This window comes from Lathyrus oleraceus, chromosome 2 (assembly GCF_024323335.1).
Source record: "Lathyrus oleraceus cultivar Zhongwan6 chromosome 2, CAAS_Psat_ZW6_1.0, whole genome shotgun sequence".
NCBI classification, from domain to species: Eukaryota; Viridiplantae; Streptophyta; class Magnoliopsida; order Fabales; family Fabaceae; genus Lathyrus; species Lathyrus oleraceus.
In genome coordinates this window covers 477,271,390-477,343,478 of record NC_066580.1, presented here as the reverse complement: position 1 = coordinate 477,343,478, position 72,089 = coordinate 477,271,390, and the positions used below count along the sequence as shown (strand labels likewise).

General features: G+C 36.6%; 3 protein-coding genes and 1 long non-coding RNA gene across 4 annotated transcripts; 3 read left to right on the top strand and 1 right to left on the bottom strand.

The window, feature by feature from the left end:
* Window positions 1–15,260: 15,260 nt before the first annotated feature.
* Window positions 15,261–16,214, top strand: LOC127121558 (uncharacterized). Its single transcript, XR_007803487.1, has 2 exons — window positions 15,261–15,806; window positions 16,045–16,214. It is a non-coding gene; the product is annotated as an uncharacterized LOC127121558 (long non-coding RNA).
* A 20,773-nt stretch (window positions 16,215–36,987) lies between these two features.
* Window positions 36,988–41,581, top strand: LOC127120574 (GATA transcription factor 26). Its single transcript, XM_051051044.1, has 8 exons — window positions 36,988–37,407; window positions 38,497–38,868; window positions 38,958–39,387; window positions 39,589–39,661; window positions 39,801–39,904; window positions 40,060–40,246; window positions 40,344–40,455; window positions 40,905–41,581. Exons 1-8 carry the CDS (start codon window positions 37,368–37,370, stop codon window positions 41,204–41,206), a joined length of 1,620 nt encoding a protein of 539 aa, XP_050907001.1. The 5' UTR covers window positions 36,988–37,367; the 3' UTR covers window positions 41,207–41,581.
* Window positions 41,582–56,162: 14,581 nt separating this feature from the next.
* Window positions 56,163–60,738, top strand: LOC127120572 (histone-lysine N-methyltransferase, H3 lysine-9 specific SUVH6). The gene is made up of 3 exons (XM_051051042.1): window positions 56,163–56,402; window positions 56,781–60,214; window positions 60,496–60,738. Exons 2-3 carry the CDS (start codon window positions 56,827–56,829, stop codon window positions 60,513–60,515), a joined length of 3,408 nt encoding a protein of 1,135 aa, XP_050906999.1. The 5' UTR covers window positions 56,163–56,402; window positions 56,781–56,826; the 3' UTR covers window positions 60,516–60,738.
* Window positions 60,739–60,838: 100 nt separating this feature from the next.
* LOC127120573 (expansin-like B1) lies at window positions 60,839–62,566 on the bottom strand. Its single transcript, XM_051051043.1, has 4 exons — window positions 62,377–62,566; window positions 62,151–62,257; window positions 61,745–62,059; window positions 60,839–61,213 (listed from the first exon to the last, which is right to left on the bottom strand). Exons 1-4 carry the CDS (start codon window positions 62,516–62,518, stop codon window positions 61,016–61,018), a joined length of 762 nt encoding a protein of 253 aa, XP_050907000.1. The 5' UTR covers window positions 62,519–62,566; the 3' UTR covers window positions 60,839–61,015.
* Window positions 62,567–72,089: the final 9,523 nt, after the last annotated feature.

The window sequence follows — 72,089 nt, the reverse complement described above, 5'->3', positions numbered from 1 at the left end:
GTTCCTAATTAAAGATAAACTGGTAATTATATGTGGTGAAGAGGATATATTGGTTAGCGAACTCTCGTCTTTCAGATATGTTGAGACAAATGAAGGGATTGTTGAGATTCCACTCCATTATTTAGAATTTGAAGAGGTCAGTTCCATTACCGCCAATCATGACCAATCAACTGCCACCGTTCTATCTTTAGAAAGAAGCGCCAAACATGCATTGGAGAAAGGCCCGCTTCCTGGTTTGGGTAGAGTTATTGACGTGGCAGAGAAGCGCGACAGATTTCGTATCTGTTACCACCCAGCAGCATGCAAGGCAAGCGATAAGAAGAAGCAGTTCAGCCCGGTCAAATTCAGCAGCGCCGACTTTCAAAATGATCATATTGTCGCAGTCATTGGAGAATATAGTGACAGCAAACCAGAGATGCCTAGCCTCATACTCAGATGTCCTCTAGGGTTCAAGCTCCCCAACTGGACGGCTACCCTGATTCCCATAGTATACTCGGAAAAAACATAATGCATTTTGTTTTCTCAATCCATCATCCCCGTCCGAGAGGAGAGGATAGCTTGTAACGGCCTCCATGTTTAAAAGTATTGTGTGAATAAATGAAAAGTACTTTTTGCATGCAAAACTTGTGTTTCCTTTTCTTTCAGTTATTTTTACTTTTTCACTAAAACAACGAAATGACAAAAGTTTTTCTTTTTATTTTTTCCACTTTCTAAAAAAGCATACTAAAATAAGCTCATCATATGTAGAGCAAACAAAACTGTTGATTGCAATATGGAAAAAATCAACTATAAATCTGGATTTCCAATCAACCAAGCTGAAGACGACAGTGAGGAAGATTGCGAATTACCAACTGAACTAGCACGGCTCCTTGAGCACGAAGAAAAAGAGATTCAACCATACAAAGAACCAGTGGATGTCATTAATTTGGGTTCCGAAATTGACAGAAAAGAAGTAAAAGTTAGGGCATCTCTCGCCAAGCATGTACACTCCGAGTTGGAAGAGTTATTGCACGAGTATGTGGACGTCTTCGCTTGGTCATATCAAGATATGCCAGGGTTAGACAATAACATCATCGAACATCACTTGCCACTCAAGCCTGAATGTCCTCCCGTCAAGCAAAAGCTCAGAAGGACTAGACTCGACGTGGCACTCAAGATCAAGGAAGAGGTTAAAAAGCAGTTTGACGTTGGCTTTTTGGCCATTTCCGAGTATCCACAGTGGGTTGCTAACATTGTCCCGGTTCTGAAGAAAGATGGTAAAGTTAGAATGTGTGTAGATTACCGAGACCTCAATAGAGCAAGTCCGAAGGATGACTTCCCTTTGCCTCATATTGACATTTTGGTTGATAATACAACTTCGTTTTCTGTCTTTTCTTTCATGGATGGGTTCTTCGGGTACAATCAGATAAAGATGTCGCCAGAAGATATGGAGAAGACAACATTCATCACACCTTGGGGAACTTACTTCTAAAAAGTAATATCGTTCATCCTGAAGAATGAAGGGGCAACATATCAGCGTGCCATGGTAACCCTCTTTCACGATATGATTCATGAAGAGATTGAGGTTTACGTGGACAACATGATTTCCAAATCCAAAACTGAGGAAGATCACTTGGTGAACCTGAGGAAATTGTTTGTTAGACTCTGAAAGTTTAAATTGCGCCTGAATCCAGCTAAGTGCACTTTTGGGATCCGATTCGGTAAACTCTTGGGTTTCATAGTCAGTCAGGAGGGTATTGAGGTTGATCCCGACAAAGTTCGAGCCATCCAAGAAATTCCATCTCCCCGAACAGAAAAAGAGGTATGAGGTTTCCTTGGCCGACTCAATTACATCTCCAGATTCATATCACACTTAACGACTACCTACAAACCGATATTCAAACTATTGAGAAAGAATTAATCGATTGTATGGAACGACGATTGTCAAGCGGCATTCGACAAAATAAAAAATTACTTGCAAGAGCCACCAATCCTGATACCACTGGTTCCTGGTAGACCTCTCATTATGTACCTCACAGTACTCAATGAATCTATGTGCTGCGTTTTAGGTTAACATGATGGCACAAGCAAGAAGGAACATGCTATTTACTATCTCAGCAAGAAATTCACTGAATGCGAGACCAGATACTCACTTTTGGAGAAGACTTGTTGTGCTTTGACTTGGGTTTCTCGACGCCTGAGACAATATATGGTCATACCATTTTATTGATATCCAAAATGGATCTGATAAAGTATATCTTCAAAAAGCCTGTTGTTACTGGTAGAATTGCCCGATGGCAAATGTTGTTGACCGAGTATGATATTCAGTATGTGACCTAGAAAGCAATAAAGGGGAGTGTTTTGTCTGACTACCTTGCTCACCTACCTATCGAAGGTTACCAACCGTTGAGGTTTAACTTTCCAGACGAAGACATTATGTTTATCAGAGACTTCACTATGCCAGGCTTCGAGATAAGCCCCGAGGAAGGCCCCAAACTAGGATCGTGATGAACGCTCGTATTCGATGGTGCTTCCAATGCTCAAGGCCATGGCATAGGTGATGTTATCACTTCTCCGACCGGTTTCCACCTTCCATTTACCGCTAGATAATGTTTTGACTGCACCAACAACATGGCAGAATATGAAGCATGTATCTACGGTTTAGAGGCGGTCGTCGACTTAAGGATCAAGATTCTTGAAGTATACTATGATTCATCTCTGGTAATAAGTCAGGTAAAAGGTGATTGGGAGACTCGGGATAGCAAGTTGATACCTTACAAGGAGCATATCAGAAAGTCGGTACCCTACTTTGATAAAATCTCTTTTCACCATATTCCTATGGAAGAAAATTAGTTAGCAGATGCTCTAGCTACGTTGGCATCTATGTTCAAAGTAAAATGGAAGAATGAAACACCAACTATCCATATTGACCGCTTAGATGAACCAGTGCATTGTCTAGCAATCGAGGCAGATCCTGATGATAAGCCCTGGTTCTATGACATAAAGATATTCCTGGAGAAACAGCAATATCCCGAGGGTATATCCATTACTGATAAGAAGGCTCTGAGAAGACTCTCTTCCAAGTTCTTCCTAAACGGCGATGTGTTATACAAGTGAAATTATGATTATGTACTGCTCAGATGCATGGATAGACACGAAGCTAGTACAATCATAAAATCCATACATGAAGGTTGCGATGGTGTACATGCAAAAGGTCATGCTATGGCTAAGAAGATCCTTCGGGCTGGGTACTACTGGACGACAATGGAGGTTGACTGTTACAACTTTGTTAGAAGATGTCACAAATGTCAGATATATGGTGACAAGATCTTTGTACCACCGACTTCGTTGAATGTTTTAACTTCTCCATGGCCTTTTTCTATGCGGGGGTATTGATATTATTGGGATGATAGAGCCTAAAGCTTCAAATGGTCATCTATTCATCATGGCCGCCATTGATTACTTCACAAAATGGGTCGAAGTTGCTTCGTATGCCAACATCACTCGACAAGTGGTTACCCGATTTATCAAGAAAGAGATAATCTTCCGTTATGGGATACCTAGCAAGATCATCATTGACAATGCCGGTAATCTCAACAACAATATGATGAAGGAGTTGTGCGAAGAATTTCATATCGAGCACCATGACTTTTCACCATACCAGTCCAAGATGAACGGCGCAGTAGAAGCAGCTAACAAGAACATCAAAAGAATCATCCAGAAAATGGTCAAGACATATAAGGACTGGCATGAGATGTTGCCATTTGCTTTGCACGGCTACAGAACCTCAGTCCTCACATCCATTGGGGCAAATCCATACTCGTTGGTATATGGGATGGACGTTGTCCTACCGATTGAAGTTGAGATCCCTTCACTCAGAGTCATCATGGAGGCTGACCTCGATGAAGCTGGGTGGGTTCAATCACGGTATGACCAGCTGAATCTGATAGAAGAAGAGCGTTTGACGACTGTTTGTCATGGTCAGTTGTACCAGAGACGTCTCAAACGAGCTTTTGATAAGAAAGTTCTTCCTCGTGAGTACCCCACAGGGGAACTCGTGCTCAAAAGGTATTCTGCTATTCACTCAGACCCGCGAGGCAAATGGACTCCCAACTATGAGGGACCTTTAGTCATCAAGAAGGCCTTCTAAAATGGGTCTCTAATCCTCACGACAATGGATGGGGAAGACTTGTCATCGCCAATGAATGCAGACATAGTCAAAAAATATTATGCCTAAAAAGAAATGACGAAAGCCCGCTAGGTTAATCTTCACAAGATTGATTTAGGCAAAAATGACTATCCCAATGGACCAAAAAGTGAATTGTCCATGCAAAAGTTAGGGAACAATTATAAATCTTGCTAAGTTGAAAACCCAAAGGGGCGACTTAGGAAGAAAGGAGCATCCCGGTAGACGAAAAGAATGAAAAATGTCCAGGAAAAAGTTAGGGATAAAGGCATTGACTATGATCCTTGAGCCCATTACGCTACAAGCTAGATATCAGGCGGTCAACCATCAATACAATCATCGTCAGTCGAAGCGAGGTCTCGGGATTCAGATTCTACAGTAGACTAAGGCCAATGTTATAATCAATGGAAAAAATATATACAAAGATTATTTCCCATTGCCATTTCATTTATTTTTTCAATTTTGGCAACACCTTCATCAAGGGTGTTTGCATCTTTGTACACACCATATGTACAGTTTCACATCAATAAAATTCAGTTCATTTCATCAAGTATTTTCGTTCTTCCGTATTTTGTATGTAAAATAACTGATTCACATAATGCCTTAAAATTTTGGAGAATAATAAAAGCTACACTAAAGAAAAACATCATGCATTACTGTAAAGTCCCGACGAACTTTAAAAAAGATGACGGGTGGCTCGAAAGTGTTTTTCTTGAACACCTGTGACATCCAATTGACTGCCATGTTGGTTTCTGTATCCCGGAATTCTCCAACAGGTAGATGATTCTGTGATAGCAATGTTGACACCTGGATCTCTCATAATATCAACCTTCTGATCTTCGATGACGAGTCGGAATTCCCATCATAATAAATAACCATATCCCCCATAAATGACATACGTCCAACCAAAAACATGCACGCATCATGAAAATAAAACATATCTCATGCACCACACATATTATACTCTCCACCATGATACTCTACACACATCAAATACCTGTCCGACGACAGTGTGATCACCCGTTCAAGCAAATTTTGGATACGTCAGTATTTAATCCTCTTCCACCTCAAATACCTAAAAGTTGTCGCAATTCCTGTATTCAGGTTCAAGAAGATTAAATAGGGGCAGCTGTTGTACCCCAAAATTTGCCTCCCCGCCTTTTTTATATTTCCATCTAACCATTTGACTAGGATTCAATTGCATACATTAATAACTCACGCATAAGCACCATTCATTACCATCGATTCCAAGTGCTTGACATATGGGGCTAGGGTTTGTTTGTGCAATAACTGGAAATGCTTGGTTTGGACTTGAAGCAAGGCTCAGAGGCCTCCAAGGGAATAGCAGAACCCATAACAGAGTTTGGCTCCCAGAAGATTCAACATGTTATAATATCACCCTTGAACTGCCATTGACCTACAGTTGCAAGTCATGATTAAATCTAATGGTTATACCTTGCACTTGGACCAACTAAATAAGAGGTCGTCACTCAGTTATAACCTGCAATGGCCAGTCACAAGCATTCACTTGAACATATTCCACTAAATTAACCAACTGTCACAACACCTTTCAAGGTCATAACAAACTAACTTAGTGAGTAACTCACTGAGCTCAAACCAACTAACTCTAGACCTCACCTAACTAACTCCAAACCTAAGTTCAAAGCCTCAAAGCCCTTCTTTGATGCTTCCCCATTGTCGCATTACGCGAAAAAACCGGCGGGAAAACGAAACAACAGAGCCGCCACCGTGCGTTATTTATCCCAAAAGAGGGAAAGGAAACGCTCGAAGTAAACCTGGAAAGAACATGGTCTCGCGACCAGAGAGAGATGGGATCGGGAGTCGGTTATGCGAAGGGAAGGTATTAGCACCCCTACGCATCCGTCGTACTCGACGGGATCCACGCACAAAAGGAAGGAATAAGGTTGCTAAACGTTGCTCAAACATCAAACACAGGCTGAAAGAGACACGGGAAAACAAGAGAAACTAACTCGGCAGGATATCGCATCCTGGGCCTACGTAGTCTGTCAAGCACAGACATCAGAGTCGACGTAGTTCGGGATAGGGGAAATGTGCTCGCTAGGATGTCGCATCCTATGCATACGTATCTTCTCGGACTAAAGAAGAATCAGAGCACTCGTAGCTCGGCTAACGCACGCCAAACAAAACCACACAGGAAACCGACTGCCAATCGCTGGACTTACGTCAGACTCCACACAAACAGGCAAACAGGGAGGTCGAATGCCAATCGCTGGACTTACATCATACTCCGAACCAACAAACACACATTGGAAACCAACTGCCAATCGCTGGACTTATGTCAGACTCCAAACAAAACAAACCAGACACAGGAAACCGACTGCCAATCGCTGGACTTAAATCAGTCTCCAAACACACACGAAGGGGTTACAAAAGGAAAAGGGCGCCCGGAGAGATCAGCTCATCTCCTGCCTACGTACCTCATCTGGTATGAGGATCAGGGCGACGTAGTTCCCCTACGCAGGGAAGGAACTTCTAACCTAACCAGAGACTGGAAAATGACAAACTAGAAGGGAGACTAACTCGAGCCTAATAGTTATCATGCAAATTCACCATGGTCCTAGGTTGAAGTTTCTAGCTAACTTGCACAGGGAGCAAGCTAAACCTAAACAGCACAAGCAAAACAATCATTCACAAATAGCACACACTATATACAAACAAAGTGGGCTCACACAGGGTTAGGCTTTAGTCAAGGGGTCAGGTCAACCTCGACAAACAAGCCACTGTATCAGGGTGATGTTAGCTCTTAACCCTAACATTGAGAGTTAGGGTGAAGCAGATGAAATAGGAAGTGAGGGGTGTGCCTCACAGCTCTTATCCCTGGCCAGGGAGATCTTTGAATGATAGAAGGTGTGGGAGTTCAGAAAGTAGGAACTCTTCTCCACAAAGATTAGACTCTATAGATCTTGGGTTAAGATCCACAAGGCATCAACATGTAATGTGAGCCAGGGGATGACACACTGAATAGCAGGAGATGGACTACACATCTCTTGTGTCTGCCAATTGCCTTATCAAAGGACTTTCCCTGCTTAGCACAAAAATAAGCACACAAAGACATTGCCTCTTAAGGAGGGCTTCAGACAGGTGCCTGGCCACATAACAGGCCAGGTCTTCCAGACTACATGAAGAAGAGAGATTATACCTCAATGCTCAAGCAATAAAGCAAAGCAAAATCAAGTTCACAATGAACTTAAGCAACTAATGTACCTGAAAACAATCTAGCTCAATCAGTATACAACTCAAAAAGTCAAACAGACAAATCCAAAAGTCAACAGACATAGTCAAACAGACAACAAGTGCAAGCTACAATGTGCAAGGCACAAGCTCAACTCAAAGGAGCTAATCCACCTACAAGACAACTCAATGTTAATCAACATCAATCAAATAGGTATCTCAAGCCAATGAACCAATTCCTCAAGGCCATGTGCTTCTTGTCCTGAAAACACAACTCAACCATAAGCACAAACCACTAGGACAAGGCCTAGGGTCAAAGTGGGAGAAATAATTCAAAACAGAACATGAAAATTGACAAGAATCAAGCTCAAGCAATTAAGAACAATATCCAAGTAGTCCCATGTCAATATCATCAACCAAGTTCATTTCACAAAGAACATAAGGCAAAGCATGCAAGTTGAAAGCTCAATGAAGCAACAGAATGAACAAATCCACCTTAATTCAAAAATGGCTCAATAAATCTCAAGAAAAGTCATGGCTAAACAGCACACATCACATGATCATTCCACCAAAATTCAAGGCATTTGGATAAGTAGAAGCATGGTAATCAAATTCATCAAGTCAAGGTAAGCACAAACAAGCTCAAATAGGGCACAATTAGATGCATCAAGTTCACACAAGCCTAAAACAGAATCGACAAATGATAAATGTCCCACACCAAAGCCACAATAAATTTCAAAGTGTCTAGAATCCATGTACCAAATTTCAAGTTCATATGATAAACATCAAGCATTTCACAAATCATCTAAGTTCATGACTATCCAAAAGTCAACAAATGGTAATCCAGAAAGAAAAATCCTAAACAAATCATAAATGATTCCAAAAAATCCACAAAAATTCATGAGCAATCCTAACATCCAAAAGAAGCATCATGCAAAAAATCACATCAATTGGCATTTATTTGGCATGGCAAAGAAAATCAACAAGTTGAGCAAGAAATGGTGTGACACACATTGTCACACCTACCTTAAACAGATCATATCTCAACAACCAGAAATGAGAAAAATACAAACTCTACACCAAAATGTCAATTAAGATGTCTAGTTTAAGCATACAAAGTTTCACAATCATTGGATTAAAATTCATCATTTCATGAAGCATATGGCAAGCAAGGTCAAGAAAAGCACACATGTGAACAATCTCTAAGCAAAATTAAATTCCAACCGTGCACAATTTCTGGAAAAATAGTCATAAAATAGTAGACATCATGAGGAACAGCATGCAAAAATTCCCAGATCAATTGGATGATTATTCATGGAGATATGACTTTTGAAAGTGATTGGAAAAATAAAAAAACATGTGAAGAACTAGCATGAACATGGATGAAATAAATGTGAAAATAATGCAAAGGCCAAATTTGGAAATGCTTCAGCAGAGAATCGAACTGCGCACGAATTCAAACTAGGCGCCCTTAAGTGAAACTCTGCGTTTCACTTAAGTCTACATGGCAACGCTAATCATTTTGAACCAATCATAGTGCCACGCCCGTGCCAAGTGTACCAATGCATGGAGATAAACATGAAATCTCATGCAACAAGCGCTAAAACAGATCAAATTGCAATCTGGAAAAGAAACCCTAGGCCTTCATACGTGTTCATCCAGTTCATACACTCAAGAACAAAAGTCCACCAAAATTCACAAAACGCATACCAATGGATTCATCCTTCAACATACAACACGGATCGATGATTATTTTAACCTAATTCTACATGTATCAAGCAAATCGAGCAAGAAAAGTTTCACATGCCAAACTTATAATCATCATAACTGACTCATTATTGCATGAAATTAAAAGATCTAAAGCTCAGCATAACCACCAATGAGAGATCTACAAGATGCATACATCAATTTTATGAATCATGAGCATCGAATTCTAACCTTGTTGGAACAATAGAAGTGGAATCGTGCAATTCAAGTCCTGGAAAGCTGAAACAGATGTTCTTCCAAGCTTAGATGAATGAATGGATCAGGAAGAATAGCTCAATTGTGCTTGATGTAGCTCAAATCCTCAACTGCCATGAATGGATGAATGTTGCCACAGTTCCAAAACCAACACGAAAATGATGGATTCTTGCTTCAATCTTGTTCAAAAATGCTTGTGGATCAAGGATGGATCACGAACAATGCAATGTTTATGAAGAAACTTGATGAAAAAGTGAGAGAAAAAGTTTGAAGAGATTTTTCAAAATGGATCTAGATCTGAGATTTTGATGTGTTAATCAAGTTTCTGTTATGATTAGGCTATATATATGTTCTGTTAATGATGCATGCTAATCATGATTAAGCAAATGCCAAGGATTAGTGAGATCAAAGGTGTAAGTGCAAATTGGAAATTCACCCTCATGTGCATGAAAAGGATGCTACATTGCACGAATTATGCTTCAATTCACTTGCAAAACCTGTTTTGAGCCAAATGCACATGATTGGAAGTGAAAACAATGCATATTTTTTGAATTTGGAATTTCCCTCCAAAATTCAAATGAAAAATGCCAAAATTTTGTGATCAAAATGCATGATATGTGATGCATGAATTGGATAACACATGTCAAAACAAGAATGTTGCAAAAAGAACCATCTCAATTGGCCTTATGGTTAAAAAGTTATACATGCTTAAAGTTCAAATTGACTTGACAGTGATTGATCCATATCTTTTCAACCACACCTGAGAAATGGATGTTCTTGGACTTTTTGGAAAGGTGAGAGCAAGATCTTCAACTTTCATGTTGGACAAAATTTTCATTTGAAGCTTGCTTGATGAGGTAAACTTGAGGAGAAGACCTTTCCATTTTTGGCAATTCCAAATTACAGGTCACTTACTATTTTTGGAAACTTTTCATCTGACCTCAAATTCTTCATTATTGATGTTTGCAATGTCAAATGAGACTTGTATGGACATGAATGAGGCATCTCTAACCATCTCCCACCTCCAAATCCATGATTGAATGCACAGTTGACCTTGGTTGACTTTCTAGGGTTTCAGATGAATTGCATCTTGACTGTTGAGCTTTGAGCATCCAACCTTTGGCCAAACCACTTCAAAATGATCCCTAGGTCACATGAACTCATTGAACCAACCCTAGGGCTTTGCTTCCATAGGAAATGCACTTGCTTGCTTGCACAACTGAATCTCCTGACCAGTTGACTGATGACTGTGATGGACTATGCAAATGAAATGCAATGTTAATGACCTAAAATGAAAATGCATATACAAAAGGGAGGTGAAAATTTGAGGTGCTACACCCATAAGGACACTTATACTTTATATGTCCAATATCTAACACCTATTTCATTATTTTTCTTCACATACGATCTTCCTCTAGCAACCAACAACGAGTTTGATGAAGTATTCTCCTCACCCTTCAATCTTCTTTCTTCAGAAAAAATCTTACTAGCAACTTCTTCAAAGCTCAAAGTTTCCTTCCCATATATTAAAACAAGTTTAATATGCTCATAGGAAGATGTAAAAGACCATATGAGTCTCAAAGCTTTATCTTCATTATAAATCTTGACTCCAATAGTTTCTAATTCAGAAATAATACCATTTAGAACACTTATATGATCAAATACTTTCGTATGTTCATCCACACGCAAGCTATGAAACTTCTCCTTCAACAATAAACGATTTGATATACCCTTTCCTTGATATAGCCCTTCAAGTTTCTCCCAAAGCTCTTTGGATGACGACCTACTAAGAACATTCACAAGAATATTCTTAGCCAAAGACATCTGGATTATACTTGAAGCTCTCAAATCTAGTTCCTCCCACTTCTCGTTTTCTATGTTGGAAATATTTTCTTTCAACGCCTTATGTAATCCTAATTGTATCAAAACACCTTTGACTTGAATTTTTCACAAGCCAAAATTAATTCTTCCATAAAATTTCTCTAAGTCAATCTTCATTGCACTTTAAAAACTTGACATTTCAACCAAAACCTTTCCTGAAGTAAAACAAAATTTTCCCAACCAACAAAGAGCATAAAATATATTTTTTGATGTGGAAGATCGGCCAAAACTACAACCATAAAGCATGCTACAAAATTTATACCCCGCCAAACCAAGGCTCTTGATACCAGTTATTAGAAAAAATCAAAGCATATAGAAAAAGAGAAACACAATAACAACACAAGAGATTAATGTGGAAACTCCAAAACCGGAGAAAAAACCACGACCATTATCAAATGACAACCAAAGAATAACACTATATGAAAATTGTTATAACACATAGACTGCCCTCAGCCACAATACACCTACACTCTCCAAAGCAAATATTTAACTACCCCTTACAACACTCTAAACCAAGAGTATAAGAGAAAAATATAAAAAATCAAATATAAGTTTAAAGTGATTTTGACTGGTACATCTTGGAATGAAGAACTTGAATTCTATATATAGCCTTGGAATCTCTCTTCCTTCACAAACTAAGCAATGTAGGAATTGAAAGAACTTGTATCTTATATATAGTCTTGGACTCTCTCTTCATTCACAAAACTAAGCGATGTGGGACTTCTTCAACATGTATATTTCCAACCAACCCCAACAATATAGTGCACCCATATTTATTTATTGATGTTGACCCGCTTAACTATGCAGACACAACTACATACTTTGCGTGGATTACTACTATGGAGAAAAAAATTAAGGCAACATAGAATAATAAAACATGGAACCTAGTTTTCTTACCAGCATAAGAGATACATATTACAATTAAATGGGTGTACAAAGTGAAATGCCTCACAAATGGTTCTATTGAAAACATAAGGTAAGACTTGTAGTTAAGTGATTCTAACAAAATCTTGGTCTTAGATTCACAAAATGTCTTATGCCAGTTGTAAGAATTTATATCGTTATATTAATAATAGTTGTAGCAAACTTTTTACTGTAATTTTTTTCTTCCAATTAGATGTCAAGTATGCATTCTAAGAGAATGAATTGAGGAGAAAGTTTATGTTGAACAACTTCAAGAATTCATTGTAAAAAGTGAATAAGGTAAGGTCTTAAAGCTTATTAAGACCCTCTATAACCTTAAACAAGCTCCAATAGCATGTAAGAAAAAAGATTGATGAGTTCTTAAAAAAAACTATTTATTTCAAGTGTACAATATAACATGAAATCTATGTGAAAAAATTGAATCAACATAATCTTAAAATAATGTATCTATGTATGGATGATCCACTCATCCACAAAAATCAATCATAATGAGATTGAAAATCTCAGATTTATCATGAGCATTAAATATTATATGACAAACTTAGGAGGCCTAAGTTATTTCCTTGGCCTTTAATTTGCTGCAACCATGAAACGCTTTGTAATTCACCAAAGTAAGTACATAAGTGATATCACGAAGATATTTAAGATGCCGACTTGTAACTCAAAAAGTACTCTTATGGAAGGAAACTTAAAATTAAGCAAAAAAGAAGATGACGATATTGTTGATAGGACTCCATACAAGCAACTTGCGGGGGTGCCTGTGGTACATTTATAATTTAAAAAAATTTCAAACAATTTATTGTTGAAATAAACGAACACTTATATTAAATATGTAATAGCTTAACATTGATATACATTTTATAATTGATGGATATACATTTTTATATAATAATATAAACTAAAATATATAAATAAAAATAAAAATACATAAATATATAGTGTGCAGGTATGGGGTGGGGTGGGTATCAAGGTGCCCTTACCCGTTATTTTTTATGGGTAATTACCCGAGCTCATGCTCATACCCATTTTTATGGGTTTTTACCCTACCCGTTGGGGGTAAATTTGCGGGTGCCCATTGGGGATTGGTCAAATTTCCATCACTACTGTCACATCATAAATTTTGCCCATTAGTTCTGAAGGAAAATTGCGATCCAAAACGCAGCGGGATTTAAAATTTCTCCTTTAGTGATCCTTACGAATGGGCATGATCAGTGATAGAATCATTACCTCTTATGGAGATTGAAACCTTTAATGCAGATCTAAGGAGCAATCACGAACGTTAAATGGTGACAACGCCTCTACTCAGTCCACACAAATGGATTCCTTCAATCTTAGTGCTAGCTGCTACAAATGAAGGCTTTGAGTGAGAGAGAAAAAGAGAGAGAGAGAGAGAGAGAGAATGAAATTTCAACTGCACAAATACTTCTGTACAAGGGTTCTATTTATAGAACCGCTTGTGCTGGCTGCAAGCTAAAAAGTCCACTTAAGTGTATGTGGCCCATATCTTATAATATGCCAAAATCACTTAAGCGCGTGGTACCTTATAATATTTCGTATTCTACTTAAGTACACCGTGCCTTACGATGTTATGCAATTCTATCTCTCATCAATTCGTCCTTTTGTGTGTGACCCTGTAGGTTTTCGCGACATTAGCAATTATATTAAATCACGTATTTAACATAATAAACAGTGAGCGGTATCTAGCAACACATCACTGCTACCCAAGACACGAAAATGTCATGTGATCTGACAAATCCTTTTGTGATAATACGTATGTGTATAATTACCCTTTTGCCCCTATGTTTATGTTAAACACAAGGCATAAACCGTGTCATCCTTGTCCAGTTCAATATTGGGCCCGTAGACATTTATCATGTTACGTAGGATGGGCAAATTCCATCTAGGTCACTCATGCCCCTCAGCATGCTTCGTGGAGTACCCATAAACTGTCTTTATAGTCATCCAGTTACGGACGAAGTTTGATCAGCAATAAAGCACTCGACTCTACATCTAGGGTCCATAGTGGTTTCAGGTCGAAGGGTGGTATACACCAATATCACCATGAGAATAACTTATGACACTTTGCATAACTTTCTATATGGTATTCTCATAGCGGGTCAATCCAGTATAAATATTACTCCTAATATTCATACCTATGTTTAAGACTTGATAACTCCTTATCCATGATCCATGAGATGTGATCATCATTCTATATTAATAACATTCTTAATGCTTTAATGTTATCTCACTTCACAACAAAGCTCGACTGCAGATACTTTAAGAATAATGTCCTTATGTTTAATGGGATCTCATGATTAAGTCACACTGGATACAGTAAACGGACTATCTATTCTAGGGACTTTATTAAACAAACATAATAAATAAAAAGCATTTTATTATTAATAAATAATTCGATACAAGTACCAAAAGTATTGGCCTCTAGGACTTACACCAAAAAGTTCATCTATGCTTTCTATTTTGGGTTATCAATTATGTCTAGGTCAATTATCTTTATCTGAGTCATTGGTTACTGACTAGGTCAATGTTGGTTCATCTGAACCATAGTCAGTTCATAAAAGACACACATCTTTGTTTGAGCTTGTTGCGTTTTTGTCTGAGTCAGAAGTCAACCTTTGACTAAAGGTCAAAGGGGACCATTTTGACTTTTATCAATTTTTATTTATTTTATTTTTACTAAAATCATTTTTCTTAATCTATTCGTATTTTTCATTTATTATGTTTTGTTATTACTATTTTATTTTATTTTTATTTTGTCTTTCTATTTTTATCATTTATTATTATTATTATTATTTATCATTTTTATTTTGTCTTTGTATCTTTATCATGTATTATTATTTTTTATTTTTTATTTGTATTTTTGTATTTATTATGTTATTATCATTTATCATTATTTTGTCTTTTTATTTTTATCATTCTTTATTACTATTATTTTTTTATCATTAATTTTACTTTGTTTTTCTATTTTATTATTTATTACTTTTTTATTTTTACTTTGCTTTTCTATTTTTATCACTTTGTTTTTCTATTTTTTGTATTATTATTATTTTGCTTTTCATATTTATATTATCATTATTATTACTGAGTCCAAAAAAACACAAAAATATATCAAAACTTGCCAAATTGTATCAAATCACAAAGAGGAAAATCAAATATTCTTTCATTATAAAAAGATTGCATTTACATTTAGAACTTCTCTAATCTGCACAAACTTGAGCTCCAAGTCACAGATCTGATTCCACACAAAAAAATTCTTACAAAAAAGAACTAACAAACCACCACAAGACCTTCATTTCCAGCCATTCATCACCATGCATGTGTCCTCCTCTCCACCGCGTTTCATCGTATTGCCATTTCCGAAGACATTCTGATTCGTCGCCGTCAGGTTCCATAGGTGTGCCATGCTTTTTTTTGTTGTTCTTTTTTGCTATTTTTTAATTTGATTAAGTGTTTGAGTTATTGGTGGTTTGTGGGAAAAGAGGATGAAGAAATTTGAGATGGAGAAGAAAACGGATTGGGATTCAGTGACTTTAGGGCGGGAAAGGCACCATGCCTTTGGACCAATCTAATGCGACAAATGAATCAATGATCCATAACAAGCCATGTATGGTCATAACTATATTAATTAAAAGAAACTAAAAAGGTAAACACGCTACACACAATGAAAAATACGTAGTAGTTGTTTGCTCTAATGGACCAACATAATCAAATTGAATAATCAAGCAATAAAAGAATATTTGAATTGGTCATCAAATATTAAAGGAGAGTTATTTGATTATTATTATCAGAATTTAGAGGCATATAACTCTATCAAGCAATTATAGACTTATTTCAAACATTTCCTATTCAATTCTCACTGTGTAATATATGTATATATACAGGGCTGGTCCTGTGGGTGTGCGAGGTTTGTCACTGCATAGGGCCTCAAAAATTTGGGGGCCTCAAATATTAAAAATATATTAAATATTTATTACATAGGTTGTTTATTAAATATATGTAAGATGTTTATGTATTGGCTTGATGGAAGTGTATTAATGTTTTTTTATGGTCATGACCTGAGTTCGATTCTACCATAATCTTATTCAACACTAAAATATTATATTTTTATAATCATTTTTTATTATATCTTTTAATATTATTTATAATTTAAATAAAATTTTAATTTTTTTTAAAATTTTTTTATTATTAGAGTTCAACATTAAAGATTAGATCAGGGCCTCGAAATGTTTTGGGTCGGCCCTGTATATATATACTAATGTATATCTCTGTAAAACATTCATTCAGAAATACATTCACTTATACGCTGTCGCATACCTTCGACCACTTGCATGCCAAACCGAACTTAACAGTTAACACGCACACTACCAAGTATAGAAGAAAAAAAGAAAACAATATCAAACATTTGTGTGGTTCCTACTTCTATGTTTTTCTTATGTTTATGTTTATGAATATTCCTCAAATAATTGCTCTAATCCAACCATCCAACCAAGACACATGTGCGATTCCATTTTCATGTTCATCTTTAACCATAGCTCATGTCCTGTGTTGGCTAAATCATGCATCCAAATTCATTTTTGTTAGGGATTGCAATTTCCAATTCAAAAAATATAGACTCTATGTCATGGAGATTGAAAATAGAGGATGAAAAAAATTAAAAAGAAAGTAAAGTCGACACACTACTATGACAAAATTATGGTGTCGAGTGGGCATGGTTGTAGATGGGTCAACATCAGAAAGATGGGTGGTGCATCTGAGCATGAGCAAAGCAATTAAGGAAAATTAGTTGTTTATATGTTTTTTTAAATTTATTTTTGGGTTATTTTTTATTTTAAACTAAAAAAATATATGGGTACGTAACTTGTTATAGATCATTTGATTCATCGGATCTATTAGATTGGTCCAAATGTATGGTGTCTTTCCTGCTCTAAAGTCACTCAATCTCAATTCGAAGAAAACACGGGGTTACGAAGGAGAGGAAAATAAGTATACAAAAAAAACTGTTTTGATTTTTTAAAATATATATTTTTTAATTTTATTTTAATTTAAAAAAGGACACATGTCGATGATTGATTGATCTGGTAATAACAAGTGAGGCGGCGCCCCCTTCTCATAACATACTTATTATTTATTTATTTATTTAATATTTAGAAATTAGGGTTTAGAGGTTTGGATCTTGGGTCTGTTTGTTTTATATTTTACTTTGTCTTACCCCCGGTTCTACCTGCACCCCTATCTGAATTTTAATTTTTGTTTTTTGTTTTAATTGTTTGATTAGTTTAGTCAATATATTTAATGTTTTTCATTTAGTTATTATAATAAAAGAATATTATAAAAATACAAAAACAATAAGTATTCAAATATAACAAAAAATAAAAATAAAAAAGGTTTAGTAAAAATACAAAAGAATAGTTTATTTCTTTTCAAATTAAATTTCCTTTAAAATACTTTAGTTAATTAGGAAGGAATGGGTGAATGCACACTCACTCGTTTTTTGAATGATCGAGGACTTAGTGCACACTTTGTCTAAACGGTTATTTACCTCCCACAGATAAATTTTCATAATAAACTTAAAAATCAAACTCAAACTCATCAAATCATCTTTTTGCCATTGTGCAAGCAAAACCAAATTTTCATAAAAGAATAGTGTTTTAACTCATTTCAACGTGAAATATATACTGACACTTCAATCTTTATCGTGTGAGCATACAGACAGATGTTTCATCGCTTGAATAACTTAAACACAATTCTCTAGAAACAACCAACCAACAAATATTTTTTCCAAATAATTACGTAGCCTTTAGTACCACACCGTACCTGGAAATACGTAGGAGCGAGATTCAAGGTCACGTCAGACCCATTAATAAAAAACCAAATATTTATTTATTAGAGTTCAACATGAAAGATTAGATCAGGACCTCGAAATGTTTTGGGTCGGCCCTGTATATATATACTAATGTATATCTCTGTAAAACATTCATTCAGAAATACATTCACTTATACGCTGTCGCATACCTTCGACCACTTGCATGCCAAACCGAACTTAACAGTTAACACGCGCACTACCAAGTATAGAAGAAAAAAAGAAAACAATATCTATGTTTTTCTTATATTTATGTTTATGAATATTCCTCAAATAATTGCTCTAATCCAACCATCCAAGCTGATAGTGGATCTTCTTCCTGGCTTGGTATGCCCCCAGAGTAGGTTATGTTGGACCGAACTGGGTTAACAATTACTTGTGTTTTTACCTTCTGCACGTTATGATCCTGTCTGTTATAACTTTGTATGTATTTCAGTCTGTGTATCAAGAGAATAACAGACATGGTACATAGCATATTGTCTTAATGTCAAACAGGATGTTATGATATTCATCATGGACAGCATAATAGGTAGGTTGGATGTTCTGCTTAGGTTCAGTAGTTATTTCAGTCTGTTTATCAAGGGGATAACAGACCTGGCATAAGGCTCATTCTATAAATGTCAAATTGGATGTTTTGACATTTATTACTGTAAGCTGATACTGAAGTATAGACTGGTTGGTCCTTTACAGTACAACATTTTGTACAGTCTGTGTTCAGAAAAATAACAGACTTAGCATATGGTCTATGTTCTGGTCGTCAAACTGAATGTTGTGACATTCATTCCTGACAGCATATGCTAAATTATAGGATGGTTAGTTTTTCTGTTTCAGTATTTTTCTCAGGCTATTTTTCAGGAATCCAACAGCTGAGCTAAAATCCAGGAAACTAACAACTGAGCTACAATTAATGAACCTAACAAATAGCCTATTTGTTAGCACCCTAATATGTGGAAATTAGGTTAACTTGCTTAACCTAAATTTTAGGAAATACAAGTACAAGGCCAGCAAACTGTAATACTGTAACAGGTGATGCTCAAATCAATATTGAGACATCATGCTGATAACTGTGCAGGCTCAACAGAAGTAAGTGCTATGTTTGATCTTTGTTGTGTCTTTGTACCAGATGGACAGAACTGAGTATTCTTCCATTCTAGGGTGATGTATCAGCAGATGTCGTGACATCTGTGAATGTGTGCATATTAGTACTGGGTCTTAATTTGTATAACTGTCTTGCTGTATTAGTAACAATGTTGGATCAGATGTCATGACTTGGAGTAGAACATCTGAACTCTGACTACACCAGAATTTCAGGTTTAATAGGTGAATATGCAGGATTTTAGTCACACATCCTAGATCTCTTAAGGATACCCTTTACATGCTTCCTTTGATTCAACACCATACCACTATTGGTCCTTTGGAACTCCATGACTAGAAAATAGGACAAGCTACCTAAGTATTGTAGAGGGGTTTTCGTTACCTTTAGGTTTATTGACTAAACCAAAAGTCAAATTACAATTCGAGTCACCACCGCACTTTTATTTGTCCAAAGGAAAGGCTAAAAAGCGAACAAAAGCCAAAGTAAGAAGTTTTTCAAATCAAAAACTAATAAAAATGTCAGAGATCTGGGTAAGGGGGTTGGTTATGAAATGTGAAGGTTTTACGCACCCAAAACATCCTTAGTACTCTAAGGGAACCCTTTTTGCAAATATGTGTTGTAGGTTGGTATTTGTGAAAAGATTTGTACAAAAGATAGGGGGTGAGAAGAGAATAGATTATATTTACAAATATGTTGTTTGAATGGATGAACCCATTGCCTATGTACCATCACAAAGGAGGATCAAAACCTCGTACTTCGGGGTAAAAATCTCAAAGATTGGTGAATTGATTTGACCAAAAGCCTTAAGGTCTTTTGTTATCAAAGGGAGAAAACTCAACCTAAACCAACAATCCACCATGTGAGGAAGGCTTCAACATGCTAGTGAGGGTTTAACCCTATAATAAGCATGGAAGACTTATAATCTAACCACTAAGGATGAGGTGAGATTTACATCAACCACTATGATAACTCAAACCTATGACTAATGTTTATGAAAATGTTTTAATATGATGGCCATTGGAACCACAAAAACAACTTGAAGTGAGTTATATTTACAAGTTAGATTGATTTACAAAATGAAGTCAAAGTTGGATTAAGATTATTTACAATGAGTATTGATGAAAATTATTTTTGAAAAGTCAAAGGCTTAAGGCCTAGGTTTCTAATTTGAAACAAAGTCAAAGTTTGAAGAAAAATATTTTTGGCTTGGTTAGAGTGGGGAGAAGAAGAGAATGGCTATTCCTAAAGCATATAAAGATAAGAGGGGGAAAGATAAACCCTTGGAGTTCCTTTTCTTGAAGTCATAGAGATGACTCAAGATGCTCCTTTCCTTTGGACTTAGCACACAAATAAGCAATCAAACAATTTGAATTCAAGCTCCTAGGATCTCCATTTGGATTGTCTCTTAACTTGGCTACTCATGAAAATGGTCCTCTTTTCACAATCTCAAAGTGGGATCCCTATCACACAAGAGCAAACATCAAAAATTCACAACACAATAAGGGGAATGGACAAAGAATAAGTTTGGATGAGAAGTCCTTTAAGATCAACTTCAAAATTTAGCATTCTAAAGGCATGAGGCCTAGTTGCTATTCAACAAGTTTTGCATTCTAAAGGCATGAGGCCTAGTTGCTCTTGAACTCCTTTAAGCATAGGTAAGTCCTAATTCTAAGTCCTTTCTCCTTTTGCATTTGGTTTACACAAAACAAACACAAGACAGACACAAGATATCAATATATTTACATACAATAATGAGCTCAAATGAGCAAAATAAAAATGACATAAGCATAAAATATGTGCTCAAGTGAGCAAAGTAAAAATCAATATGAATAATAAGCAAGAAATAAATGGCATTAAAAGTAAATGACAAGAAATTAAATGCTCAAATTAAAGTTAGTAATTAGCAAGGTTATGTTAGCTTGTCATAAAACAATGTAGCGCTATGTTAAGCAATCGTAAGTGGACTAATGTAGTAGTCACACCTATCTGAGGCCGGTCAATAAAAATATAGGTAAAGAACACAAGTTAGAGATCATGACTAGTAAGTCAAGCTCCATAAAGTTGCCATGCCAAAACAAAAGGGGAAGGGCCTTGTATTGTCTTTAGGTTATTTGCTTGACCAAGAAGCAACCTATCTTGGACACAAAACAACTCACTTGATCATGGATCAAGTTGAGTTTGGTTTGGATCAAAGAAGGTTAAACCTCTCATTTGTCAAGACCAACCATAAGAACTTAACTCATTGGTCATTGATGGAAAGAATGGGATGAAGATGAAAGGGAGGGGAACATAAGATCACAACCAAATCCAATTGATCCAAAATGAATCAAATCATCATCAATCAATACCAAATAAAAAAGAAATGAAGATAACAAGTCAACAAGTCAACAATATTTTTTTGGTATTTTTTGAATTAAAATAAAATGCAAATAAAAAATAAACAAATAAGGTCAAACCTCAAATTTAATTCAAATCAACTTCAAAAAGTCCAATTAAATTCTCATAGGTTCAACATAGTCAAACAAGCTTTGACTAATTTTCTCATCAATTTTTGAAATCAGAAAGCAATTAAGAACAATTAAATACAATTAAAAATAGCACAATATGAATTAAAATCTGAAATAATCTCAAATCAAATAAGAAATTGATGAGACTATTTTTCATTGACTTATCATGATCCATAGATGCTAGGAAAATATTTTTAGATTTTTCAAAAGTCATAAAGTATTTTAAAATTAATTAAAACTATTAAAAATCAAGTAATCCATGAAAAATATCAAATGAAGTCACAAAAATAATAATAAATAAAAATATGAAACTAGATTTTTCAAATTTTTTTTTGGAATTGGTCTCATATTTTTATGACTTCAAATGAATTTTTAATGAATTTTTGAAAATCAAATGAATTAACTGAAAATAAAATAAAATAAATGGAAAAAAACCAGCGCCACAGGATAGACTTCATTAATTGACGTGGCAAGGCTGAATGGCTCAGATGTGAGGGCGCAGCGTGTGCTTGAGTCAAACACGCATCAACTTGTAATAAAACAAGTAAACACAATGAAGGATCAAGATTAGATCCTGAACACATGATCCAAAGGCCATGAAGATGTACACGTGGTGATGATGGTGGAAACCACCATCTTCTCCGGTGGAACAACAACCTCCTGCCACTAGTTGCAGGAAAATGAAATTTAATAAAAAATTAAAAACAAGGTCATGGAAATGAAGCTCGTGTGATGGAGATCATTACTGTATCCATGGATCTTCCTCACTCTTCCTATAATTAGAGAAATGGGAAGTGGAATATCATGGTGTACCAACTGTAAGTTCATGAAATGGAAAATTGAAACCACCATTGGCTTGCCTCAAGTGTGAGGACTTCAAAAAACCACACAATCACAAGAATACTACATTGAAATGAGAGTTCTAGATCCAAAAAGTTTGAATGTATACCTCTGAATTGAAGATCTTCAGGCCACGAAACCTTCAAGATCTTGACTCCTCTTTGCTCTAGGGATGTAGCGGAAGTGAAAGGCTAAGGAATTAAGCTTTCAAGATCAGCTAATTATGCTGAATTTCAAACTCGAAAGTGAGAAATTGTTTAAACAAATTCCTTTGGTATGGCTATGGTTTCAATGTTGCAGCAATTCAGATCTCCAAAAGGTTGATGAATGAATGAGAAGGAGCAGTTATTTATAGCTGAAAGTGGTTGTGCATCATCTTCCCTAGTGTGCATGAAATTTGAACTTTGCTTGCATGGGCCTGTGCAAGCGTGTAGCAGGCCCAAAGATGAGTGAAACATCTTGCTGATACCACATGGAATGGATTTGGACGTGTACATGAAAGGGAATCAGCTTGCATACCAAATTATAGCATGAAATACCAAAATGCACATAAATGAAGAGGTCTTCGAAACTCCCAAATGGTAAGTCCAAAAGAGCAATGTGAGTAATGGTTGGAAAGCCCTTGAAACAAGGAAAAAAGTTAATGTTGGGCAAAAATTCATTTGGCATTTGGAAATTGATAAAAACTGGCCTGGAAGATCCAAGTACAAAACATGTTTAAGTCACATTTGAAAATTTTCACCAAAAGCAAGCCTAATCAAACCCCTTTGTTTGCATGATGAAAGCTTAAAATGAAAAAACCTCCAACATAAAAGTTGTATATATTTTAAAGATGATAAATTTAGACTCAAAGTTTGAATCATTTGGATTTTATATGACAAAGTTATGGGCATTTGAAGTTGGGTACTTTTTCAAATTCAATGACTTAGGTCCAATGTGACCTATAATGTTTTGTATTATCACATATATTTATTTTAGGATTATGAAGTTTTGTAAAACATAACATTTTAATTAGACATCTCAATATTTCCAATTAATTTCGTCTCACCTCAAAATCATAAAAATTAAGGAAGTTATGTCCTTGGTAAGTTGACCTAAAATTAGGGTTTCAGTCAAAATGACCTATAATGTTTTGAAATGAATGATGACCTTACAAGTTTCAAATGGATTTTTGATGAACATGAAAGTTGTTAATATGGTTTCTAAGAACATTGTTTCTCTTGGGGTCATCTTCATTTGACAAACACATTAAAAGTTATATCTCAATGGACCTTAGTTCAGTCAGATGACTTGACTGGTCAACTTTTCAAGGCCAAACTTCCAATCTTGATGAATAAGTGATTGAGGATTCTCAAATAGGCTCATATTGCATGAAATGATGAATGAAAGAACTTACCTTTATTAAATTTGACCAGGGTTGATATTGCTTCATGGGCAAGGCACAATCAAAGCATAGTGGAATTAGGGTTTCCTTGGGAAACAATCCTCAAGCCCTTTGGTTTATCTTGATCAAATTGGAAAACTGAGACACTTGGGAGACATATATGATGATTAGGAGCTTTGTGGACCATGGTCATGCTTTTCCTCATCTTCATCTGGTCATTTCATTGGGCTTAGGAGCCTCCTAGGAGCATTGGAGCACATGATCACTTGAGCTTCAAAACAAAAAAAGTTAGTGACATATTTTTGTGCTTTTGGTTAGTAATCAAATAAGAAAAGCAATAATATACAATACAAGCATGCTTGGTGGTCTCAAACCACTCACACAAATCCCAACCCTAGGGTTAAGGATCCAAACATGTTATGATCCTTGAGGCAATGCACTTGTGCAAACACATGATGCCATGAGGGATCTTAGGGTCAAAATTAGGATCTTATAAGTATGACATTTCAAATTCCATCTTCATCAGTTCCTTGAATTTCATCAACCTTTCAGTGTTGTTGTTAGTTACAAGCAAGTTATCAACATATAGGCAAATGATGGTCATGTCTTGTGCCATGTCCTACACATATACACCATACTCTGACTTGCACTTGATGAATCCCAAATCCACCAGGTATGAGTCAATTGTCATATTTCATGCCCTAAGTGTCTACTTAAGGACATAAAGGTCTTTGTGAAATTTTTATACCTTTCTTTATTCACCTTGTATCACAAAACCAGGTGATTGAGTGACATGCACAACTTCATCTAGTGGTCCATTAAAAAAATGTTGATTTCACATCTAAGTGAAACATTGATCAGTCTTGCTTGCATGCTAAGACAACCACTATTCTGATAGTTTCAAGTCTTGCAATTAAGGCATACACTTTAGAGTAATAAAGTCATGCTCTTTGGAGTAACCCTCTTGCTACTAATCTTTCTTTATGCCTTGCAATTGAACCATCAGAATTGTGCTTCACCTTTAACACCCATTTCACTTCAATAACTCTGGTATCTGCTCGCAACTTGACTAGTTCCCATGTATTGTTTACGTTTATGGATTGTAGCTCTTCTATAATGGTTTATTTCCATTGTTTACTCTTCAAATCTTCATGGGGGTTGAAATGCTTAACACCTTCAAGTCAAGCAAAATAAACCAAGTCTTAATTTGTTGTGACTTCATCATCAATAACTACTTCACAATCTTGCAGTCTAGCTGAAGTAATTCTTATTTTTTTAGGTCTTTGTGATGTGATTACTACATCTTGTTGGACTACTTTATTTCCATGATCATGATCTTCTGCTTCTACAAGTGGAGTTTTATTAAGTTGAGGTTTTTCAATTGGAGCTTCACCTTGCTCAGTACCTTCTTCATACAAGTTATTTCTCATTATTGGCTTGTTGGTTATATAATTGGACTCCCAAATTCCACACAGATCTCTAATCAACCACAGTGTCTATACTCACCATAATATTTCCATTGATTGGATTGAATAACCTGTAGGCTCCAATCTTGTAATAACCTACCAGAATCATAGGTTCACTATTGTCATCAAGTTTTTTTCTTTTAGCATCAATTTTTTTTTCTTATAACCAAACACTTTTAGATGACTCACATATGGTATCTTGCCACTCCACACTTCTTCAGGGGCCTTGTTCTTCAGTCTCTTGGTAGGGAATCTGTTTAACACATGGGTGGCAGTGGTGACTACTTCACCCTATAGAGACTTAGGCAAGTTCTTTTGTTTCAACATGAATTTGGACATATCTAATATGTTTTTATTCCTTGTCTCTACTATTCATTGTGTTAAGGGGTGTATGAGCAGTTACTTCATGATCAGTTACATGTTCTACACAAAAATCTTCAAATAAGTTGGAATTGTATTCACCACCTTCATAAGTTCTTAGAACCTTGATCCTCTTTTTAATTTGAGTTTCAACCAATACTTTGAATCTCTTAAAGATTGCAAACACCTCATCCTTGTGTTTAATCACGTAGACCCAAATCTTTCTACTATGCTCATCCACACATGAGGCAAAGTATTTGTTGCCACAAATGGTGATATCCTCAAAAGGATCACATACATCTGAATGAACAACTTCTAGAATGCAAGATGACCTCATTGACATATGAGTTACAAAGGACCTTTTGGATTGCTTCCATACTAAGAAACCTTCAGATAGCTTGTTTGGCATAACAAGGCTAGGTTTACTAGTTACAATATCTTGAATAATAAGTTGATTGAGTGACGTAAAGTTCAAGTGTCCAAGCCATAGGTGCCACAACCAACTCTGCTTGTGCTCTACAACAACTTTTAGGCATTAAACCTCAACTGAACTAATAATGGTTTTGAATGTCTTGTTTTCAGAAAGTGGAGATTTCAAAACCAACTTGTTATGAGCATCAAACAACTCAAGGGCTTCATTCTTCACCACCACTGAGAAGCCTTTTTCAACCTGTTGGCTGATAACGAGAAATCGTATCGTGTTTTTAGGCTCATTTCACATGTTATTCGTCTGTGCTTTTATGCATTTTATCGCATTTTACTTCCGTTTTATTTGTTTTGCAGTTGTTATCTGATTTCATTGGAGTTTTGGAAGCCTCGCAAAAAAGGAGCTAAAAAGGAGCAAAAGAGTCATTTTTTACCATTATGTTCAGATGGCATTCTCCATCCCTAATGCCCGCCACGTCATTTAAATATTGAAGGAATGGCGTTTGCCATTATCATGCAGTAACAGAGCTGCGCTAGTGGACAATTCTAGACCGTTTTTTCCAGCTGTTTTCCCTCCACTATCCCTCCACGATCATAGAGAGTTATGAGGACTCAAAACCTCTATAAATATGACTGTGGGAGATTTTTGGAGGCATCCAAGTTGTGTAGAAACTTTGCCGAATCACGTTTTAGTATTAAGCATAAATTCACATGTAAAAGTGACAATAACTCACATTGAGGGATTGTCACACTTGTTTTATTTTATTCTTCATTGTACTCTTGGATCAAGAACAAGCCTGCCATTATTTTCAAGTTCAAGTTAATTCAAGTTTTATTTTACGTAATTTCAGGTTCTTCTTACTACTTTTGATATTTTTATGTTTTACTGTTTTGATTACTTGCATGCCATGCTGCTCTTAGTTTTGGATGCTTTGATTATGTTGTATTCAAGTAATATCATGCCTTGCTAAATTATTCTGAGTCTGGCGTATGAGGATCTTCGTTACTGATGGGACTCGGTAGAAATATTAGGTGTGAATGCATGATTTAACTATGTTATGACTTTAGTTTTCAAATGTATGTTTTACTTTTTTGGCACGGGAGTGTGAGACAAACCAAGGTTCAATCTGATAGCGCGAGAGTGTGAGGAAGGGACCTGATAGTGGAAACTAGGAATCGATCCTAAAAATAGCAAGAGCGCTTTATGCATCATTTAGGATCTCATTTACTTTCAAAATACGCTTTCTAATTAGAACAGGCGAGCGAAAGCAAAATCCTGTGGTTAGGAGGTGTGATCTTTGTTAATAGCGCGAGAGTATGAGACGGGATCTTTAAGTCAATATTTTCTACATAACGCAATAGAATCATATTTAGTGTCCAAATTCTACCTAAGCCCTTAGGAACGCGAAATCCATATTCCGGACTCATTTGTTATTATGACTTTTAAACTGTTAGAAATTAGTATTTTCATTTAAGTTCATAACCTTATAATCTTTAGCCTTAGATTTGCACTGCAACAATAGATAACATTAGCTTGACCATTAGTCTTTGTGGGTTCAATAATCTTTTAAAACTACATGATAGGTTGTGCACTTGCAGTTGTCATCCGACAGACAGGCCCGTCGTGAATAAGTTTTTGGCGCCGTTATTGGGGACTAATTTAGTCAATATTATGATTCCTTTGTTGCGCAGTATAGACTAAGGCAACAAATTTTATTTCTTTTTCTTTGTCAATTGTATAATAGACAGTCACTCTCAGAGCAAGGAGTTAGAGCAACCAATTGTTGATATCGAGCGTTATATTAATTTAAGACTTAGAATCAATATATTTCATATTAAATACGATCTTCCATACCCCATTATCCCAATTTCAGAACCAGAACCAATTATGGCCGAAAGACCACAAAACCGTATGCTGAAGTATTATGTTGTTCCATCGCAAGCAGAACCACATAACAACATTGCTACCCCTGCCATCAATCAGAACGATTTCGAGTTGAAACCTTCGCTATTATCAACCATTCAACAAAACCAATTTTCAAGTAGTCCTACAGACGATCCTAACTTATATTTGTCAGTGTTTGTGCAGTATGTTGACACTGTGAAAGCAAATAATGTCAGTCAAGAAGCGATTAGACTACATCTTTTCCCTTTTTCCTTAAGAGATAAAGCTAAATCTTGGCTCCATTATCTACCTTCAAACCCAGTAACCACATGGGACGAGTTGAAGAAAGTCTTCTTAGCTCGATATTTTCCGCCAAGCAAAACAACTATCCTAAGAGCTCAAATCAACAGATACAGATTTAAGCAAAAAGACAGGAATCTCTTTTCGATGCTTGGGAAAGCTACAAGGACATGATGCGACTTTGTCCATACCATGGACTTGAAGAATGGCTTATCATCCATACCTTTTATAATGGCCAGTTGTATAACACTAAGATGAATTTAAGTGTTACCGTTGGCGGAGCTCTAATGGGCAAACCGTTTGACGAAGCTTATGAACTCATAGAGAACATGGCTCAAAAAAATTTCCAATGGGGATGAGAATGTGCTGCTGTAGAAAAATCAACTCCGAAAAGTGGAATGTACGAAGTTAATGGCATAGATCACGTCAATGCTAAAGTGGATGCGCTTACTCAGAAGATTGAAAGCTTGGCCACAACACCAGCAGCTACCGTAGCTACCATAACACCAAACTGTGAATTATGTGGAACCCCTAGGCACATTAATGTTGATTGTTATTTATTGGCTGGTATTCCCACCGACCAAATAAACTATGCTCAAGGAAACCCATATTCAAACACTTACAATCCTTGTTGGAGGAATCATCAGAACTTTTCCTATAAAAGTAATAATGCTTTGTTTCCACCACCCAACACCTGCTATTCCCCTTGGCTATCAGAAAGGAGCCCCTGTTGCTCCAGAAGCACCTAGAAAGTCAAATTTGGAGATCATGATGAAAACTTTATAAATGCCCAAGCTCGACAAAATAAAGAGTTTGCAAATCAAAATGCTCATACGAGTGAACTGATGAAACAATTGTCAAATAAGTTTGATGTTATGGCTACCCATAACAAAATGTTAGAAACCCAGATCTCCCAAGTAGCCCAACAACAAGTCGCAATAGCAGCCCCAGCTGGGGCATTTCCTGGTCAACCTCAACCAAACCCAAAAGGACACGCTAACGCTATCACACTTCGGAGTGAAACAAAATTATATGAACTAATTGACCCTAGAATCTAAAACCCGACCATGTATCGAAATTCTGGTAAGGGATCCGAAAAGGTAAATGAACCAGCCAATGATGGAAAGAAAGACGAAAGCGGAGAGGCAAAAGATAAAGAACCACCTCATGTGCCTCTGCCAACATACAAACCACCCGTACCTTATTCCAAAGACTTGTTAAATCCAAAAATGAAGGACGATTCAAGAAATTCATAGAACTTCTGAAATAACTTAACATAACCATACCATTCACAGTAGCCATTACACAAATACCTTCATATGCTAAATTCCTTAAAGAGATTCTATCCAACAAGAAAAAGCTTGAGGACGATGAGATTGTTATGCTTACTGCAAAATGCAACACTATCATTCAAAACAACATGCCTTCTAAACTGAAAGATCCTGGTAGCTTTTCCATACCATGTGTGATCAGAAAGTTTATCATATACAAAGATTTATGCAATTTAGGAGCCAGTGTTAGTTTAATGCCCTTATCCACATGCGAAAAACTCAATCTAGGAGAATTAAGACCAACAAAGATGTCTCTACGACTAGCTGATTGTTCCATTAAATTTCCAGTGGGTATGCTAGAGAACGTTCCCGTTTGTATAAGACAATTCTATATTCCTATCGACTTTGTGATTATGGATATAAAATAGGATTCCCACATCCCTATTATCTTAGGAAGACCCTTTCTAGCCATAACCAGAGCCATCGTAGATGTGAAAAAAGGAAGGCTAACATTCAAAGTTGGAGAAGAAAAAGTTGAATTTCTCTTAGCTAAATTCCTACAAGCACCAGCCATAGATGAATCATGTTGTTTCTTAGACGTCATCGAAAAATGTGTAAAAGAAATGGAGAAGGAATCATTTAAGTATACTGAATTATTGAAGATTCTAACGCCTCATATATTCGAAAATGACGATTAGAGTGAGTCATACATAGATGACAGTCTGAGAGAATGTCTAGCACTAACACTAAACCCAATACCATGCCCCGAGAAACCTTCAATAGAACTTAAAACACTACCCAAAGATTTAAGGTATGAATTCCTAAATATTAAGCTTGAAAGACCAGTTATAGTCAACACTGACTTAGGACAGATAGAAACCGAAAAATTACTTCATGTCCTAAGAAAATATCCGACAGCTCTAGGTTATAACATCTCCGACTTAAAAGGAATAAGCCCATCTATATATATGCATCACATTATGCTAGAGGAGGACTATGAAACATCTAGAGAGCATTAGAGAAGAGTAAATCCCATCTTGAGGGATGTAGTAAAAAAGGAGGTACAAAAGCTATTAGAAGCAGGAATCATATACCCGATATCCGGTAGTAACTGGGTCAGCCCAATACATGTTATTCCAAAGGAGGGAGGTGTTATTGTTGTTAGTAATGAGAAGGGCAAATCCATTGCAAAAAGAACTCAAACCGGATGGAGAATGTGCATAGACTATAGAAAACTAAATAAAGTCAATTGTAAAGATCAGTTTCCATTACCATTCATTGACCAAATGCTTGAGCGACTGGCTAAACATTCTCACTTTTGCTATTTAGACAGATACTAAGGATTCTTTCAAATTTCTATTCATCCTAATGACCAAGAAAATACTACTTTCACACGTCCTTATGGTACATTTGCCTATCGACGAATGACGTTTGGAGTGTGTAATCCCCCTGCAACATTTTAGAGATGAGTGATGTCGATCTTTGCTGATTTTATAGATGACATGATGGAAGTATTTATGGATGACTTCTCTATTTGCGGGCAAAGCTTTAAAGGATGTCGTTCGAACCTAGAAATGGTACTTGAGAGATATGTTAAGGTAAATCTCGTATTAAATTGGGAAAATGCCATTTCATGGTCCGACAAGGAATTGTACTTGGGCATGTCGTATCTAATCGAGGTATTGAGGTGGATAAAGCAAAAATCAAAATTATAGAACATCTTCAACCTCCGAAAGCCGTTAGAGAAATTCACAGTTTCTTAGGACACGCCGGTTTCTACCGACGATTCATTAATGATTTCTCTAAGATAACAAAACCACTAACGAACTTATTAATGAAAGACGTTGAATTCATATTTGGAAAAAAGTGCTTAAAAACGTTTGAACATCTGAAAGATGCTCCCTACACTGGCACCCATGCACATATCGCACCTGCTTTTCCGGACTCTTTTGCAGGTATCTCATCCGGATATCAGTCCTGCGAGGAGTATGACTATACCGCCATGAGGACAACTCGTGATGACGTCCTAAGTGAGCTTAGACATCAAAATGATTTCGAGGCGGACCGTGATGTCCTACTTAGGAACATTCAGAGGCAGCAGAAGGAGATGAGGGTCTCCATTGATCAGATTAGACAGGCTCAGCTTGACTTTGTCGAGCGGACCGAGCTCAACATGGCTGACCTCATCGAGAATATGAATGAAGTGCATATGAAGATGGCATGTATGAGGGAGTACATGTAGCATATGCCCAATCCTGCATTCGGTAGAGGATGTTTTGCGCGACACAGAGGCCGCGACCGACACTAATAAGCCCCCTACCAGGTTTCACTACTCCTTTCTCCACATTGCACTGAAACATTGAGTATAATGTTTGGTTAAAGTGTGGGGGAGGTGCTTTACCGCTTTTCTATTATTTACTGTTTTATTTTCATTAGTTTCCTACTTAATTATTTTTAGCTTTTGGTCGAGTCATACATGTGTTGCCGAGTCCTATTGCGTCATACCTTTTTTTTTAATCTTTTGTTTGAAAATTCCCTTAGATTTGACCCCCAATGATGAAATTTTTTGTTCTGATTCAATGGCATGACAAACCTTTAGTATAGTCTGTTTCTCATTTTTAGGCTTTGTTAGATAGACTTGGGAAAGTGTCGATAGTATCTGTACCGTCCTAACACCCTAAATTCCCTAAGTATGTGACATTGATTTGAATAACCATTATGCCAAGACCTTAATTCTAAGTCTCTTTAAGTAACCCCTTGAGTAGTTTATACTAGCAGTCAACACCATCCTAAAACACACATGAGTAAGGAAGCCGATGCAAATAAGTGTATGATCTTAAGCAAAATAAAATAAAATATATACATATAATGAATAAAACATGTGATAAGATTTGTCCCTTATGAGTTAGGTGATCCTCACCCGATCATTTAGCCCAACGGTAGAAACTCTTAAAAATTCAGTTGATACTTAAGCAAAATTTGCTAAGTAAGTGCGATAAAATTGAAAACGAGATCATAGTGACTAACAGGTTCACCTGCCTTGAATGTGTACGAATAACGGGATTAATGTGATTGCGCTAGAATGAAAAAGAGGTTGAAGAAGAACAAAGAATGTAGGTCAAGTTATAATGGCATGATTCAAATCGGTTTTGCATAGGGGGGTTTTTGTTTGTGAAATGTGGATGTGTGTCACCATAATATCCTTGTTATTGATATCTAGTACCTATTTATCTAGAATTAGCCTAACAGTCTCGTACTACTTAGAGTGTCGTCGTGCCTATGTTTCAGACATTGTGTTTAACCACTTATCATGTGTGTTGGGTGATTGCTTAAGGACAAGCAACAATATAAGTGTGTGTGTGTGTGTGGGGGGGGGGGGGGTTGATAACGAGAAATTGTATTGTGTTTTTAGGCTCATTTCACATGTTATCCGTCTGTGTTTTTATGCATTTTATCGCCTTTTACTTCCGTTTTATTTGTTTTGTAGTTGTTATCCGATTTCATTGGAGTTTTGGAAGCCTGGCGAAAAAGGAGCAAAAGAGTCATTTTTGACCATTCTGTGCAGACGAAGTTCGCCACCTGGTAGATGGCGTTCACCATCCCCAGTGCCCCCACGTCATTTAAATATTGAAGGAATGACGTTCGTCATTCCCCTAATGACGTTCACCATTATCATGCAGTAACAGAATTGCACTAGTGGGTAGTTCTGGACCATTTTCCCACCTATTTTCCCTCCATTCTCCCTGCACGATCAAAGGGAGTTATGAGGACTCAAAATCTCTACAAATAGGATTGTGGTAGATTTTTGGAGGCATCCAAGTTATGTGGAAGCTCTGCCGAATCGCATTTTAGTATTAAGCATAAATTCATCTATAAAAGTGACAATAACTCACATTGAGGGATTGTCGCACTTGTTTTATTTTATTTTTCATTGTACTCTTGGATCAAGAACAAGCCTGTCGTTATTTTCAAGTTCAAGTTAATTCAAGTTTTATTTTACGCAATTTCAAGTTCTTTTACTGCTTTTGATATTTGTATGTTTTACTATTTTAATTACTTGCATGTCATACTGCTCTTAGTTTTGAATGATTTGATTATGTTGTATTCAAGTAATATCATGCCTTGCTAAATTATTCTAAGTCTGGCGTATGAGGACCGTCGTTACCGATGGGACTCGATAGAAATATTAGGCGCGAATGTATGATTTAACTATGTTATGGCTTTAGTTTTCAAATGTATGTTTTACTGTTTTGACACGAGAGTGTGAGACGAACCAAGGTTCAATCCAATAGCGCGAGGGTGTGAGGAAGGGACCGGATAGTGGAAACTAGGCATCGATCCTAAAAACAGTGAGAGCGCTTTAAGCATCGTTTAGGATCTCATTTATTTTCAAAATACGCTTTCTAATTAGAACGAGCGAGCGAGAGTAAAATCATGTGGTTAGGAGGTGTGATCTTTGTCAATAGCGCGAGAGTGTGAGACGAGATCTTTAAGTCGATATTTTCTACATAACGCAATAGAATCATATTTAGTGTCCAAGTTTTACCCAAGTTCTTAGGAACGCGAAATCCATATTCCAGACTCATTTGTTATTATAACTTTTAAACCATTGAAAAATAGTATTTTCATTTTCGTTCATAACCTTATAATCTTTAGCCTTAGCTTTGCATTACAACAATAGATAACATTAGCTTGATCATTAGTCTCTGGAGGTTTGATAATCTTTTAAAACTACACGATAGGCTGTGCACTTGCAGTCATCATCCGACAGACACGTCCGTCGCGAACATTGGCCAACACTCAACACATTGCATTTCATTCCAGGCACATAAAACACATCTTTGATTATGGCTTGTGCTTTATTTCTTCTTATAATAACCATGTTACATGCACCTTCTGCTTGCAATGAACTACTATCTACCAGTCTGATCCTGCTTCTCTTAGTGTCATCAAAGTCTGCTAGCCAAGTTCTATGACTAGTCATGTGGTTTGAGCAACTTGTATCTAAAAACTAGGATTTGGAATCCACATGTTCCTTTTATACTGCAACCATAAACACCACAATGTCAAAGTCATTTGAATCTTCACGTGCAAGATTTTCTCCTTTATCATCCTTGCCATTTTTAGCTCCCTTGTCTTTCTTGTACCAGTAGTTTTTATCCAAATGACTCGCTTTTCACAATTGTAGCACTACACGCTCTTCTTATTTTGTTTGTCTTAATTGTTGGGGGAGTTTTTCACTAGGAAACATTGAACATTGTAAGACTTCTTCTTTTAGAGCAACATATTTGTGAGAGACACATCACATATTCATCTAAAAACTTAAGGTAATACGTAAGTGGGTTCTTTCACTCATAAATGCTCAAATCTCCAAATTTCTAATTAATGTGAGACTATTACCCATACTACTCATATTTATTTATGATAGAAGGTTCCTTCTTCTCTTTTAGAGGATTTGACCTTTTCTAATTTATATATAATAGTATGTATGATTACTTGCTATACAAGTAACAACTCAAAATAGTTACAAGTTGGAATATATCACAACAACTTTAACGGATGCAAAACAAATGATTAAGTAATATATGTTTTAATCAAATCAATCAAACTGAAAATTTCAAAGAGATGAGAATCATGTCTAATTTAATACTCCTTATATTCTCTTTTATAAGTAAATTTTATTTTTTTAGGTGTATTGAATAAATGATGTATTTGGACTATATAAAGACTAAATACATCAATTATTTAATGAATTTAAAAAATAAAATTTACTTATAAAAGAGAATGGAGGATATAAATATAAATATTTTAAATTAAGAGAGAATATTGAAGTGTAATTCAAGTGCATTAGTTAATATATTTGTTATACTTATTATTAGTGAGTTAATCCTATTTGTGTTCTTATAAAATATTTTAAAATTGATTCAATTGAACACCTCTCTTGTCTAGATTCAAACTTTGAATTGTAAGAATATAATCCTTTTGACTAGACCAAACTCTTATTAGGAAAGTCACAATCTTTTTCTTACTTTGTAAATATAAAAAAATAAACCATTACAAGATCTAAATAATAAAGCACTAATTTACATTAGGAAAAAAAAATTTAACCCAAAAATACTGCTCCCTTATGTCTATGACCTTATGGCACAATCTTATAGACATTGCACCAAATTTCTTTTAAACTAATTTCTTTTACTAGAAAATTACAAGGCACCAGATTAGTCAAATCCACGAGATACCCACTATGTATCATGGACACACCGTTTGATTGAGATTAATAAAGTTATTAATCTTAATTAAAGACTAATCCAACGGTGATAATTGAGTCTGTGACCACTAACATAACACTCATGTTTCTTCTATTTTTTTTAATCTTAAAATAAAAAACCACATTAAATGTTCTTCAACAACATCATATCATTACACACAAAGAGAATATATATAAAAAATAATGAATAAATAAATCTCATCTTTTTGATATAAAAAAAAGAATATAAATTAGGAAAGGCCAAATCCTTGTTGTTTTCTCTCTCTCTCTCTCTTTTTATGTGGGTTACATTTTTTCTTCTCCTATATAATATTCATTGCTAAATAAATTATTTATTATCATAAAAAAATCATTTGACACCTAAAAAATGGACGGTGAAGATGAGATAGTTTATGATTTTCTTTTATTATGATTTTTTTGACAAATGTTTGATGAGGATTTGAAAATTGTTGATAAGCAAATAAGAAAAATCCAAAGTCAACAAGATATGTTCAATAATATTCCCCCTACCATTCTCTTTTTTCTTCTAAGTTAAGTTTCTAATTTAATACTTTTTATAATTAATATTTAAACAACTTGAAAATCAGAATTTACTTAAATAAAAAAAGTCTTTTTTTTTTACTATTTCACATATTATACATAGTTTTGGAATTTCACATAAATTTTTAATTATTTTACATAAATTAAAGATATAGTTAATATAAAAATGATAGAATACTTAAAAAATTTTTTTGACTAATACTAATACAATAAATATATTAAGATAATTTAATTGATAGTTGGATATAGACGTCAGATATATATCGGAAATTTTCGAATGTACGACATCTTATTTATTTTTAAATAATAAAATTTTATTTACTAAATTATTTTTAAAAAAAATATATCAATTGAGGAACATAAATTTAAATCTATAATATTTTATTTATTCTGTGGATAAAATTTTAACTACTAAACAAAAAAAAGAATAAATTAAAATTTTAAAATAATAATAAAATTTATAATAAAAAAGGATTATTAATATATTACTCCATTTATATTGTAAAAGGATAAATAAATTAAATTAAAAAAAAAGAGAAGAAAAAAAATGATTGAAAAAAGGAATAAAAAAAGGTTTGAAAAAAAGAAAAGAAAAAGCTGAAACATTTACTTGATATACAAAACAAAGGGTCACAAACACTGACTTTCTCTCTTTCTCTTCTCTCACCATTTTCACCCTCTTTTCACAAACCATTTCTCTCATTTTTCTCTCTTCAATTCGATTCTACACTCATCTTCATCAATTCTTCAATTATATTAGTTCCTATATGTGGATTTTTCTCTGAATTTTAACTAAAAAAACAACAACAAAAAAAGCTTTTCTGGGTTATTGACTTCTGTTTATTCCGCAAACTATCATTTAGGTTTGCTGCAGAAAGAAAAACCCTTTCTAATAATTATTTTAATTTTTTAAATATAAAACGATAATTTTCTTTTTTTATTTTGGTAAAAAAAGCATTTTCTCTTCATTTTTCTGGAAAATTTGTTCATATTTTTGAGACATGGGTAAACAAGGACCTTGCCATCACTGTGGAGTTACAAGTGAGTTCTTGTTTCTCCAATTTATTAATTTTTTATAATTTTTTTTTGGGTTTGAAACTGTTTTTGTAAATTGAGATGTATTGAATGAAAACTTTCCAGCTAAGAAAAAAATTAGGCATGTTCTGTGTGATGTTATGGATTTATACAGATTCAGAAGCTGGATTAATGTTGTTGATTTGAGCATTTGGATTTGAAAGATGTGGAAATTGTGTTGATTTGATTGTTTTTTGCTTCACTGTGTTGCTGAGTCTTTGTTTTTCTTGATTGTGTTTGGAATCTGAGACAATGTAAGTGGTGAAAGGTTAATGATAGTTCATTGAATTGAATGAGGGATTTGTGGCATTGGTAGGAACAATATCTGATACTGTTTAAGATCTTTATGAAAAAGAATCAAAGAACAAGTTTGTGTTTTCGTATTTCGATTGAAACTTGAAAGTTAATCCATTAGTTAATCCATTTTTGTCTTCTACAAGGAGTTTACATTAGTTAATGCATTAGTAGGATCTTTGACAAGCAATGCATTCATCTGTTGAACTTGTGTTGCTCCTTTGTTTGCTGGATAATGAATAATCAATCCTCGAGCTTTCTTAAGCTCTTAATTCGCGATTGTTCTGTTTCTGTTTTGCAATACTGATCGTCTTTGTAAAACTACTCCTGCAACTTGAGCATTGAAGATTTTCATTTCCTTTTCCGAATTTTTGAAGCTGTTTTCTACTTTCTTAAGTGTTGAAGTCGTTTCTTATTGGCGTGTTGTTCAATACGCACGACTATAGTGAGACTTAGCTGTTGCTGTTGGTCACTTCAGCTCGAATGCAATCGTTTGTGTCCTAGAGTAAACAAATGTTCCTTAATTTGAGTCTTATTGCTATTGTTTGTCGACTCCATCTTTATAATATACGAAAGGAAATTAGCAACTGCCTCGTATTTTAATCGAATTGGTTCGAGTGATTAATTGTGTGGTATCATAATCAAGTTTAATATGGACTTTGTATATGCACTGAGATTTGGATTATCAGAAAAATATGATTATGTGTTCACTATATGAGATACGACTTTGTTCTGAGTTCTAACAATTGAGTATTGCAACAGTCACACCACTTTGGCGCAATGGACCACCAGAGAAGCCAATACTATGCAATGCTTGCGGTTCTCGGTGGAGGACAAAGGGAACACTTGCAAATTATACGCCTTTACATGCTCGAGCTGAAACTGATGATTTTGATGATCAAAGGCATTCCAGGGTTAAGAGCATATCGTTAAACAAGAACAAGGAAATGAAATTGCTCAAACGGAAGCCGAACCATGATAATGTAGTATCTGGTGGAATTGCATCCAGTTACAACCATGGATTCCAGAAGGCTGGTGATGAAGATATGAGCAACCGATCAAGTTCGGGATCAGCCTTGTCTAACTCAGGAAGCTGTGCACAATTTGGCGGAACAGATGCTAGTGATCTGACAGGTTTGTTCTGATTTCGTTGGCCGGTATTGCTTTTTTGTAAAGCTCATATCGAGAAACTTTAATTTTAATTTATTGTTTGGTTGATTTAGGACCTGCCCAGTCAGTAACCTGGGATGCCACAGTACCTTCAAAAAAGAGGACATGTGTTGGTCGTGCAAACCATTCCTCCGTTGAGGAGTTCACAAAAGAGTTGTGCTCTATTCTTCATGAACAACAATCATATTTTTCTGCGTCTTCTGAAGACGATCTTCTTTACGATAATGAAGCGCCAATGGTCTCAGTTGAGATAGGACATGGAAGTATACTCATTAGGCATCCTAGCTATGTAGCTCGCGACGAAGAGTCTGAGGCTAGCTCTCTTTCATTTGATAATAGGCAATACCCAATGAGTGACACATATTCTTATTCTGGCGCCGTTCCTATGCATAATGGTTCCACTCGGACAAACTTCTCATCTCAGGGAGCTGAAAAGGTAAGGAACTCAGTTTTCCAAGGAATGAAGCAGGGGCAACTTAAAAGGCAAGCTATCTATTTTGTTATACGAAGCAAGAAAATTTATTTTGTTTGTTTCTACCGAAAAAGTTGGTTCTTGCATGTAAGTTATGTTTTTTTTAACATTCGACTCCACGATTAATATTTGTGACGAAATCGCTGAGATTATTTTGGAGAAGAGGCAATCATACTATGCAGCCGTTAATATTTGTGCCTATTAAATTTCAGTGACAAGTCTCACCTTGAAAGAGCACAAATCCTTGGAAATCATGATTCACCCCTGTCCTCAATAGATTTAAATGTGAGTTACATTCCCCTAGTTGAATTCTTGTCTTAGCTTGTATAATATGAATATTTACAAATAAAAATATAAGTAGGTTAGCACCTCAAATCTATCTAATTGCTGAATGCTTAACTTAGTTGTTATTATGTTTGGCTAGGATGTTGTAAACTATGAAGAGTTTTTGCGAATCTTGACAAATGAAGAGCAGCAGCAATTACTGAAGTTTCTTCCTGTGGTTGACACCGCTAAACTTCCTGATAGGTTAGAATTCTACTCTTTCACTTATGGTTCATTGAGTTTTTATTGTAATTCACCAAGAAAACTGTTTTGAAATCCAATGTCGTATGAAAGTTATAAATGCCGTGTTGAGGTTTCCAATCAGTTTGTATTGACGATTTGTATTGTTGTATGTGCAGCCTCAAGGTCATGTTCGAGAGCTCTCAATTCAAGGAGAACTTAACTTATTTTCAGCAGCTTCTTGCGGAAGGTGTCTTTGATATCTCTTTGTCGGGGGCAAAACCTGAAGACTGCAAGACTTTGATAAGATACGCACTGTCTAATCTATCAAAGTCAAAATGGGCCGAACACTACCATCATATCAAGGTTTATGATAGTTTGTTATCTTGATATTAGAGATTGTACAGATAAATAAGAAATTGTGTTGATACTCATCAAATATCACTCCTTTCTATGGATGCAGAGATGTAAAAGTCGAGCTGAAAAATCTGATACTTTGGGATCTGCTGGTATAGCGTCGACCAATGTTGCAAACATGAAAAGAATGCGTGATAGCAGAAATCAGAACTTTCCAGGTTAGCAGGAAATTCAATATTAAATAAGACAAAATACAATGGTCATGCTAAAAGTGTCCCAAGAGTATTGTTTAAGAAATCCAAAAAAAGAAAATTTGTCTTGATAATGCAAGTCAAATACACTATTTTTTATGCAAAAGTGACCTCTTTTAGCAACTTAGCATTCTCCTAAAAATCAAATCATATCATAAACCTTCGATTTAGAATTTGAATTGTTTAAAGTTTGAAAATTAAGGCTGATTTCAACACTTGTGATTTATTTTGTACGCGAATGTAGAGTATCAACCATTGATTTATTCATCAATGGTTGAAAAATTCACATACTTTACACTCTAATGTTAGTTGCTTAACTTTAAAGCAGCAGGATCCTTGAAAATCACTCTTGTTTATTACTCTTGTTTATGGATTAACCGAGGAATCATTCTTATAACACATCCTGCAAATTTCAGAGGTAAAGACAATAATGAGGAGCCCGAAAAGAATTATCACAAAGTCTGGTTATGAGGGCAAAGTTAAAGATGCTGGCAGTTGCTATAATCCAAAAAGCCTATTTCCTTTGCCTCCTGATGCTAGCTCAAACTTGCTAGATTCTTTTAACTTTGCGGACGACAGTTCAGATCAGGATCTGCTTCTAGAAGTGCCTTCTAATAATTCTTTTCCACAGGCAGAACTATTGCATCCAAATTCGAGCTTTGGTGCTCAAGCAAGCACCAGCAGTAGCTCAGCTTACTCACATCTTGTGAAACATTAAGTAACATTACAAGGTTATACTTTGGTGGAAACATATTTTACATCTTAAATATATGATGGCTGTGCTTTTCTTTACTTGCAACCTTCTTTTTGGAGCTTGGATTGCCAAGGATTTAAAGCTGGATGGGATATTTTTGTATAGATTGGTAACAGATTGTAAGATAGCTTGAAATGAGAAGTGGTATTCTCCATAATTCTGAGACACCTTTTTTTATTCCCATTGTGTTGTGTGGAGGAACTAGACATTCTAAGGGGGCAATTACTTGATGCATTGTTGGATGCAATTATGGATTGATGCCATTAATATGTACTTGACCAAATGATCCACAACATTTAGAGAAAGGTATTTGATGAAGGAGGATACACTTTCTTGGTATTTGATAACAATTTGGTTGATTAAGACAATCACAACTACATATTACAAGGCATATAAGATTAAGGTGACATCTAGTTATCTTGGACTTAGGTTTTTTTTGGTAGACAGTGAACAAAAACTACAATATGCTAACTAGATAAAGGAAGAGATGGATAAGTTAGAGTATTTCTTATCGCACCTTATATGTTTCTAGTGCACGTATATGTTTCTACAGCACCACGTGAATTTCTAAAAATGTTTCTCGTTTTGGAGATGCATATTTGGACGTATCTCTTATTCAACACATGTCATTTTGACAGACGTCCTATAAATTGAGTTATTTTTATTTTGGAGATGCATCTCCATAACATTTTTAGAAATATCTTATTTATTTGACAGTTCAGTAGAAATTTTGGAGACGCATCTCCGGAATTATGGGTGGGATTTTGAAATTTTCTGTCATCTTTGCATGTCAGATATTTCTAGAGATGCATCTCCGGAAATATTTGATAAAAGAAGCAACTGCATAATCACACAGCCATTGTTGTCATAGTTGGTTTTCAACCAAACCCTTCACCAAATAATCCTTTATTCTCAATTATTTTTTCACTTAAAATTTCCATTCTTTTGGTTCCATAGGGAGCAAAAGAAGATATAATTTCAGGTAAAGATCCTTTACTTTCATCTGCATTGCTAACATTACTAATGTATCTCCGGAACGAGTATGAACTTGTCCGGAGATGCATTTCTGGAACTTGTCTGTGTTTGATTTCCAGTTCTGTCTTCAGCAGTAGTGTTTATATGCTATTATGTTGTAATGGTTTTCCAAAAGCAAGTTGTTTCTCTGGATGTCCAAGATGTTATTATGAAGGTGGTAGATGTTGACAACCAATTTAAAAACAAGCAAGAGTTTGAATCTCGTGATCAAATGCTTCAATGGATTCATATAGAGGTCTCTAAAGTTGGATTTGGTGCAGTTATCGGAATGTCTGATAATGGTTCGAATAGAAGATGCGCTTTTGTGACAATGATGTGCGAAAGAAGTGGAAAATATATAATTATCTCTGGAATTTACAAAGAGATGACACTAGTTCTAGAAAACGTGAGTGTTCGTTCAAGGTGCGTGGTCACATGCTGACAAACAAAAACTGGAGATTTAATGTGATGTGTGGTTTGCATAACCATGATTTGTGTGAAAAGTTAACCGATCATCCTAATGTGTGTCGGCTCATGCCGAAAGAGAAAGAATGTGTTGCTGACATGACATTGAATCTGGTTCAACCGAAAAATATACTTGCAACATTGAAACGAAAACAACTCGAAAATATATCAAATATCAAGCAAGTGTATAATATTCAGTACCTAACTAACAAGACGTTTATGGGGGATATAGCTGAGATGCAACTCTTGAAACTGTTGGATGATAATAGTTATGTGTCTAGGCACCGATAATGAGAGGATGAAGTTACTGTTAAAGATATATTTTGGATTCATCTTGATTCCATAAAATTGTTCAACAAATTTCCTATGGTGCTCATACTTGATTCGACTAATAAGTATAGACTTCCATTATTGGAGATGGTTGGTGTTACCTCAACTGAGAAGACATATTCAGTTGTTTTTGCATTTCTTGAGTGTGAAAAAGAGGACATCTTTACTTGGCATTAGAGGTGTGTCGGACTCTGTTGAAGGATCAAGGTGCGATGCCTAAAGCGACTATTACTGACCGCGATATTGTATTGATGAACTCATATGTAAATGTATTTCCTTATTCTAATGCATTACTTTGTATGTATCACATAACAAAGAATGTGAGAAGTCGGATTAAACCCGCGGTAGGGACGGAAAAGATAGAGTCTGAAGATGGAAAAATGGTGAAGGCATATGCGGTTGTGGAAAAAATAATGGATGCATGGAATCGTATAATAAATTCTTCCATAAAAGAACTATATGTCGATTTCATTATGCATTTCAGGAAAGTGTGTGAAAAGTATCCAGATTTGTTGAAATATGTTGAAAGCACAATTCTTGACCAGGTGAATGAGAAAATTGTTTGTGCATAGACTGATAATGTTAGACACCTTAGAAATACAACAACTAATAGAGTTGAGTCTGTCTATGCTACTTTGAAAAATTGGTTGGGAAATAGTAAGAGCGATTTGTGTAGAGACTGGGACTCTGTGAACCGCATGATTCAAAACTAGCATAATGAGATACAAACATCATTTGGTCAGAGCATCACAATTTTGGAACATTGATTAAAAGACAACACTTTATATTCTAAGTTGGTCGGTAACATTTCTCAGGATGGTTTGAACTATATTTTTCACAAGGCCAAACGAGCTGATAATGTAAGCTTCGATAACGCAAAGTATGGATGCACAATTGTGAAAACATATGGTCTCCCATGTGCTTGTGTTATTGCTAAAAAAGTGAAACTTGGTGACCCAATAAAAATGGACGAGGTTTGCAATCATTGGAAGAGACTTAGGTTTGATGATGATGATGGTGTCATGAATGACGGTAAATCGAATATCTCTATTTTGACCGAATGGGAAGTGATACAAGAGAGATTTTTGAAAGCCGGTGAGAACATGAAACTTAACATCAAAGAACAATTGAGGAAGATTGCCTATTCGGAAACCACCGACATGAAACTACCGTCTCAATCGGTAAAAATAAAAGGTGCTCCGAAGAAAATGAAGCCTACACCGAATGACAATTCGACCATGGCTTCTATAAATTAAGGTGCTCTTATGTTATATCTCACACAAACTAAAAATGTCTCAAATGTCATAACTAAACATTGACTGGTATGTCGCAAATGTCTCGTTTTCCATTTCTACACTCGAGTGCACGTTCAAGTTCAACGACTTCATCTTCCCTCAAAGATATCAAAGACGAAATACATTATCTCCTATCTTATGCAGACAATCGAAAGATTGTGAAACTCGAGTACCGTTCATCATCGATTGGCAACAAAGGAAAGATTGGATTTAGAAAATTTGAGCTCAAGATGCAAGCGGATGTAAGGGCTATGTGGAATACGTCTTTCTGTTTCAAAACAAAAGTTTCGCTCCAGTTGGAAGCGACAATTTCAAGATCGTTCGAAGATATTTTGAAGATGTTGAAGCGTCCACCTGGGTATTGAAGTGTAAAGTTGCATTTTATGTTGAACTGATCTATGTAATCCTAATTTTATTTTATGAATCCTAATTTCAATTTGGAAAAATTTCTTGTGTTTTGGATGTGGTACTGATGTCTTTAGATTACGAAAATGTAACTACGGAAAATTTCCGGAGATGCATCTCTGGAATAAAATCAACCAAACAATAAGGCGTCACTCTGAATGGTCTCACTTGAGTGTGTGTTGGGGTGTGTCTTAAGATGCATATCCAAAAACAGGGGACATTTGTGAAAAGTCGCGTGGTGTAGTAGAAACTTATAGGGTGAGTTAAAAAACTCTCATAAGTTATTTATTATACCTTGAGACTCATAGGTTGTAAATATGAAGAAGTTGGATATTAGCTTTGCAATTGTTTCAACGTCACTTCTAAATCAATTGATGAGAGGAAAAATTGAAAAGTCCATAAAAATGATAGGGTGTTATGCTTTTCAACATCATTTAGTTGGAGAAAGTGATATAATCACTTTCACAAAAGTAAGGAAGAGATATGAGAGCAAAAGACAGCAATACATCCATACTTTTAAGGTGGTGTTCATTGCACCCATGTAAGGATCACATATCATATGAAAAGTCGAAAATACCTTTCGTAGCCTGAAGATTGAAATCTGGACGCACCCATTTTACAATAAAATCACTTAATCAAATATACACCCCATTTTTTCAAAAGAAAAGGTCTGAATTTCAATATCTGGATATCCCCTGTTAAAATTCAAGTTTCAATCTTCGGATAAACCCCACACATGACTTGAGTTTGTGTTTCATGATGAAATATTAGTGTTTATTTTATAACACTGGTTGAATTCGAATTTCAAAATCAAGACAAACCTCAAGACAATATTTGCACCCCTTAACTGTGACTTTGAAAAAGATGAATTATTAACAACCTTACATTATAAGTCATTTATAAATCATATCCACAATAGACCATACACATTAGTCATTCATTAATAAGATCAAATTGTTGGCAAACCATACATTAGTGTTCATAAAATACAACAAACCATACAAATTTTCAAAATGTTAATATCAAAATACAAATTTAAATACAAGTACTGGATATATTTATGCCCTTGTTCTTATTATGCGTCATATACTGCAACACATGCTTTACCTCTGGTAAAATTGCCTATAGAGTGACCATCTAAGGTGCAGTTAGTGGGAAAAAGGAGCAGGCATGTGGCAATTCCTCAGAATAGTCTTCAACATATTTTCATCTGAAGAGATATGGAAAATGCTGGTAAATCCATGCTTGAAAATGGTTCAAATGAAGTATCACTAACAATGTAACACATGTATTATGAAATTAATATCAATAAGGGTGAAAAATTACCATAAATACACTGTTATTTTTTTGTCAACTGTCTCATCATCCATTAACTACCTTCAACTAACTTGGAGTAAAGGTACACCAAACAAGATGCCCCCAGTTGTACTCGTGAATCATCTCTAAGTCAATGAAGTATTTAATGTAGACAATGTCGACTTTTATCCATAAAAATGGTTGTGCCGACGAAAACCATGTAGTATGACCTCAATGCTCATACTCTATGATATGCAACCCATGCATCATCACCTGTAGCATCCATAACTGCATTATGGTGGTCAACATAATTTTTCTGGCATGAAATCCTCTAGTGTTATCTATCTCTTGTAGGCCATCACCTGAATCAACTCTTAAATATGTCACCATCAGGTCTAGTGCATTAAAGGTTTATTTACCCGGCCATTCATTATTTATTTGTAAAGAATTCAATTCATTGTTAATATATATATATATATATATATATATATATATATATATATATATATATGGTTATTTATTTGTTTGTAAAGAATTCAATTCATTGTTAACACTCTTTGTAATTAATCTTCCCTTGTGTGTCAACTCAATTTCCGTGTTATTAATTAACTACTATTTTATACTCCCATTAAATGATGTCGTTTTGCATGCTAACTTTGTGTATATATACATGCCACAACTCTCACTTTCACACTTTTCACTCGTATCCAACACAAACCCTTGCTCCTAACCTCTCTCTCAGTTCTTCAGTATTCTTCAAGCGTTCTTCATCTTCTTCATGGATTCACAACAATAACAAGTGTACAACTTCTCTCAGCAAATGGAATCAACGGAATAACATACAATTGTTTCCCAGCAAACCTCCACTGTAGTTGTTGCTATATCAACTCCAATCTACAAGGAACCTCACATTTTGGATCGTCCACCCCACATTCATCTTGCAACTCCTTTCGACAAACTAGAAGTTCTTTGTGAATCTTTGGTAGACATTGAAAATATGAAGAGAAATGGTATTGACCTCACGGAGGAATTGAGAAAGCAAGGGTGGGAAAACTACTTTCAGAGACTCTATGGTCCTATCTACACCTGTCTGGTCAAGAAATTCTGGAGATTTGCAGATTCATATGACCACTGCATCGTCTCACACGTTCTGGGGGGTGAAGATGGTTATCACTGAGAAATCCATCGCTACACTTCTGAATATGGAGAAGACAGGGGGAAGAAGAATCTACAACATCAACCCTATGGCAAAATATATGTCCCAGGAGATTATTCCCATAATCTTCAAGCAGGGCGTAAAAGGAAAATCCTTCAAGAACAAAGAATTTCACCAGAATATGAGGGTCTGGCTGAAGATTATTCTAGGGACTATTCATCATCGCCCAACATCAAATTCGTCATATTGCATCAATACTAACCATAACTGTATCCTCTACTGCCTCCACAAAGGACTCAAGCTGAATCTCCTAGCTCTTTTATTCAAGTATCTGAGGGACTCCGTCAGGGACACCAGAAACAACATGAAACCCATAACCTACATTCCTCTGGGAAGGCTAATCTCCGATGTTCTGATAGAAAGCGGATTAGTGGATCATTTGATATCCCATAATCTGATGGAAGATGTGACGGTAGACACCGGTAGGCCTCTGAATTCAAGGAGTCTGAAGAGCATGAGCATCATTGAGAAATTTCTGGTCAAACCATCTCTGGACACCTCCTGGGAAGCTCTGAAGGGTCAAAGGAAGATACCTAATGGTCTCTATCTATTCTCTAAGATAGCCCCCCAGAGGTTATCATCCACTATCTACAGGACCTAACAAATCAAGGGGTAGACATCTCTAACTTTTCGGTGGATTGGCTACCTAAACATCCACCCAATTTCATGAAGAGGATGCGAGAGCCATCTGAAAGAAAGTCAAAGAAGGAACCTCAGAAGTTGGGGAAACCTTATGTATCCAGACCAACTGTGCCTTTGGTTTCCTCCTCCTCTCCAAGTAAGTCTCAACCCTCTGACTCTCCTACTTTACATTTAAGGCAATTGTCTTCTTCCTTGCCTCAACCATCCCTTATATACACACACACACTCTGAACCCACAACCTCCACCACAAATCCTTCTAAAACTCATACCTCTAACCCACCCTCACCTCCCCTTCAAAAATTCAATCTAACCACCACAACACTACTAATATCTGAGGCCTAACTATTCAATGAACCCATATCACCACCTTCCTCCACTCCCTCATCTCCACCCTACTATAACATTTCATCTAACTCTGACCAATCTGAACCATTTGACCCTTAATCCCATACTCTTGCGCAACTTAAAGCTCGCGCCCTCTCCACTTAAAACCCATCTGAGCCAGAAACCTCCATCCCCTTTCCATATGAACACCCAACAACACCATCCTCTGAACATCTCACCTAAAATCCCTCTGAAAACCCTGTCACCCAAACATCTAACCCTCCCACTGAAACCATCCCCACACCACTAGAACCCATCCCTCCCACCTCTAAACTAGAACCTGAACCTACCGCTGAACCTGAACCCATCTTTCCCACTCTGGAAGAAGAAGTCACCTTATTTGCTGAGTCTTTAGTGGATAAGCTCAGATCATTGTCTGAAAACTCTAAAATTAGTGATGATCCCTTTGTTGTAAGGATTCACTAAAATAGAGTAATCAGATGGATAACATCTTAGGCTTTCAAGCTGAAAGGCCTCTATGAACAAGTCAAAGACAACTTTATTAGAGAAGTTGGAGAGAGGTTACATGCCATCTGGCTAGAGAGGGAGAGGAGAGAGCTCACAGAGAAGTTGAGGAAAATGCTCGCTTAGAAGAAGAAGAGAAAGCAAGAGAAGCTGTAGAAAAGGACGCCGCTGAGGCTACTGCTGTTGTTGTTGAAGCTGAAGCCAAAGCCAAGGCTGACACTGAAGAAACAACACACATTGCCGCGGAAGAGGCTGCCAAGGCTAAGGACATTGCTCTGACTCAGGGGGAGTCATCTCACTCTGATTTCTCTCCAATTGTGTTGAAGACTCTGTAAGAACTATAGAAAGAGCAGCAGATCGTGAGAGCAAGACTAGATCAACAGGACTCTGTCAACTCCAACATTCAGAATCTGCTGACTCAGTTGATGTAGAGGATGCCTCCTCCTCCGAACCCTTAGGAACACTTAGGATTTTTTTTTGCTACTTCTCTAAGTGCTTATCTTCTATGTTCTTCTTCTAAGTGTTTTCTTTTTCTTTTGTTCTCTTCTGTATTTTTCTCTTATCTGTACTTTTCTCTTATCAATGACATTTATTTTGCCTTACTTACTTTTCTAAGTCTTTTTGAGTCTGACAAAAAGGGGGAGAATAAATTAAGCAACCTCTGATGAAATATTATCTAAGCCTCATAATGAACTGCGCACATTTAAAAATTATTATTATGAAATCTAAAGCTCTGCAAGAAGTATCTAAGTGAAAACACTTGAGAAACAAGCTATAGAACGTAAGGAGATCTGGTAAGAACATCTAAAACTTCTTAAGCATCTAATTTAGGGGGAGATTTCTTATCTCATGGGGAGTCATCATACATCTGACTCTGAGATAACTCCTTTAAATTTTTATGAAGTATCATTGTTTCATCATCAGTATGAAATTTTGTCATCATCAAAAAGGGGGAGATTGCTAGAACAAGATTTCATGTCTACAATTCATCTCTAAAGTTTTGATGATAACAAATGATGAAACAAAATGGTACCCCTAACGAATTTATCTAAGTGTGCAGGGCTCTAACAAAAAATGGATCAGATAGACAACATCTGACATCACGCAAGTCCAGAATAGCTGACTTAGAGTCAAATAAAGCAGTCGCTCTGACTCTGAAGACAACAGTGCTCACAACGCCTGAAGGTTGAAAACTCAGATACTCTGAATCTGAAGAATTCTACACAATTACTCTGCTGATTTGTACATCTGAAGAAGGTTCTACAAAAGACATATCAAGAACTTCTGAAGAAAATCAATTTTGAGCAACTATCTGAAGAATACTTTCTCAACAGGAAGATCTGGATTCTACGCACTTTGATTTAAGTCAAGCAGATCAACCACAAGATTTAGTAACAAAGTACTCCATTTTTTATATGAATCTTTATTTGGAAAAGAATAAACACTCTCCAAAATTTCTATGGAAAGGACAACGAACTTAATGTCAATTAAGTTCCATCATTGCCAAGATACTACATTAATGCCTCAGCCAACAATCTCATATTCAAAGCATTATATAAAGGCAGAATCATCATCATACCAAGCACGAAGCTATCACACAAGAATACTGCAAACTCAATTCTCTATTTCTCATTCATTCTTGTTGAAATCTGTTCACATGAGTTGTTGCTCTAAGTGTGAATTCTTATCGTTCTTATTGTGTTAAAATTTCTTATCTAGAAGCATTAAACACTCTTTATATTTTTCAAATAGTTGTTGAATATTTCCTCAAGTGACTTGTGAAGTCTGTAGACTTGAGAGGGCTAAGAGATCTCTGTTCTCTTAGACGCTTTCGTTGTAATCTTTCTAGATTATTGGATTAAGTCCTTGTTGAAGGCGAAATCATCTTGGCCGGGTGGATTGGAGTAGCTTTAAATTTCAAGCGAACCAGGATAAACTTCTGTGTTGATTGCTTTATCTTTCGTGTGTGTTTTATTTGCAAAAAATTTTATTACCTGTGAAAACAATTCAAACCCCCTTTCTTGTTTTTCTATACCTTCACATGCTTTTATAAAAAATGATGCCATGAGATTCAGTCCTGCTTCACATTGGACTACAACATGAAGGCCAATCAATGATACTTAAGGCTTTCCCCGACCCCTTCAGTGCCCGAAAAAGCCTTGGGGCAACTATTCTAGACCAGCCAAAATGCCCAATTGGACGAGGCCTAATCCATATCAAGCTTACTTTACTCAACCTAAAATTTAAAAATAATTCACACATTATGAGAAGGTACACAATCTGTGATCTTCAATTTCACTTTACTCATTTTGAATCTTGAATTGACTTGGGTGTTGGAGTGCTATGCATGCAGGTCCATCCCGCACCACCGTAAAGGGGATAAGAGTCACCGTTCAAGATCAACAGTTATCCAACTTTCATCATTTCTAGTTACTTAGTGAAGTTGGAACATCCATTTCTTGTTCTTGAACAGAACTATACTAGATCCTTAAGTCTGAAGACTCTCGATCCACACACAACCAATTGTGTCAACAACCAAAAACACATTTCAAAAAATGAAATCCATTATACTATACTTCCCAATATTAGTAAAACCCCATGCGTCCTTTTCATCTGAAGCATTACGTTATAAAATTTCATCTTATCGACAAACCAAGGATTAATTAAGACAAGGCAATAATAACCATATAAGAAATGCCAAAGTGACAAAAACCATATTCCAAAGAAAACCCTACAACAACTATTTCTTATTCGATTAGGAGTATTTCTAATCGATTAAGAGGCCTTTTCCCTTGCTCTAATCGATTAGACTAAGTTCCTAATCGATTAGGTAGTGTACAAATGCTTCTTAATGATTAGGAACACTCTTGGTCAATTCCACATGTACCTTGATGGTTCATTAATAGGATTTAAGGTGTCTTAGTAAACGAGAGAGGTTTAAAAACTACTGTTATATGTGTGTTTGCGTGCGTGCGTGTGTATATTTGTGCGTGTGCATGCACGTGTATGTGTGTTTGTGAATGTGTGTGTATATGCACGCGCGTACGTGTGTGCTGGCGTGTGAACGTGTGTGTATGCATGTTTGTGTGTGCGCACATGTGTTTGTTTTAAAAATAACTCTTATACTTTACAATACATCAATCACTCAGACAAAGACCAACAAGCTTTCACACTACCTCTCTTTCATAATTTTTGAAGCTTCGAGATCCCTTGCTTGATTCATCATTGATTCAACACTTCACATATGGATTTATTCTTCTAACTTATGAGGCTTGATATAGCTTATTTATATATGCCATCATTATAGATTGTTTGGTCAAAGATCATTAGAGATTCCACCAAACGCCATTTTACATGTTGATCTCACATAAGCATCTTGATAAAACATCTTGATAAATGCTTCTTCTTGACATATGAATACTTCACATCATGTCATTTGATATATTGTGATGTCATTATCATAACCATCATGATTATCTGACGGTTGCAGATAGTTCTACATGCAAACACATAGATCTACAAATGCATGGTCAAGGATGCCTTCATTGTTGAAGGCATAAATGATATCCAATTTCTTTTGATCCACCCACACGATAGAGTTATCTCATGTTGTCTTCTAAACTATGAGTTGCGAGTTATCAATGTCAAAAGAGGATGCTAACACATAAATAATTATTTTAAGTAGAAACACAAGGTCGATATAAAGACAAACTTGGTGCCTCTACCAAAGTTGATTTATAGCAAGAGAATTCACAAAAGTACAAAGCATAAAAGACTAAAGATCCACAACTCTCCCCTTTAGAAACCCTAATAAAGAAAACAAATATGAAAAGAAAAGAAAAGTTCATGAAATTTTGTTCCTGAGGGGACAGATGTTGGGACAACTGTCCCAACTTCTTAAACCAGAATGACAACAATAAAACAATAATAAAACACAATGCATAAAGCAATAAAAACATAAGAGATTGGTAACCCAGTTCAGTGAAACCACACCTACGTCTGGAGGGCACTCTACCCAAGAAAGGAAACTCACTATTTCGAATTAGTACAATTAGTCTTCTATAAACATCAACCCCATGATGTTCAATGTCTCTTTCTAATACCAATGACATTCTATTTAGGGCTCCCCTTAAATATGAGAACCCCACTCACTTTCTGCAATCACTAACCCCTAGTGATCAACCTCAATAACAACTTTATTGATTGTTGAATTTACAGTTCAACTAAGACAAACCAACAACTATGCAAAGTTATTGAAACATAGAGTGGTGTACAGAAAGATTCAACACTAATCCTTGTTATGATATTAACGTGGAATACAAGAAATAAAAGATGCATAAACCTTAGACACAAAGAACCTAATCTTGCATACAAACCCTCAAGTAAAACATGTGAGTCGACTATCCTTATAAAATAATGTATTATGGGATTTTTCCTCATGATCTCTGACTTAAATTCGTTTAGAACAATAGATAATCTTGTTGCATTTGATTTCTCCATAAAATGTTCAAAAGATATGATTTGTTATATTCAAATTCAAATTTAAATCTCCATTTAAATTTGATTTGATCTTCAACAACTGTCAAACAAATCAACCACACATTTCTAAATAAACTGCATCAAATCTGATTGAATCTCAACCAATTTTTTTGCACCAAACAACATCCATCACGACCTTCTGACCAGAGCCAGATGTTGCACTGCACACATGCTGGAACATCGTGTTCCACATGTTGCACTAATACATCAAAATTAACTCTTTTTCATGAATTATAGATCTTCTTTGTAGAGTGAGTCTTTGATAGAATAATTCTGAACCAAAACTGTAATACCATATGTCTGTTATCAAAGACCAGATGTTGTATCTCACATGTTGGAACATCGTGTTCCACATGTGTCCTTTCTGCATCAGAACAACTTGAACAAACTCCATGTTGTTTGCTTTGATTTGTTTGCTTGCTTGGTATTTCAAGAAAATAAAAATTGCTAGGTGAATCCAAGTTCTATGAAAAGCCAACCAAAAGCATAAAGCATAGAAGAAAGATCAGAAAAATTGAAGAAACTAGCCGAGGAGAATCCATATTGTGGCCATGCTACAAAAGTGTTTCAACCTATTGAGAAAAAGTCTCATTTTTAATAATCGAGTTTAAAAGATCCTAAACAAATGGTCTGCATTGACAAAAGTAGGTACTTTGTTGGTTTATGATGAGGTAATGCCCTGACGAAAGTTAGTATTACCATTGTTTTCTATTAGTTTCTACAAGGTAAATTTCTCGTAATTAACCTAGACTAAGAACCTACATGACCAAGTCTAAGATAGAATTCATAATTCTAAACCCCTTTTTATAAATTGTTTTAAAAATTAATTAAAAAAAAACTCCCAATAAAAAACAATCATAGTCTTAACTAAACATCAAAATAATAAAATTTGATACTCCAAATGATCGTCGGTGGAACAATACATTTTATATTACTTCGATGGAAACCACTCGCCTGCGACATGTCAAATGGCTGAAAGAAGGATATTGGTGAAGACAAAGGAGGTTGTAGACATGAGAAAAGAATTCTTAAAGATTCACAAATGACGAAAAAAGGGACATCATAACTCAAAAACTCCTTATATATCTCACTAGAAAGAGGAACCATGTGATCCATAATGTTGAGAAGCGTGAAACATCCTACCAACAATCGAGATATCATCGAGAAATACTCAAATGCCATAGTACTAGAAGTAATCATTACCGTCACGTAGGGACACAGGTTGAGATATGCCCACAAAGAGTTGTTAATAACGAGGGAGACATTTAACGCACCTCTTCCCAAATACATCAATGTCCTATCACGACTCTTCTATTTTCTTCATACTAGAGACTGGACTGAAGACAAGCCCCACAAAGCCCTCGTTCTAAGACGTAGGAACAAAGGTTTGGGGGGCAACTATTATGAGCCACCCATAAGGCCCCCAATAACAAGTGTTGAAGAAAAGGCACACATAATAGGTGGGTCCTTATGATTGTTGTGGACACAAGATCAAACCCTTCATCACATGTCTCACCGTTGGATCTAATCGAATAACAACCCGTACAAGGCGCTGAATCTCATGCGAACAATTTTAACTAGGGGCGACAAACGAGCATGCCCGCTCCGTAAAAGCCTGTAAAAAAAGGGGTGGGAAGGGACAAACATTGTTGAGGGCATGAGCCTAAAATCTTTACATGCCCCACAAAAAAATGAAGGCGAGGCGGGGTTGGCCGGCCAACACTGCACATTTTGGCCTAGAAATTGCAAAAGTTTATGTTAATGGCCGTGTATGCAAAAACCCACAAAAAATTATGCGGACGAGGCAAATACGTTAGAGGGCGTGAGTCTAAAATCTCAGCTCATCGCACAGAAATTGCGGACGAAACGGGCATGCCCGACAAACCGAGTCCGTTTTACCATCCTTAATTTTAACCGCCTATACTATATAAAGACCAGACCGCGTCATTTCATCTTTTCAATCCATTCTTACTCTAAAACTACCTTTCACTCATCCCATTGTCATATGAGTTGAAAAGTTAATCTTAAAGGTCGGAACCTCTCTACCATGCCAAAGTTCGATCCTCCACACTAGGAGATTAACCTATCATATATATATATATATATATATATATATATATATATATATATATATATATATATATATATATATATATATATATATATATATATATATATATATATATATATATATATATATATATATATATATATATATATATATATATATATATATATAGCGAGAGAGAGAGATTAATTGAAATACACTGTCAGTGTAAAAGGGTTTTACACCATCAGTTAATTATAGATGTCAGATATTAAAAGAAGTTTGACTTTTATTTTAAAAATCTATAAAATAATACAAACGAGTGATGGTGATGAATTGACGATGTAAAACTTTTTACACTGACAGTGTATAGTAATTAATCTTATATATATATATATATATATATATTTAAAAACATCAACATCTCTTCAATATATATACTTTTAATATTTACACTATCCTTTATTAATACTCTTGATTCATATTTTACCATTTTCTTCTTTATACGAATTTAAGATTTTAAAATTTATTACAAACATATACAAAAAAAAAATTTAATAATAATTTTTGAAAGATATTAATTTATCTAGAAATAACTTTCATGTACTTTTAATACTACTTATGTATTCTATTTATAAAAAAAATTTGTTTCTTAAATTCATTCAATATTTTGACATTATCAAAAATCACATTTTGTATGAGTTTCAAGATACTGTGAAAGTCAAATAGTGGCAGTTATTCAACTATTACGATCATTTGATAAATAAAAGCTCTATTTAATTTCATGTAATAGTAGTTTGAAATAATAAAACATCTATTTTCGAAGAATTTTTTTGTCCATAAGGCTCTTCCTGATATAGGAAAAAAAAATCATAGATAGATTAACACGAATGAACTCATTTCATTTTTACAATTAAAACCCTAAAACGAAACAAAGCTCTCATAATTTCCGTCACCATTTCATTTCCCTCACAAACGCAACTTCGTCTCGTACTCAACTCGCCGGAAAACTCTCCCGGAGTTAACCGTCGACCGCCACAAACACCGACGAACTCGTCTAGGTAATCTTCTTCATCTGTTCTATTTTCGTTTTCGGATTTTCCTTCCTGTATCGTGTAAGGTGCGCGAGAATGCGATTGCGTCGCGATTTGAGCGCCGCGAGCTTACAATCTGTACGTGTGTTCCGCTATTGCGTGCTGAACTGAACCGGCGCGATTGACGATATGGTTTGAATTGCAATGCCTATTGTTCATTCTCGAGTTTCTTGTTTCTGCTACCTATAGTGTCTTAACGTTTCATTTCTTGTGGTTTTATGACTTTTCAGTTCTTTGATTTTTTATGTTGTTTTCTTAGATTATTTCATGTTGTTTGTACTGTCAAAAGAAGAGTGTGGGATAGGATCATTAATTGGTTACATATGTTTTTTTTTTAAATTTTAGGAATGAGGGTTTGAATTAGGAGGTGAATTTGGAGCTGTTGAGAGGAATGACAACATCAATGCCAGTCTGTAATGAACAATCTGAAGAAGAATTTGGGAAGCCGATGATGGAACTTGGAGACTCTACTGTCCTTGCTCGGCCCAAGTTTAAGCGCCGTATAATTTGTGCTGTTCGTGATTATCCAGAAGGATGTGGGCCGTTTGGTTCTGCTGATGGTACATCTGTTGAGGATAAGAGTAGCGAAGATTTGGAGTGTGATGCTGTTACTCCGGACCATCCAAATGATTCTCAACATTCGGATCACGAAAATAATTTGGTTGTTACAGAGACTATTGAATTAACAAGTGAATGCAGTTTGAAGAAGGAAGATCCTGTGATTTTATCTGATCAAGTGGCGTTGGCGGGCATGGAAACTTTGGATGCAGAATTTGCTACAGAAAGCTCTAGTTTGAAGAAGGAAGTTCCTGTGATCTTGTCTGATCAAGTGGCAGTGGCGGGCATGGAAACTTTGGGTGCAGAATTTGTTACAGAAAGCTCTAGTTTGAAGATGGAAGATCCTGTGATCTTGTCTGATCAAGTGGCATTGGCTGGCATGGAAACTTTGGGTGCAGAATTTGCTACAGAAAGCTCTAGTTTGGAAAAGGAAGTTCCTGTGGTTTCATCTCATCTAGTGGATGAACCTATTTTGGATAATGACGAACATGCAAATGTGGCGTTGGTGGGCATGGAAACTTTGGACGGGGAATCTGCACCTGACATCAGTAGTTTGAAGAAGGAAAATTCAACAGTTTCTTCCCATAAAGTGGATGGATCTACTCTGGCTAATGATGAACCAGCTAAACTGACATTGGTGGGCACGGAAACTTTGAATGTGGAATTTGCAATACAGGACTACGTAAAACAAGAGTCCTTATATATGTCAAAGGCATCGTCTCTAGTTGGTGAGTCAGCTATGTCTGATGACTCAAAATCCTCGTCATCCAATATCAATATAGGTGGTTCTGGGGCTTGTATGGAGGAGACTGTAACTAGAAGGTATCCTCCTCGTAGAAATTTTGCAGCGGTCAGAGACTTTCCACGTTTATGTGGGCGCAATGCTCCTCGTCTTACTAAGGATGAGTGTTTAAAGGAGCTCTCGTCTCTGAATGAAAAGAGAGTGGGTCAACAAAACTTGGCTGTAGATGCCAGTCTGTTGAAAAAAGTTGCAGACACTGATGCAAAAGAAGCGGAAAATAACAAGAGAAAGCCCGTTAACATCGTTCAAGCTGGCTCTGAAGAAGAGAATAATGCTACACAGAGAGTCAAGAAGCTGGATGTATTTGAACCATCTTCTGAGAGGAGACTGGCACTGGATAATACAAGAGAAAAGAGCACTAAACTTCCCGAAAAACGTAATCACCATCAGGTTAACATAAATTCCAAGGCAGTGGCTAAAGAGGAAGTCATGAGCACTGTACAGGTTGAGGGAACATCAGGGCTAGATATTTACTGCCCAGAAGTCCAGAGTCCTGAACCAAAACCTTTGGCTATGTCAGGACAGGAAGTAGTGCTAGGTTTGATGTCTAAATCAGAATGTCCTTGGAGATCTGAAGTTAGTTCATCCAAATTTAAACCAACATCAATAGATGGTACAGAAGAAAAGAAGGTTAAGAAAGTTGATTTTTATGCCCAGCTAGACAGGTCTAAAACTGCTGTCAAGACAAAAGATATACGGCGTCATTCTGGGCATGAGCCATTGAAAAAGAAAAAATTAAACTCCACTTCTGATGACATTGGTCAATTAGTAAGACGGGAGAAGAATTCTCTAGACCGTAATGAAAATAAAAAAGACTTTAAAAGTGTTCCAAATTCACATGGACCGAGTGGCTTTGTTCCTCCTCTTGACCTTAGTAATTTCAGTGGTCATGAGAATGATTCAGCAACTCGGAATGAAGTGAGGAAAGTATTGCGCCTGTTCCAAGCGGTTTCTAGAAAGCTTTTGCATGAAGCGGAAGCAAAAGCAAAGTCAAATGATAAAGAAAGAAAGAGGGTTGATTTACAAGCTTCGAAGATGCTTAAGGAGAACGGGAACTTTGTTAACTCAGGGAAGCAAATATTGGGACCTGTCCCCGGGGTTGAAGTTGGTGATGAATTTCAATACAGAGTAGAGCTTAATATAATTGGCCTTCATCGCCAGATTCAGGGTGGTATAGATTATACGAAGCACAATAATAAGATCCTTGCAACTAGTATTGTTGCGTCGGGGGGCTATGCTGATGATTTAGATAATACGGATGTTTTGATATATACAGGGCAGGGTGGAAATGTGATGAGCAATGGTAAAGAGCCAGAAGATCAGAAGCTTGAAAGGGGCAATCTTGCATTGAAGAACAGTAGTGAGGAAAAGAATCCTGTTAGGGTGATACGAGGCTCCGAATCATCGGATGGAAAAAGCAAGATATATGTTTATGATGGGCTGTATCTAGTTGAGTCAGCTTGGCAGGATATGGGGACCCATGGGAAGCTGGTTTATAGGTTTCGCTTGCGAAGAATCCCGGGTCAACCGGAGCTTGCCTTGAAGGAAGTGAAAAAATCTAATAAGTTCAAAACAAGAGAAGGTCGATGTGTTGAAGATATTTCCTGCGGGCAAGAGAGAATTCCCATATGTGCTGTGAACACCATAGACGGCGAGAAACCCCCACCATTTAAGTACATAAAGAAGATGATATATCCTGATTGTTGCAACCTTGTCCCTCCAGAAGGCTGTGGTTGTACTAATGGATGCTCGGACCGTGCGAAATGCTCTTGTGTTCGAAAAAACGGAGGGGAGATTCCATTTAATTATAATGGGGCTATTGTAGCAGCAAAGCCTCTAGTCTACGAGTGTGGGCCTAAATGCAAGTGCCCTTCAACCTGCTATAACAGAGTCAGCCAACATGGCATCAATATCCAACTTGAAATTTTTAAAACCAATTCAAGGGGATGGGGTGTTAGATCCCTAAATTCCATCGCTTCAGGAAGTTTTATCTGTGAATATATAGGAGAGCTTCTTGAAGACAAGGAAGCTGAACAAAGAACCGGCAATGATGAGTATCTTTTTGATATTGGAAATAAAAACAACAATACTCTTTGGGACGGACTTTCGACCCTTTTGCCCGATTCACAGTCACATTCTTGTGAAGTAGTGAAGGATGGTGGCTTCACTATCGATGCTGCTCAGTATGGTAATGTGGGGAGATTCATCAACCATAGTTGCTCCCCTAATCTTTATGCTCAGAATGTCCTTTATGATCATCATGACAACAGGGTTCCTCACGTCATGTTATTTGCCGCCGAGAATATTCCTCCCTTGCAAGAGCTGACTTACGACTACAACTACATGATAGATCAAGTTCTTGATTCCAATGGCAATATCAAAAAGAAGTTCTGCTATTGTGGTTCTGTGGACTGTACTGGTAGGTTGTACTGAGGACTACCATGTTAATTGTTGGAACAATGTTTGTTTTCTATACATCTTTCAAACTAAAATCCCAAAAAATGGAACTTAATTTTGAGCCATGTTTATAATAGTAGTTTCTTCACCATTATTCTCAGTTGGTCAGCGATGCTATTTGTTTGCTTCACTTCCTGTTTGTTTGCTAGTAATTCATTATTTTGGAAGCATGAAGCTAATTTTCACTGTAAATCTAATTAAACTAATTAAATTTTTTTAACATTTTTTTCTTGTTTTTCATAGGTTTCCTCCGGGGGAGGTAATCATATTCGAGCCCCCTTCAATACTTGTAGGCATCTCCTCCCCCAGTTGGGATTCAAATTATATTATTATATTATGAGAGTCTAATCTCTTCTATTAGACCCAACTTTGGTTGGTTATTTTTTACTTTTTAGCAACTCTATATGAATGTAAAAATATACTATAATAATTTACAATTACATGTAGATATGAGTTAAATGTGATGACTATTCTCGACTTATTCTATTAGAGTGATTGGATAAGTGATATCATTCAAATCATCTCAAGAATATTAGCAGATTCATTGGATTTCTTATGACATCAGAAGCCAAACACAAGCAAAGAGAAAAAAACACCTTGTTTATTAATCAATCGACAAGTCATATGAAAAGCACATAAATCCCATAGTTTTAGTACAAGTACAAAGAGCACTCCACCCACCCACTAGTACACATGAACATTATTTTTTAGAATAACACAATAAAATACTAGTCATATGATACCTATTTATAAGTGCTTTTTTTTAATCAAACTGAATTTGTGAGTCGTAAACAGCACCAGCTTCCCAATCGCTAGAAATAACATTCTTGGACTGCACCCAATAAAGGCCAGCACTACCACTCACTTGGAGCCTCAACTTGATCTCACCTCTTGGAGGGTTCTCAGCATCAAACACCGCCCCAAACACCCTACGCATTGGCCTCCACTCTTGACAATCCTCCTATTCAATAATCATTTCAACAAACCAATTCAATTTCAAACGTCTTCCGTCTAACATGTGTCTAACTTTTATATGTCTAAAACGTAAGCGTATCTAAAACATAAGTGTATCCTCCTGTTCAATAATTATTTCAACAAATCAATTTAATTTCAAACTCTATAGATGTGTCTTATGTCTAGCATGTGCCTAACTTTAATGTCTAAAATATAAGTGTCTGATGTCTGACATGTGTCAGTGTCTGACATCAACACATCTAAAACATAAGCGTGTCTGGTGTCTGACACGTGTCAGTGTCTGACATCAACACATCTAAAATATAATTGTGTCAGGTTCCTGACATGCGTAAGTGTGTGACATCAACACGTCTAAAAGATCAGTGTGTTTGGTATCTGACATGTGTCGGTGTCTGAGTTTCACATATATTTAATTTATTATTTTTTTTACCTGATGATTCTATATGTGTGAAGGCTTTGTAGATTTCAAGGTAACTAAATATAACAATCTCAAAACAACAAATAAATATATGTATACCTGCCACAATTGAACATCAGTTACATCATTTGTTCCACCAACATAGAGAATGAGAATGGCCAAGTAGTGAGGGTTTTTACTACGTTCATGGACCTTTACCAACACATTATAACCATTATATTTGCAAGGGACTCTTTTATATTCTATATCCACCACACCATATTTAAAAAGTTCTGCAGATGCATCAGCATTTCTGCCCAATCTTGAATAGCCACGTGGACTCATGATGAAGTCTGTCCTATCTCCCACACCATAATCAGTCACCACCACATATGCTCCATTCTCATCACACAATCCTGCTATTTTGCACCTCACCTAATTCTCATCATTATTAGATAAAGAAATGTTTTGAAGTACAAATAATATAAATATCTTAATTCAGTTAAGGAATATTTTGAGTCATTACTTGGTAGCATGCACCACAACCAGATCCATTCTTCCATAACCAAGACACTCCTGCAACATTGCCATCATTTACTGTTTGTCCATAATCACCATAGCCACAAGCTCCCCCTAAAACATGTTAATTGCCACTCAAATCATCAACTTTAAGAAAAAATGTGTTACGTCACATGCATTATATATAGATGTTACAAGAGTATATATATTGGTAGAAAAGGTGGCACACATACTTGGATTTCCATAGCAATCTGGGCTACCATAATAGGTTGCTCTAGAGCAAATATAAGAAGAGTCTTGAGAGTTACACAGGATAGGTAAGAGCAATATTATGACAGAAACAAAACCAATTTGGCTCTTAAAATTAAGTTCCATTATATTAGAAACTAAGATTATCTAGGATGCTATATGTTAGAAACTAAGATGCAGTGTCATATTTATAGTAGAAGCTTGAGGCCATTTACTGAATTACTTGTAACCATTTAATTATTTTTTTCCCTTCCACTTGGAGTTGGAAGAAGATTGGAATAATGATGTGTACATCTAGACCCTATAATTGGGCCACAAGGGCCAGGGTCATTATATATTATTTGAGCCAGTTTATTTATTTAGGTGCATAGATGATAGAACCAGTTTATTATTGCAGTGGGAAAATGCCTAACTTTATTTTATTGAAATAATATTCTTGGAAGATCCATGCACTTTCAGCTTAACTCAAGGTTCAGAATGTACAGTCTTGAAACAATGAGATAAAAATTAAAGTCTGAACTCAAGGTATCATAGTCTGTCTGTGTACATATGTTATTGGACCATCATCTCTATTATTCTAGATGTTTTTTCAATTCACTTCTTTAAAATCATCTCTATTGTTATGTTCAGAGAATAAACTATTGATAGTTTGATAAAATAGATTCCAGATGCGAAATATCATGCTTTCGATATGGTGGGTCATATTTCCGATGCAATAGAGATGCGGTGGACCTGCAAGATTAACATTCAAGTAAGTGAATAAATGAATTGGGAACGAATTGAATACCTGAAATGGCACGAAATGATCTTTATATTGTATGGACGGTTAAAATCGTTTGCATGTGATTCGGCGTATTGTGCGGGTGGCCGTTTGATTAGATCCAACAATAAGAGATGTGACAGAGGGTGTGATTGTGTGTCCTTGGCAGGGACGAGGGTCCACCTATTCTGTGCGTCTTCTTCTTCAACACTCGTTACTGGGCCTTCTTCGCAGACCTTGCAGGCAGCCCAGAACAATTGCCCCCCAAGTCCTTACTCCAACATCATAGAACAAGAGTTTTTTCGAGTTCGTCTTTGGTACGACCTTTGGAAAAAGAAAATAGAAGAGCCTTGATAAGACGCTGACGTCATTGGAAAGAGGTGCATTAGACGTCTCTCTCGTGATTATCAACGCCTCACACGCACACCTCAACATGTGTCGCTACATATGATGGTAATCATCCTGTCTAGTATATTGAATAGTCACGATGAGATCCCAATGCTAAGGATCATATTGTTCACCTTGATAAGGAGATATATAAGAAGTTTTGGAGTTATCATATTCCTTTTTTTTTTTGCCATTTGTGAATATTCTCCCGCGTTTGCAACCTTTGTCTTTGTCAATCTCCTCTCACTAGCCATTATTTTCGATGTACTTGCACCACCTCTTTTTTGTCTTTGTCAATCTCCTCTCACTAGCCATTATTTTCGATGTACTTGCACCACCTCTTTTTTGTCTTTGTCAATCTCCTCTCACTAGCCATTATTTTCGATGTACTTGCACCACCTCTTTTGATAGAGCATACAAAATGTGGGTCACCAAGCTCATCTTTTTCAGGGTAACGCGTGAATATGGACCTTTCTTTTCTTTTCATATTTGCTTGCATTATTAGGGTTTTTGAACAACTCATTTACTAAAGTGGATCCCTCCTCGGATTAGGGTGTGCTTCCTCTCGAAGGGGATAAGAGGATTTGCAACAAGTACGATGGATGTGTTATCCCTTTCCATGAATGTTTTTTTTTGATAGGTTTTCATCTCCCCTTTAACGACTTTGAGGTGGGAATTCTAAATCATCTAGAAATTTCTCCTTCACAACTTCATCTAGTGATGTGGGATTATATCAAATTCTTTCAGTATTGGTGCGAATACAAGAAAGATATTCCATCTTTAACACTATTCTTCCATCTCTTTAAAGCCCAACGGAGTTCTACTGATTCAGCATGGGGTCAAGGTCTGATCTTTCTTAGACAAAGTACCAAGATGTTTGAGATTTATTTTGAGAGTGTGAAGAACTTCAAGGACGAATACTATCTGGTTATCCTCCTTGTCCAGGTGGCTCATGCTAACATATGCAACATAGATTTCGAGCCATCTTATCAATGTTCAAACATATTCTCAAAGTTCTGGTGCTAGAGTCTTTTTTCGGCAGTTGTTGGGTCTTATGTCTAAATATTGGATGACTTGTCCTAGAAATAAATTTATATGAAGAGAAAATTGATAGCCTTCTTTGAAGACTTAAGCTTTGTTGACAGTGTTGCTCTATCAGAGGCGACAACAAGGAAATAAAGAAACAATTTATAGAGACATGCTTGCTGGTGGAAGATGTCACAAAAGAGGATACACAAGTCATCTTTGGTGTGTAATACGAGATACTTTCTCTTTTCTTTGATTCAATTTAGATGATTATTTTCTCCTCATATAAATTCCCAGGTTTGCAGATAAGATGAATGTTACAACACAATGCTCTAGATGAAGAGAACGTTTAGGGTTCCCTTTGCCTATGGTCGTTGCTTTCATGTTGGCCCTGGAGGAAATTCGAGTCCAATGTCCCCTTCTGGCCTGGAAGCGGCTAACCTTACCGTCCTAGCCCTAGTGGAAATCTGAGGTTTTCCGGGATAAGTCGTTGTGGAAAGTGCTTTACGCTCGTCGTCGTTCGTAACCAGAGGGAGTCATGCAACTAGGTATGTGTCGCATCCTGCGAAAAATCAACCGGCGAGCTAAAAAAAATAAAACACACAGAGCCGCCACTAAACGTTATTTATCCCAAGATAGGGAAAGGAAACGCTCAGAGAAACCTGGAAAGACATGGTCTCGCGACCAGAGAGAAAAGGTTCGGGAGTCGGTTACGCGAGGGGAAGGTATTAGCACCCCTCACGTCCGTCGTACTCGACGGGATCCACGTCCTAGAATAAAGAAAAGGTTGCTAAAACATCACACACACACACAGGGAACGCAGGTGGGGTTAGGAGAAACGGGCTCGATAAGGTATCGCACCTTATGCCTACATATCTTGTCTGGAACAAGAATCAGAGCCTCTGTAGTTCGGCTTACGCACGCCAAACAACACAAAACATACAAACAAGCAAGGGTGGCAAACATGGAGCCCGACAACCACTGGATGGAATTACGTCGGCATCCGAACCAAAATATGTACAAAACGGCAAACGTGGAGCCCGACTGCCAATCACTGGGCTTACGTCGGCATCCGAGCCAAAACACACAATCAGATAACAAGTTAACGCACGCAAAAAAGAAAAAGGTTGCCCGGAGTGGTCTCGCACGACCACCTGCCTACATACCTCGTCTGGCACGAGGATCAGGGCGATGTAGTTCCCCTGAAAGGGACTGAATTGCTAACCAGAAACCGGGGAAAGACACACGACTAGGGAGCTGAGACTCGAGCCTAATGTTGTCATGCATCGTTAACCCTAAGTTCGGTTTTCTATCCTACTTGCATAAGCAAACTAACCTAACCAGGAAAGAAGCTAGCACACAAGCATACAATCATATATCATCAAATGAGAACAGGTATCTCAAACAAACATGTCAATCAGATATCCACATAACACGCACTATAGCCAAACAAGGGGGCTCAATCAATCAGGTTTGACTGCCTAAACAATCGTCTGTACAGGCTGTGTTTGCTCTTAACCTTGCCATTACGAGGCTAAGGTGAAGCAGATGAAAGGATGAAGTGAGGATCAGACCTCACAGCTCTTATCCCTAACCAGGGAGAGCTGACAAATGAGCATGGGTCCAGAATAGGGGAACCCTTCTATACTCGATGACTCTGACACAATGTGCACTGCACAAGATCTTGGGCTTTTGATCTCAATGCTACAACCACGTAATGGGAGCAAGGAGAAGACTCAACTGAATAGTGGGGGGTAGGCTGCATACCCCTACCTTCCACCAATTGCCTTATTTAAAGGACTTTCACCTGCTTGGGCTTAAAAATAAACAACCACAATCATTGCCTCTTAAGGAGGACTTCAGACATTTATTTGCCCGGCCCGGTAACAGCCGGGTCTCCAGACTACATGAAGTAAGAAGGTTATACCTCAAATGCAAGTTGCTTAAGCAAAGCAAAGCAATAGTTCACAAGGAACTGAGCAACTAAAGTACCTGGAAACAATCAAACTCAGTCAGTATTCAATCAGACAAATTGTACAGCAAACAATCAAACAGTTTAAACAATACAACACAAAGCAAGCTCAAGGCTTAAGCCCAAGCTCTAACACCTACAAAACAATGTTATGTTAGTGTACAAACATCCACAACATCAATTAAAATTGATTCGGATCATTCTCCATGTGCATTATGCTTTTGGTCCTGAAAAATCAAGCAAATATTAGCAACTAGACCACTAGGCCAAGCCTAGGGTCCAAAAGCAAGAAAAAATCTAAAACAGCAAGGTATCCACCATCCAACATCAAATTATCATCAAACACAAGCAAACATCCTTGGTCTCATGTTTATATCATCCATCAAGTTCAATTCATGCACAAAGCAATCCATATTGGTTCAAATGAAGCACCAAATATACAAACAGAAGTATTGCATTCAAAGCCATGCCAAAACACATCAAAAAAATCTCAAATTAAATACACCTAAACAGGGGTCAATCAAGGTCTACCATGTCAAATTTGAGATTAATTGGGCAAATGGAACCATGTCAATGAAAATCAACAAAAACAGACACAATTTCATGCTCCAATTCACACCATCAATGCATACATCCACTTCAAAAATTCATATCTCATTGGAAACTAAAAAGAAATGGATGAGACCAAAACAAGGAGGTCCTAACATGTGTCTAGTTCATGCATATCAAATTTCATGGCCATACAATACCATATGAGGATTTCACATCAAAATTACAAACCTATGTCATATGAGCTTGCACAAATGATCTCCAGAAATGAAAAATCATGATCAAATGGAAAATGCAGTGAAAAATTCTACAAAAATTCATACAACATCCTAACATATCAACAATTCACCATGCCAAATTTCATTCAATTCTAACATGCATAGGCTATCCAATTAAATTCAACAAGTTGACATCAAGAGGTGTGACACAAATTGTCACACCTAAGTTCCAAAATTCATATCTCAATGATCAGGTATCAAAAACTCATGAAATTTATATATAAATGAACATCATCCAGTCAACAATCATCACAAAAATTGTCAAGAATTTATTTTACATTATGAGCATTTCACATTGGATTTGGCAAAACATGTACAAAATGACACATACAATCAAACCTTAGGCATTTTAATTTTCTACACATGCAAAAAAAATCCACAAAAATCATGATAAAATTCTACACATTTCCAGAAGAACAATGCAAAAAATCTCACCAAAATTGGATAAAAAACGAGTGAGTTATGAATTTCTAAAGATCAGGCATCAAAATGAAATGAAATTGTGAAAAAAAATGAAATAAATGGTGCCAGTGGCAAACTTGTAAATACAGCGAAACATTTGAATCTGGCGCCTATATAAAACCGCGCGGTTTCGCTAAGCGAACCGGAAGCTTCGCTAGGCGAACACTCATCTTCTTCAAGCTTCGCTAGGCGAATGGATCACTCGCTAGGCGAATACGCGATTTCCTCGCGAAAAAAGACGACGGAACAGTGAACACAACACACACTTACGAACAAATTTTCACAGAATCATGCAAGCAATATACCGATCGAAACGTCTCGTCATGTAGAACATCGAAACAACAAGCATTCATCCTAAATCTACTCATGCTAACCGGATCGAGCAAAAGAAAGTTTATCATCAAAAGTTCAGATCTACATATCTCATTCAATTCTTAACGAAAACGCATGATTCAAGTTGCAGTGTGTTCTACGTTGCAAGATCTACCTAAACCACATGTCAATTTCAAGAATCGAAAGGTTTGAATTCTGACCTTATGAAGCAACAGTTGCGAAATCGAGCTCCTCAAGGCTCCAATGGTGAAAACAGATGGAGTTTGTTGATTAGGAAGGTGAATGGAGAAGCTAACTTAGCTCGAAACAACTCCAAGTGCAAGAATCATGAAGATGCCATTGTTGTGCAAGCCTTTGGACAGTTGGAATTCTTGAAGATTTGGCCACGAATTCTGCAAAACAGTTCACCACAACCACATGTAGAACCTGAATCAATCAAAAACGAAGCAAATTGATGAAGATTTTGTGAAGAAATGTGAAAAAAAGTGATGAAGTTTTGAGAGAATTTGAGAGGTTTTGGAGGGAAATTCAGTTTGGATCTTGAAGAATGAAATGTGGTTAACAAATTCTGTTATGATTAACAATATATACCATCTCCTTAATCCACTTCTTAATCCATAATTACCAAAATCATGTGATTAGTGCTAATGAGCTTTTTAAGTGCAAGGGCAAAATGGTCCTCTCCAAATAATGCAATGTGACAGCAAATGACAGCTCAAACAAGTTCTATTTGGCATATGGAGTGTATTAGAATTGGCCTTGCATTCAAAAACCATGAATTTGCAAAATGTCCATTTTTAGCACTTCATTTTCCAAGCCCAAATCCAATTTACATGCCTTAGCCATGAAATGAATATTCAAACACCCTTAAAATGCCATTCCTGAGGTGTTGGAAAAAGTCCCATTCAAAAATTCCAATTATTTTGAAAGTTGGACAATTTTGCCCCTGGTCCAATTCAGCTGTCCAGTTGAAAAGTGACTTTTTGCCTTGGCCATTTTTGGACAAATCCAATGATGCACCCTTGAAGTACATGTCAAATGGAGTTTGTGCATATAAAGAACTTGCAATTTGGACAAAGTATGTGGTAGTTATGGCCTCCTGATTACGGGTTTTTTTGAAATTCACTGAGCCATATTTTGCAAACCGTACATTGGATTTTCAAGTTCTTGGACTTTTTGGAAAGGTGAGAACAAGATCTACATCTGTCATGTTGAACAATTTTTCATTTGAAGCTTCCTTGGACTTCTGTTTTTGAGGTCAAAAACTTTCCATTTTTGGAAACTTCAGCTACCAGTCACTTGCTATTTTTGGCAGTTTTTGTCATGACTTGATTTTCTTCATTCTTAAGCTTTGAGATGTCATACAACACTTGTTCCAACATGATTGAAGTGTCTTCAACTCATTTTCACCTCCAAATCCATCAGATCATGTACAGTTGACCACAGTTGACTTTTCATCTGATAGATGAATTTGGCAATGCATTGATCAATCTGAGCCCCAATCTTCAACTGAAATGGCTCAAGGGTGAAACCCTAGCCTCAATAAGCACAATATAATCACAAAATGAACCTCATCTCCATCTCAAACCCCATCTCCTGATCCAGCCCTGCTTGGCCCAATACAACTGATTAGGGTTGACCAGTGGTCAAAACCCAAATCTCAAGGAATCTTCTTCAATCTTCTGATGACATCCAAACATGATGATGATGATGCATCAATTCAATCAACATGAAGACCAATACCCTAGAGGATCATAAAACCCTAATTCACAGCCCAATCCTCAGATGGCCCATGATCAGTCATTAAACCCTAGCTTGCACCTTTGAACTTCCTCATCTCCTGATCAAGACTTGGGAAGATGGCTTGCACAATGTAACCACATGATATGCAATATGAAAATGCCTAATGACCTAAAATGTATGTAATATGTTAAGGCTAGTCCCAAGAGAGGAGGGCAAATTTTGAGGTGTTACAGCTGCCCCTATTCAATCCACTGTGAACCTGTCGATACGAAATAGCCTCGGCTTTCGGATGATCAGGATGAAGAGTGATTGAATACCAAGAACAGACGAACAATTTGCACTCTGATGGGATAATAATTAACAACGCCTGTCAGCATCGGCGAAGAAACAAACTCTGAACAACGTCGACCTGGATACCAAAATAAATGGTAACACAGGGATAACCATGGCCTGAACACCACACATCCACGCGGGATTCTCAACTCTTCTTTTTCTTTTGCTTTTCTTGAACCCCGAAAATTTTCTCTGCGCAAACGATCCTCAGATCTCTGCATTTGAACCCCGGAAAATGCCTCAGCACTCCTTTTTGCCAACATAATGAACCCCGATCTCCAATTTGAACCCCAGTCGCCTGACGATAACTCTCGATCGCCAGAATGAACCCCGTTCTCCAGAAAATGTCGCAACATCTCCCTTTCTCCGTTTGAACCCCGGAACATGCCTCAGCATTTCCTTTCTCCATTTGAACCCCAGAACATGCCTCAGCATTTCTTTTCTCCATTTGAACCCCAGAAAATGCCTCAGCATCCCCTTTTCTCCATTCTCGTGATAATTCCGCTGGCAACGTCGGAAATAACACCAAACCACTCTGAGGGCGACATGTCAGAGGGTAAACCTTCTCAAAAGAAGGTAGCATGTGTATCTCTTCCTCAGAAGACACCTATAACGACCTCCATTGGCATCCGCCAAAGCCTAAGGCAACACATGAACAGAAGATAATCCTGAGGACCTCATCCCGGATATACTCTTCAACTCCATCTCCATTTGAACCCCAGAAAATACCTCAGTATCTCCTTTTCTCCGTTTGAACCCCGATCTCCAGAAAATGTCGCAACATCTCCTTTTCTCCATTTGAACCCCGGAATCGCGCTGATCGCGTAACGTCTTCTGATATCATTTCCATCTCTGTCCGACGGAAACATTTCCTCCAATATCGCACTACTGGGGAACACTGCTGAACTGACGTCATGATGCTAAACTCCTCAGAGTAACATCTTCACCCTCTATCTCGCACGACAGAAACCTCCTCCAGTATCGCACTACCGGGGAACTACCTTTGATCAAATCATGAGGCTAAACTCCTCGGAGTAACACCTTCGCTGTCTGGCAAAAACCACTTCTCAAACAGTAACCACGGCTTGAGACTAGCTTATGCTCGCAATGATGCATGATTGATTTTTTCTGCGTAATGCTCCATAGTTATGGAAATGCTACGCGATTATTTATTTTTCTATGCAATATGCTATGCTTATTTTTCATGATGAATGCATAAAAAGGTATCCCCCTCAAGGGACTCTTCTAGGGAGCATGAGACACTCTGCTGAGGAACTCGTCACCGCTCCAATTCCACCCTGCTGGGGAATAACACTGCTGCTGGGAAAAGGCAACCCTTGCTGGGGAAGAACCTCCTTTGCACCCAATCCGCTCGAGAAACTGCTGGGGATAAGCACCACCAACACTCTGTGGGGATACAACAATCTTGACTTGCTGGGGATATCAATCCTGATTCCGCTTCGGGAAAACCCTCACAGATACCTGCTGACTCCGCTGGGGAAACACTCACAGAGACTCTGCTAGGGGAATAGCAACCTCCAGGCTCAACTGGGGGAACATCAATACATCACCTGCTGGGGAAGAACCTCCTTGACCCTGCTAGGGAACCGCATACTACTCCGCTGGGGACAACCCACGCAATCCATAGTTAGAATTAACTCAGCTGGGGATGCAAAAATCCGTCCGCTACGGGAACTCGTTCAATCCACTGGTAGGATGAACACTGCTGGAGAAATATGTCATTGAAACCCGCTCCACTCGGGGAACTGCAACCTTCTGGCCTGGCTGCTGAGGAAACAACGTTGTAACCTGTCCGGGATAACCATCCCGACTCGGCTGGAGAAGTTCACAGAC

What these genes read in the sequence shown, in the direction of transcription:
- LOC127120574 (XM_051051044.1), top strand. Translation starts at nt 37,368, where the DNA reads ATGGGTAAACAAGGACCTTGCCATCACTGTGGAGTTACAA. An exon ending in ACCGCTAAACTTCCTGATAG is followed by an intron (nt 39,905 to 40,059) that starts GTTAGAATTCTA and finishes TTGTATGTGCAG; the next exon opens with CCTCAAGGTCATGTTCGAGA. An exon ending in CAGAAATCAGAACTTTCCAG is followed by an intron (nt 40,456 to 40,904) that starts GTTAGCAGGAAA and finishes TGCAAATTTCAG; the next exon opens with AGGTAAAGACAATAATGAGG.
- LOC127120572 (XM_051051042.1), top strand. Translation starts at nt 56,827, where the DNA reads ATGACAACATCAATGCCAGTCTGTAATGAACAATCTGAAGAAGAATTT. An exon ending in TGGTTCTGTGGACTGTACTG is followed by an intron (nt 60,215 to 60,495) that starts GTAGGTTGTACT and finishes TGTTTTTCATAG; the next exon opens with GTTTCCTCCGGGGGAGGTAA.
- LOC127120573 (XM_051051043.1), bottom strand. Translation starts at nt 62,518, where the DNA reads ATGGAACTTAATTTTAAGAGCCAAATTGGTTTTGTTTCTGTCATAATA. An exon ending in AGATTGCTATGGAAATCCAA is followed by an intron (nt 62,258 to 62,376) that starts GTATGTGTGCCA and finishes AACATGTTTTAG; the next exon opens with GGGGAGCTTGTGGCTATGGT. An exon ending in CTGATGTTCAATTGTGGCAG is followed by an intron (nt 61,214 to 61,744) that starts GTATACATATAT and finishes ATTATTGAATAG; the next exon opens with GAGGATTGTCAAGAGTGGAG.